The sequence below is a fragment of the Catharus ustulatus genome, chromosome Z (genome assembly GCF_009819885.2).
Source record: "Catharus ustulatus isolate bCatUst1 chromosome Z, bCatUst1.pri.v2, whole genome shotgun sequence".
NCBI lineage: Eukaryota > Metazoa > Chordata > Aves > Passeriformes > Turdidae > Catharus > Catharus ustulatus.
In genome coordinates, this window is record NC_046262.2 from 65484108 (window position 1) to 65535701 (window position 51594).

General features: G+C 47.6%; 2 protein-coding genes across 2 annotated transcripts; both read right to left on the minus strand.

Moving 5' to 3' along the window:
* Positions 1–16177: 16177 nt before the first annotated feature.
* On the minus strand, positions 16178–25750 carry LOC117010299 (serine/threonine-protein kinase PAK 3-like). The gene is made up of 14 exons (XM_033084606.1): positions 25571–25750; positions 24871–24985; positions 23926–23963; positions 23397–23519; positions 22748–22870; positions 22340–22520; positions 21325–21388; positions 20328–20376; positions 19376–19488; positions 18729–18846; positions 17986–18085; positions 17378–17574; positions 16657–16794; positions 16178–16267 (listed from the first exon to the last, which is right to left on the minus strand). Exons 1-14 carry the CDS (start codon positions 25748–25750, stop codon positions 16178–16180), a joined length of 1629 nt encoding a protein of 542 aa, XP_032940497.1.
* A 1336-nt stretch (positions 25751–27086) lies between these two features.
* LOC117010300 (serine/threonine-protein kinase PAK 3-like) lies at positions 27087–40388 on the minus strand. Its single transcript, XM_033084607.1, has 9 exons — positions 40205–40388; positions 32221–32284; positions 31224–31272; positions 30282–30394; positions 29639–29756; positions 28895–28994; positions 28287–28483; positions 27566–27703; positions 27087–27176 (listed from the first exon to the last, which is right to left on the minus strand). The coding sequence occupies exons 1-9, from the start codon at positions 40386–40388 to the stop codon at positions 27087–27089; spliced, it is 1053 nt and encodes a 350-aa protein (XP_032940498.1).
* Positions 40389–51594: the final 11206 nt, after the last annotated feature.

A 51594-nucleotide genomic window follows, 5' to 3' on the forward strand; every position in this document is an offset into this window, starting at 1 on the left:
GGAAAAGGTCCATCTGCTTTTCTGCTGTGGCCTTTATTGGGTGGTGGTAACTTTCTTTAAACAGACATTTCAGTGTTTTAGTGTAAAACCTCTGTAGCAGTAAGATTAGATCATCACAACCATGGATTTATCATACTTCTTGGAATTACGTTCCAAAAAGCACCTAAGGAGGGGAACCTCAGAAGGTCCTGACTACAGTGACCTGTTTTATATTTCACTCAGATTTTTTTAGCTGGTTCCTTCAGCTCCAGGTGCAGCTCCAAGTGGTAACAATGATGGTACAATCCCCTACTGAAAATTTAATCCATATTTCAAAGAGATCTCCTCTTCTTAATAGGAGCACTAGTGCTCTAAGTAACTCTTTCCAAACCTGCAAGAGAGAACTCCTGATACCTGGTTTTTTCTCCTGCCCATTTTGCTGCTTCTGCTTACAAAATTGTCCTTGCTCAGGTACAAAATGTGATTCAGGATGGTTTTTCCTAATAGAAAAACTTTAATGAAGAACAGAATGATTTTGGGGCTTTGGGTTAGTTATTCCAGGCTCTTCTCTTGGACAGCAGTTGAAATATTAATTTCATTTTTCTTTTTGTTAAAAGTCTAAATAACCCAATTATTTCTTCAACTTGTGATTGGGTGCTAAATGAACTTTGAAGCACTTGTTCAAGGACCACAAACATTTTTGCTCAAAAGGCATTTTTGAAAATAATTTTCAGTGACAGGATATAAAAGGTAAAAGCTGATGTTAAAACACACAGTCACAATAATTTAGCCTCCTAGTGCAAAGCATGTTCCCTTATATGAAATGAGTTGTTGTATAAGAGTATTTTTAACTGGATACATAGACCTTAGAATCAGAAGGAGGATGGAAACTATCTGAAAACAACAGTGAAAAATTAATTTAAGTAACCTTCTTTCATATATAAAAGTCAGTGGAAATAAAAAAATTCCATTTATAGGCCATTACTTTACACTGTTAGATTGCCAAGGCTGGATTGTCTCTTACAGGAATGTCCTGAAACTCAAATTGTATCAGTGGTATGTAATTTACAGCTATTCACACTGTACTGAAACTACTTGCTGATTACTTTTTCAGATCCTTTGCTATCCACTTGGCCTTCTGAAAGGTAATAATGATACACCAAGTTTGTAGAACAAACTTTGTAAGACAGCATAGCAAAATGGTTTCCTGTACATAGAGAACATTGCAGAATAAAATATGAACCAATCTAAGATTTTCATGAGAATTACAGTAGACTTGGAAAGATTGACACATGCTTATTCACAGCTCTTTATGCCATCACCAATTAGTGCCATGGTGCATTTAATTCCCAGAGAAGGAAGAAATCCCAAATTGATCGCAAAGGTTAAATGGCAACAAGAAACCAACCCATAACATCCTTTCCAAAATCCAGGCACTTGCAGAAATGTTACACGAGGGGTAGTGGCCTTACTGTGCCCTGGTAACACAGGACATGTTAGTAAAGGCCCTTGTGCACTTCATCTTGCTGAGGAGCACCTTATTTCCCAGAAGGCACAGTAGGCTTCTGCTATGAAGCTATTCAGCATAACAAGATGAAGATCTGCCCTGGTTTATTAATCAAACATAAAGAACTGTTCATATAATCAAACATAATCTTTACTTTGACTCATGAGTTATCTTAATGTATATAAATATACCCATGAAAATAAGGGGTTTTTTGTTTGTTTGTTTTGTTTGGTAGAATATTTTTGTCTTGCAAGTTTTCTAATTCATCTGCCACCATGAGAAATACAGCTGTATAACTTCCAACAGTCAGTATTGCTATTTCTATATTATAGGAAGGTTGCATACTTCTTTAGTTTGAAATTATCTTTTCAGTAGTGACAACAATAAATAAGTAGAGGTTCGTGATCTGAACCCATTATTCTGAATTATCAAGTGACTAGGAAAAGAGGATGCTATAAATTAGAATAAAGTTAATGAAGAACAGGACGAATTTGGGATTTTAGACAATAAGAGTATCAAATACTGAGAATTTCCCAAATACTGTGAAATCTCCACAGAAATAAATAAAGGCAAAACATTTAGGGTTTGAAGCCTGAAATGTCTTTCCTTTTGTGAGGCTCCTCTTGGCAGAATTTGGAACAAAAATTTAGAATTCTGTTAAACACTTGGTGAGGTTACATTTGGGTTAAGAGACTGGGCTGAGCAGTGATCCTCTGGCTGAAAGGCTTTCCAGAATTACATACCAGTTTGGAATTAGATGCTAAACAAGGGTTTCTAGGTTTGTTTGATGTTTTTTTAATTCTTGATGGCAGACTAAGAGAGAAAGGACATGAAACATACAAAACTTCACATTTCAATGTAGGGTTGAAAGAGTGTCTGTGTTTTAAGAGCTTTCAAAAACTGCTTAATATTAACTTACAATAACAGAGAATTCAGTTTCCCTAATAAAATATTAGCATATTTATTACTCCTTGATCTAGCATATAAATGAATCTAGTAGTCTCAATCACTTGAAAAAACCCAACATACAACAAAGCAAAATGTCAGGATTGCTGGTTGATTAAGTATGAGTAAAGAAACCTTTATGGTGATAATCATGGTCATTATTAGCAATCAAAGTCCTAATCCTGGCACAATTATTTTAATATTGGAAATATCTTGATCATGTCACAGACACAATTTTGGAAAAGAAAGATTACTAGTTCTTCAACACATAGAGAATTTATTTTGTGAACAAAAGCCTCTGAGTTGTTACTCAGGCTGTCAGCACACTGTCCCTGTAGATCTTCATTTAATGGAAGAAACTGATGAAGACCTTCCCGAGGAAAACATAGTTTTGACACAGACCAGAGAGACTTGTCTGAGTGAAGGAAAAAATGTGATGGAAAAAAAAAAGAAGCAAAACTAAATGCTAGCAAAAAAAAAAAAAAAAAAAAAAAAAAAAAAGCATTAATTCCGATGGCAACCTGTAAAAAGAGATATTGTTGGGAAAAAAAAAAAAGTAGAAAATTCAATGTTTTTGATTCTCAGAACACATTCTTAACTCATACAGGCATTAAATTTTCCTGGATTTTTAAATCCATTTATCACAGAAAACAAGGTCTAAATTCCAGAACAAGTACAGGAATATGGTACTGTCCTTTAGGAGTATCTACTTCCTCACATAGAAAACTATTTTTGTTTAAATAATTTGCATGTTTATACAACATATACAACATCCAGAAAGGGGAAACATAGATGACACAGTATAGTGAGTTCTAATTTAAATAAATTTAAAGATCATATCTGTGACATTCTTGGCTTTCAGGCACATGACCTTGTATTTGAAATTTTTCTAGCCACATTCATGACTAACATTTAAAAATAAAACATAAAAATGGGAAGGCATCGTTAGAAATCTCAAAATCCTTTAACTGTCTGCATCCCTCAAGGTTAAAGCTGTACATTCAGCTATTTTTGTCAGCAAATAGTACTGGGGATTTTTTCTACAGAAATTTCATGTCAAAAAAAGGAATGAAACAACCTTTCTCATTGAGAAAAAAGCATGACAGCAAAAGAAAAATGGCAAAAAAGTCTCTTTACAATGTTTTGTGAAACTGCACAGGAGGAAAAACAGTCTTGAAGGTATTTCAAGCAGAGATTTCTGAAATCTATATAGTAGAGCATTGTGGTAGGGTAAATTGTGGTAAAAAAAGGTGGGGTGAAGGCATTTAAACTGCAAGGAGAGAGTTAAAGTAGATGTGGAAAAGCAAATATTTATGGTGAGAGTGGAGAGACACTGGAACAGGTTTCCTAGAGAAGTTGTGGATGCCCAATCCCTGAAAGTGTTCAGTACCAGGTTGAATGGTGCTCTGAGCAATGTGGTCTAGGGCAAGGTGTCCCTACCCATAGAAAAGGGGTTCCAACACAAACGATTAAATGATCCTATTATTCCATGATCATGTGTAAGCACACGCTGATGTAACCTATCACTCAACATCCTAGCAAAGGTTTAGATTTCATTATTTATGCATTCAAATACTCACTTTCAAGAACAAACAAATGAAGGATTTAAACAAAAGAACAAATTCCTGTCATTGGCAGGTACCACCTCTGATTATGGACTGTTGCGTATATACATAAGCAGATCACATTCAAAGTTCCCCTGCACTTCCAAATACCTCTATCAAACGAACTAATTTCGACACATGATAAATCTATGATTGTATGAATTAGTTTAAATCCAACCAGTAACCAAGCAGCACACACAGCCATTCTCGCTCAATGCCCCACCAGCAGGCTGGACTGTGCAGAGAATTGGAAGGGTAGAAGCTGCAAAGCTCACAGGTGGAGAACAATTCCCTTGCATAGGGAATGCAGAAGCCACGTGCACAAGCACAAAAACCCCAAAGAACTCCTTCAACATTTCCCGTGGGCAGGCAAGGTGTCCTGCATCTCCAGGACAGCAGGGTCCTCTCAAGCCCCACAGGGACTTGGAAAGACACATGCCATCACTCCAAATGTCCCCTCCTTCTTCCTTCTTGTGCCCCACGTCAAACACCGGGCAGGGTGTCAGATGCCCTGCAAGAGCTCTTTGGCCCCTTTGGGTCCCCTGCCCTGGCTGTGTCTCCTCCCTGCGCTGGCACGCAGCGTGATCCCTTAGGAAGCTGTTTCTGGGCAATCACCTCACATGTGCTGGGTGCCCAGCTGGCACAGCCTGTGGCTCAGGCATATCCCAAACTGCCTGAGTTGTCACTCCCTCACGCTGGCCTTAGTTCCCATGGCAGGACTCCTGTTCCCGCTGGACACTCACCTGCACCTGAGCCTGTGGAGAAGCCCTGGCTGCCTCCCCCTCTGCCCAGAGCAATACGGACACAGCCAACCCTTCCCAGGAGCTGCAACACAAGCACAGCCGCAGCGGCAGCCCCAGCAGTGACACCGCTGCTCTGCTCCCTTTTGCCCTACTCTGCTCCTCTCTTCACAGCGTAAAGCCTGTGTCTACACAGGAGCTTGTGACCTGGAGACAATGAAGGAAGAAGACCTCTGCCCACTTCCAAACTGTCCCAAACCCCATCCATGGGTCTTGCCAAGTTTTAGAAACAGCTGACCGTGCAGTAGCAACTTTAGAGCTTGTTCACAGGTTGAGAACAAAGGGAAGCTTGCAAACACAGTGAAGGTTTGATAGTATTTATTTGAACTAGCAATCTGAACAAACTACAAACTAGAAACTACAAGCTAGAAACTACAAAACTACAACAAGTAACGATAGCCTCTTCCTGGGCTAGTATTCCCTCTGGGCCATACACTGCCGCACTGCCACGATCAGAGGCGTCAGGCTGGAGGTCGGCTTGGCTGATCTTACAAACGGGTGCTGCCCAAAGAGAAAAAGAAGAAATTAACTTCTACTTCCCTCACAACCTGAAACAGCCTTTCTCTGCCTACCACAAAGGTACAGAGACAAGGGCATTCTCTGCACCTCTGTCTCCACGTCCAGGACCCTGCTAGCACAGGCCAACATGGCTCACAATCCCACAAACGCATGAAGCCAGATGTCATCAGCTTTGGGAGGTTTGGTCTAGGTGACCTTGAAAGGCCCCTCCCAAGTCATCACAGGCCAGCACTCTCCTTGCTTTTCATTTGAAAAGCCCCCAGGCTGGAGTTTCTTGGGAGCGGGGGCCCATCTGACGCCTCGCACTTAAGCGGAGGAGGAGCCCCTGGCAGCGGGCAGCTGGCCCAGCCTGCGGCCACTTTGCCTTTTACCTGCAGAAGTTCCTGGGCAGACCAGCGCCTGTCCTCATCCGTCTCCAGGCAGCAGTGCAGAAAGTCTCTCAACCAAGCGGACTGCTGCCTGGGCTTCTGCAGCTTCGGGCTGCCCCCGGTGCTTATCAGCTGTCGAACCTAGAGAAGAAGGCAACGTCACACTCTACCTGCCTCCTTCACACCCAAAACTGCTCAGCCACCCCCCACTGGGCAAGTTCCACTCTCCAGTGGCACTTTCCTCCCTGCCTGAGGGTGGCACATGCCTTTCCTAGCCCAACCAATGAACCCCAAGGCAAGAGGCACCCAGAGGCTGTCCGGCGTGCAAAGGCTCCTGCCTTGAGCCCGGATTTCATTGGCTGAGGGAAATAGGAGCAACTCCAGCAGTAAAAGCACACTTTGCTTCTCTGAGGACTGACACCAGTTCGACAGTCCATTTGCAAGAGGGACGTTGGTCAAACTCTGCTATGCCCAGGGATTCTTCCCAACAATGCAGCTCAGCGATGCTCACTGCTCCCTTAAGGCAAGGCTTCCATCAAGCAAATGGCATCACCGCTTCTTGGGTTCTTCCTAATGAAATGGCAAGGTGAACAAAGAAGCCAAGAAGCACAAGAGACTATGCAGCCTGCAACTCATGCTCTTCAGGTGTTACCAAGCTTCCCAGACAGAAGAATGGGGGCAGATTTGGTATGAGTGAGAGGAGGATGCGGGAGAGAAGTTGCAGCGCACCGTGTGGGAGCTTTTCATCAGGTAAGGAGGCGCTCCTTCCACCATCTCCATGCCCACGATGCCAAAGGACCAGATGTCCACTTTGGGACCGTAGGGCTTCCTGCTGAAAATTTCTGGCGCCATCCAGTAAGTAGTGCCGACAGCTGATCTCCGTTTGCTCTGCTCAGCCGTCAGCTGAGCAGCGAGTCCAAAATCAGCTGAGGAGAGAAGAGCACTCGGATCAAGCCCGCATGAATTAGGAAAGCAAACAGAAGAATTCCCCACTCTCCCATTGTGCAAGAAGGCAGCGTGCAATCCAGCTGCAAGAGGGGCCATGCTGGCATTCCTTAGGCCTGCTGCTGAGGGAAGACGCCATTGGCCACTTAGCAAAAGCCCCCAGGTTCACACAGCGGCTTTTATTCCCCTGAAGCCTGAGACTGTAATTGCCTTGCTGGGCAGGGGACACACACAAACCAAAGCCCCTCCCGACACCTTCTTCCCCACCACACCTCAGATGGCAGTAGGCCAGCCTGCACTGCCACAGGCACCACTCTTGGGCAACTGGCGGTCACTCAAAGGCACCCCCAGCCCGCAGCCCCGCACGGCTTAGCCTGGCCAAGAACACCCACCCAACTTGACAGATCCATCCAAGCCCAGGAGAATGTTGTGGCTTTTGATATCTCGGTGGATGATTTGCTTGCAGTGAAGGAAATCCAGGCCTTGCAGGCACTGAGGGAGGAAAAAGAAACATGAGCATGAGAGTCCCTCATCCGATTTCATCCCACAAGCAGGGAAGCGGCACATCTGCGAGACTGACTTGCTGGGAGATGGGGAGCCATGGCAGGAAAGGCTGCTGGCAAGGGCAAGAGCTTGCTGCTCCAAGACGAGGACAGCAGTGCCTTTCTCTGAGTGGGGCTGGATGCACTTTGGAGAGAGAAAGGGCAAATGTTCCCCTGGCCAATGCCCTGCAAATGCAGACTGAAGCAGCATTGCTGTAGTGCCTGTGCTCTCTCCAGCCAGACAGGAGTGGATGGTTTTACAAATCCCACTTCGGGCGCAAGGCTCTCCTTTGAGGTTGAACTCCGTGAGAGTCCTGCGAGTATCTCTTAGTCTTTGCCCCTCGGCTGACATTGTGCCACCAGCTTGTTTGGTCTAACGGGGACAGGATGCAGTGCCCGCAGGATGCAGGCAGGTGTTTAGAGAGGCAAACACAAAGAAACACACTAGGAGAAGGGCCTGGCTGTCGGAAGGCACTTCAGATGCTCTTGCTCCTGCCAGTCATAAGAGAAAGGCAGAAAGGAAGCTAGCAAGATGAAATCCATCCTCTCCTTACCACCCATCCCACCCAAGCCATGGAAAGCACAAGTGCTGTCCCTTACCTCCCGAGAGACAACTGCTATCTCTCCTTCTACCATCCTGGCTTCCCTGATGATGTCGTGTAAGGAACCTCCGTCCATGTATTCCATCACGAGCCAGAGTTCCTCGTGTACCAGGTAGCTGAAAGGAGGAAACAACAGCCTGGAGATGAATGGGTGCACCTGCACGACCTGATGAATTCTTGTTTCCATCTCTCGCTCCGAGGAAGACAGGAGGAAGGCAATAGTCATTCACTAGGCTCTACAGGGCTTGATCTCTGTGCAGTCTAATAGACTGCTTGGTATCCGCACCAGTGCAACATGCCGAGGCAACTTGAGTCTACAGGGATTTGCAGGCATTTAAGAAGCTTGGGAAAAAGAAGAACATCAAACCCCAAACCAAACAAGAAAACATGGAGGGAGCACAGGAACTTGGAGACTGCTGGCTCAGTAAAAGAGGGCCGAGTCCTGGTCCTTGAAAGCACACTTCCATCTAGGTATGCCGGGAAAGATCAAAGCAGCCCCAATGCAATCTCCTCACAAGATGCTGTAGGTCAGCCCAGAAAGAGGCATGAACAGCTCCACCCTCTGCCAACAAGCAAAGCAGTGGCTGAACCTCTGGCCTGTGGGAGGTGAGCGACCCTTCACGGCAGGAGGGCACAACCACTCACCTGTCTACATAGGTCACTAGGTTGGCGTTCTTATTGTCACGCATGACCTGGATTTCCTTCACGCATAGCTCATTGCTGCTCTCTTGCAGGAGATCGATTATCTTTATGGCCACCTAAAACAACATAGGAAACCATGAAGCAAAGAAGTCTGACACAGGACCGTACAGGGAACTCGGGGGGCTTGATCATTACTCCAGCAGCTACAGGCATTGTCCACTGCACAACAGCAAAGCAAACTCTTACAGACGGGACAGATAAAATGCCACCCTAGAAACATCCTGACCCTTATCCCCCCAAAGAAACACAACTCTACAGACGCTGTGGGAAAAATGCCAGGATGATGACTCCACCGTGAAGGACACCTCCACAAAAGACAAGTCCTGCACTTTGTGACTTCAGGAATTTTCCTTTTGCTCCACTAAAGCACTTGTCTTCACACCACTGACATTTGCATTTCCTACCCGACGGTAAAAAGAAGTAAGCCAAGCCTTGAACCTCTGGCGATACATGCTGGGCTCTGAGCAGGGCTTAGGCCCTTGAGAGACTCTTTGCAGACCACTCTCTCCAAGCACACTTGCCAAGGGCAGCACTGCAGGTGCCTACGGAACTAGCAGCACAATTGCCATAGACTTGCTAACAGCCTGAAACGAGAACTCGGGAAGCCTGAGCTGCAGCCCCAAAGAGCAGTGCCATTCTCTGACACCACCTTGGCACTAAGAGACACCTAGGGTGTCCTCCTGTGCAAGGCACCCCTTGGCCTCCTTGCATTCCTTGCAGCAGCTGAGAAGGACAAAATCTACCCCCTGCACTGCATGTGGCAGGCAGACACTGCTCTGCACTTCACTGGCCTCAGCAGCCAAGCCCTAGCGTAGAGCCAAAGCTCAGGCACAGCTCACAGCAAATGGGAGGGCACTCGAGAGCTGCAGAAGCTGCAGCACTGCTTGGCACTTACCTCTTCTCCTGTGGCAGTGTCCACTGCCGTACTCACAGTGCCGAAACCCCTAGAAATAAAGGAGCAGCGGAGAAAGGAGAAGTCCGTTAGTCCCTGCAGCTGCGAGATGCTGCGGTCCAACGGGAAATAAGTCCTGGGACAAACAGCAAATGCCCCACAACAGATTCTGCTCTGGCTCTTTTTCCCATTTCCCCTTCTGTAGCTGTGCACGGCTGGGATTTTGCCAGACACACGCACTCTACTTGCGCCTGCTCACACCTCTCTTTGGCGTCTACCTGCCAAACTCGGGCACCAGGCCTTCTGAGAAGCCTGAAGCCATGCAACAACCGTGGCAGAAAAGCCATTTCCAGTCAGCAGAGGCGGCTTTCAACAGGGAGCAGCTCGGTGGATTCTTTGCAACAAAGGCCTAAAGCCCAACAGGATCCACGAGGGCACGATGCCTTTTCCTCTCGAGTGCATTGGCACTGGGCATTCCCCTGAAGCTTTGACTTTTGCCACCTCAGCTACAAAAGAGAGCTGCTTCTTTCATTTCTGCTTTTGGCTTCTAGACTGGGTGCTGGTCATCCTGACCACTGAACCTGGTTTGCAGCAAAATACTGGGAAGACATCTTCCTGAGAGCTGTTCCGCGACAGTCCTCAGCCTGTAACTTGACCTGGGTGGCAACAAAGTTTTTCCTCCTTTCCTTCCCACATATTCTGTATATTTTTGTGACACACAGAAATGGTTCCTCCTCACAGAAGTGGCAAACAGGGGCAGCACGCTGAGGGGACATGAGATCTGCCAGCTGCTACAGAAAAGACATTGCCAGCATCCAGGCGTCTTTGCCGTGTCTTCCATGCACAGCTATGCATGCTGAGGAGTCCTGAGAGATGGCAGCGTCTCAAGGCAGGGTGTGAACAGCTTTGGAGCTTGCCTGAAATCACTCTGGGCAGATGTGACAGCAGCAAAGTACAGCAAAGCCCCTCCCTTTGGGGAAGGACCTGTGCCTGCACTCACCCTTTGCCAATTGTTTCCAGGTCTGTGTATTTAGCCTCTGGATCACCTTCGCTCACCAGCATCCCTGTCAAAATCCAAAGGATAGATGTACACTTCAAAAGAGACACTCCATTCTGCAGCAGATCAGAAAGGCAGCCCTGCTCTCGGGCACAGCGGGTCCTTCCAACTCACTCCGTTGACAAACAACAACACCATTACCGCTTCGCCTCCACCACCATCATCAGCAAAACAACAGCAGCAAGACAAGCAGCTCTGCAGCAAACGTGGCCTGCACAAAACTAAAAGCCTCAGCTAAAGTCTAAGCACATGGAGAAACAGTCAGAGGAGACAGGCATCAGCAAAGCGTAACCAAGAGAAGGGATTGCTGTCTAGAAAAACAAACCATTTCCGTTCTTGGCAATGAACACACTGTGGCATTCAACAAAAGCTTGCATTCTTGCAAACAGCAAAGGCACCTTGGCATCTGGAATCCCTTCTTACCAACAGCTGCCTCGCCAGAAGGGAAGAACAGTGCCAAGTGCTTCCAGCAGAGGCGCCGTCTACAACTTTAAAGCAGGGCTTTGCCTCAACAATGCCTTTCTGGCTTTCAAGAGCAGCAGCTGATGTTAGAAGCTACAGCCATGGGCCTTAGCAACGAGGTCCCTGAGCCTTTAGGACAGGCTGGGCTCTGAAGGTGACCTTGGCTGTGGCCCACACGAGCTGGGCCCCACAGGAGCTCCCTGAGGCCGGCGCACTCACAAGGCCACAGCCTGCTGCTCAGCCCGAAACAAGCTCTGCTTTGCCTCTTGCACTGAGGCAAATTCAGGCAAAGGCAGAGCAGGCCAGGCTGCCCTGTGAGGAGGGCAGGAGCAAGAGCCCGCTCTTCCTTCCCCACCTCAAAGCACAACAAGAGCTCCTGGCTGGAGGCCACAGCAGCCGAGCCTCAGCTGAGGAAGAGCAGGAGGTGGGACAGCTCACGCTGACACACGCACACACAAGGCACCGCTCCAGCCCACAGGCATCACAAAGGACATACTCAGCATGGCCAGCCACTCGTCCTCTGTCCTCTCTGGCAGATGCTCTGTGCTGCCAGAGGAACTACTTGTGCTCCAGGTAGCCGAGCTGCTGGTGCTTGGGTTTCCAGCTCGGGCGCTGCAGGCTTCTTCAGAGCCTGCAGCTGCAGCTCGTGCAGGTGCCTCGAGACAGGAGGCGGAGCTCTGGGAGAAGAAGTGAAGTTGGGTCAGAACTAGGTGTCTGCCACAGATGCCCCTGCAATCCCATTTCAAATGCAAGCCCCTAGGAAGGTGCTGCCGGACACATCCAGGGCTCTTCACCTTTCGCCTTTTGCTGCCCCTAGTCCAACTACAGCCGCCAAATCCAAAGGCTGCTTTTCCATACGCACTAAATGACACCAAAGACACTGCTAAGCAAAGCAGACACTTACTGATGCTGGCTGCTCAGGCCACGGGCTGACAGCAGGGGCAGCTTCATTGTCACCTTCGTCCTCTTCAGCGTCTGCCTCGCCTACACAGGCAGCCAGAGCAGGGGCTGGTGCTGCCCTTGCGCTCTGTGGACAAACAGCAGCATGAGGCACAGGAAAGAACCTGTCATTCAGACCCTCACCTCTATTCAGCTACAGGCCCTGCTGCATCTCAGCTCTTCCTTTAGCTACCCACAGCTGCTGTATGGAGAGAGCCGGCTCCCTCCAGGGGTCGGTCTCTCCTCCATATGCAGCAAGGTTGGGAACTGCACCTGTGCACTGCTCTCCTCATTGTGGACAGGGATCCAGCACAGCCACTGGCCACAGAGGGCCTCTCTTGTCCCCTGGGAGCATCCAAAGACACCCTAATGCTACCTCTTCACTCTTGCTACGACAAGTGCACAGCCCCTGTCAGAATACTGGCACAACGATGCCTCAATGGCCAAGATCCACAGCCCTTTTGCAAGCCTCACAGGCCAGGACAGGCGTTCTGCAAGTGGTGGAAAGATCCCAGCCCTCATCATCTTCAGCAACACATGGCCAGTGCTGTCTGATCAGAAACTTCCAGCTCGTCTTTGCTCCAGCCTCAGGGCTAGCCAGAGCTGCCACTTACTGATGCTGGATGCTGAGGCTCCACAGTGGCAGCAGCTGCTGCTTGCTGGCCATCATCTCCGTCTGCCTCTTCCTCCACTTTGGCCTCTTCCTCAGCAAGGCACGCAGCCAGAGGAGGCTCGCAGCTTGCTTTTGGGCTCTGCAGACAGACAGCAACGTGAGGGACAGGCAACCTTCTTTCTATTCAGCTCTAGACCTGGATGCACTAAGGAGAAATCATCTGCATTCTGAGTTGGTCAGCCTCAAGTACAATGGGCCAACCAGAGCAGGCCGCACTCTCTTGTAGAGGAGAAATTCCATCTTGGCTTCAAGCACTGAGCAAGCCCACTTTCCTCTGCTTAAAAGCTTGCACGTGGAACTGCAGGTAACAGCCAGGGATCCTCCGCATTGCTGCTCCTACTGCTGCAGCTGCTGCTGCTGCAAAGAGCCTGGACCGCACTTTCCTTCATCCAACCAGGCTGGCGCTGGACTGCAGCAGGCCCAGCTCACACCTTGCTCTGCAACTGTGCAACGCTACCAACGCCAAAGGCTCCTTTCCCACTCACCCAAGGACCGGATTGTCTCCAGGTACGGGTAATGTGACCTGCAACACACAAGGGCAAAAGATCCAGATGCTGTGAGAAAAGTGCCTGCACTGGGCAAGTCCTCCAAAAAGTCAACCAAAAGGACAGAGCATTCTGCTTTCACTCCATCCCTCCAGCAGCAAGCCTTGTGTCACACGGCAAGCAAGTCAAGAACACCAAGTACTGCCTTGTGGCTACCTTTTGTCCTCTTTGGCCACTCAAGCCACTGAAGCTTGACACCAAGAAAGTCCAATTGCTTCTCAAACAGTCCTTGTTTCTGCCCCACCCTCACCCAGCAGGAGCTACAGCTCCTCTCTTTGCTGCACTTGCATTTGCTGAAGAGATGGCAAGCATCAATTGCCATGAGCATGCTGAACACCTTTCCCCAGAAGAGCTTCAGCCACAGTCCTTTAGCCATGGTGGCAGGCCAATTGTGACATGGCACAGGAGCAGCTCCTGGGCTCAAGAGCATCCAAGAGCTCTCCTGAAATGTTGATTTCAGAGGCCTTTTCCAAGCTGATTCTGGGATTTCATCCCCGAGGGAAAGGCTCTTTTAGCACCGACAACATGTCCAATTCTACAGACGCGTGCTGGCATCAGGGCATACAGACAAGAAGATGCTTCTGCCCAGTCCTGGAGAGCAGCACCCACTTTTTACAAGGAATCCTGCCAAGCTCTCCCGGTCCTCCCGTCTTGCAAGTTGTCTTGCTTGAGTCAGCAAACAGAGGACATTTCAGACTCCACTGCCACAGGCCATGCCGTGGCGACAGCAGAACCCCTGCAGGCTACGTTGCAAATGCAGCCCATGCCCCGCTGCCTAGAGACACCCCCTTCTCAGCTGCAGCTCTTGACAGCACCTTTAGCCAACCGAAGGATTCTCACGGCATTTTGGCTTCCATACGCCACAGCCAACAAAAGCGTCTACTTACGTGCCAGGTGGGTGAAGAAGTAGCCAGAGTAAGCCACGGAAAAAGCCGTGCAAACTGCAGCACACACTCTCTCCATGGCTGGCACAGTGCTGCTCAAGTCAGCACCAGACACTACCTGTGGGGACAAACCAAAGTGCTCAGAACGCTCTCAGGGTGAAGCCTGCAGGCAGAGACCTCGTCGATCAGCAGTTTCCGCCCGCAGTCAGCATGCCAAAGAGCTGCTCTGCACACTGAGGCCTCCCGGGCCTGGGCACAGCAACTTGGCCGTGACAGCGCCAGGTGCGGCCCCTGACGTCACAATAGCAGGCAGCTCTGGGCTGTCTTGTGAAGTCACACGTGGAAACAGACATTCTCTAAGGGTCCCGCCAAAAATGGCCTGCAAAGTTATCCTCTGCTAGAAAGCAACACATAAAGCCCTCCCAGTGCATAAACTATTGCTCAAGGCAGCTGAGAGTAACTCCAAAACCACACCAAGCCCCTCTAGCCCACCCTGAGAAGCCAAACGCTGAGAAGGGAGCATGATGAGAGGAAAGCAATAAATACAACAGGACCTTTGGCTTCTTGTTCTGCTGGGCTAAATCACAAGGCTTGCTCCTAGCTAGGGCTCTAAAATACAGCATCAAAGGAAATCACCCCTTTCATGAGAGCTGGGGGACAAAAGCTCAGGAAGCACTTGCCTAGATCTTCTTCCTCACCTGGTTGCTGTAGAACGAGGTGGGACACAGGCCTAAAAAAGAGTAGAATTGATGCAAACATGGAAAAATGGAAAGCACCACATCCACTGCATACACATCATCCTGCTGCTGCACTGCTGTGGCATTTCCAAGGAGCCTGGCCCAAGTGAGGTGCACCTCTGGGAGCTTCCCATGGCACATGCGTGCATCAGAGGGAGCCACCTGCTGTGGATGTAAAGAGGGAAAGAAAAGAATGTTGCAACACGCTGTGGCACAACTCCCAGCGTGCTGGTAGGAAGAAAGCAGTGGGCCCAAGTGGTCCGGTGCTGGCAAAATGGAAGTGCTGAGGAAGAGATCAAATAGATCAGGTGCTAGACAGGCTGCAGGAAGGCAGGCTTAGGCCAACAGAAAACCGGTACCATTGCAAAATTTGAAACTTCATTCTCTCTGCTCTTGCATTCAACCACTTTTTCCTTATTTCACATGTTGGGCTTTAACCCCAGGGAGAGAGCAAGCAGCACCCACAGCCATTCTCGCTCAATGCCCCACCAGCAGGCTGGACTGTGCAGAGAATTGGAAGGGTAGAAGCTGCAAAACTCACAGGTGGAGAACAATTCCCTTGCATAGGGAATGCAGAAGCCACGTGCACAAGCACAAAAACCCCAAAGAACTCCTTCAACATTTCCCGTGGGCAGGAAAGTGTCCTGCATCTCCAGGACAGCAGGGTCCTCTCAAGCCCCACAGGGACTTGGCAAGACACATGCCGTCACTCCAAATGTCCCCTCCTTCCTCCTTCTTGTGCCCCACGTGAAACACCAGGCAGGGTGTCAGATGCCCTGCAAGAGCTCTTTGGCCCCTTTGGGTCCCCTGCCCTGGCTGTGTCTCCTCCCTGCCCTGGCACGCAGCGTGATCCCCCAGGCAGCTGTTTCTGGGCAACCACCTCACATGTGCTGGCTGCCCAGCTGGCACAGCCTGTGGCTCAGGCATATCCCAAACTGCCTGAGTTGTCACTCCCTCACGCTGGCCTTAGTTCCCATGGCAGGACTCCTGTTCCTGCTGGACACTCACCTGCACCTGAGCCTGTGGAGAAGCCTGGCTGCCTCCCCCTCTGCCCAGAGCAATACGGACACAGCCAACCCTTCCCAGGAGCTGCAACACAAGCACAGCCGCAGCGGCAGCCCCAGCAGTGACACCGCTGCTCTGCTCCCTTTTGCCCTACTCTGTTCCTCTCTTCACAGCGTAAAGCCTGTGTCTACACAGGAGCTTGTGACCTGGAGACAATGAAGGAAGAAGACCTCTGCCCACTTCCAAACTGTCCCAAACCCCATCCATGGGTCTTGCCAAGTTTTAGAAACAGCTGATCGTGCAGTAGCAACTTTAGAGCTTGTTCACAGGCTGAGAACAAAGGGAAGCTTGCAAACACAGTGAAGGTTTGATAGTATTTATTTGAACTAGCAATCTGAACAAACTACAAACTAGAAACTACAAGCTAGAAACTACGAAACTACAACAAGTAACGATAGCCTCTTCCTGGGCTAGTATTCCCTCTGGGCCATACACTGCCGCACTGCCACGATCAGAGGCGTCAGGCTGGAGGTCGGCTTGGCTGATCTTACAAACGGGTGCTGCCCAAAGAGAAAAAGAAGAAATTAACTTCTACTTCCCTCACAGCCTGAAACAGCCTTTCTCTGCCTACCACAAAGGTACAGAGACAAGGGCATTCTCTGCACCTCTGTCTCCACGTCCAGGACCATGCTAGCACAGGCCAACATGGTTCACAATCCCACAAACTCATGAAGCCAGATGCCATCAGCTTCGGGAGATTTGGTCTAGGTGACCTTGAAAGGCCCCTCCCAAGCCATCACAGGCCAGCACTCTCCTTGCTTATCATTTGAAAAGCCCCCAGGCTGGAGATTCTTGGGAGTGGTAGCCCATCTGACGCCTCGCACTTAAGCGGAGGAGGAGCCCCTGGCAGCGGGCAGCTGGCCCAGCCTGCGGCCACTTTGCCTTTTACCTGCAGAAGTTCCTGGGCAGACCAGCGCCTGTCCTCATCTGTCTCCAGGCAGCAGTGCAGAAAGTCTCGCAGCCAAGCGGACTGCTGCCTGGGCTTCTGCAGTTTCGGGCTGCCCCCGGTGCTTATCAGCTGTCGAACCTAGAGAAGAAGGCAACACCACACTCTACCTCCTTCACACCCAAAACTGCTCAGCCACCCCCCACTGGGCAAGCTCCACTCTCCAGTGGCACTTTCCTCCCTGCCTGAGGGTGGCACATGCCTTTCCTAGCCCGACCAATGAACCCAAAGGCAGAGGCAGACAGAGGCTGTCCGGAGTGCAAAGCCTCCTGCCTTGAGCCCTGATTTCATTGGCTGAGGGAAACAGGAGCAACTCCAGCAGCAAAAGCACACTTTGCTTCTCTGAGGACTGACACCAGCTCAACAGTCCATTTGCAAGAGGGACTTTGGTGTAACTCTGCTATGCCCAGGGATTCTTCCCAACAATGCAGCTCAGCACTGCTCACTGTTCCCTTAAGGCAAGGCTTCCATCAAGCAAATGGCATCACCGCTTCTTGGGTTCTTCCTAATGAAATGGCAAGTTGAACAAAGAAGCCAAGAAGCACAAGAGACTATGCAGCCTGCAACTCATGCTCTTCAGGTGTTACCAAGCTTCCCAGACAGAAGAATGGGGGCAGATTTGGTATGAGTGAGAGGAGGATGCGGGAGAGAAGTTGCAGCGCACCGTGTGGGAGCTTTTCATCAGGTAAGGAGGCGCTCCTTCCACCATCTCCATGCCCACGATGCCAAAGGACCAGATGTCCACTTTGGGACCGTAGGGCTTCCTGCTGAAAATTTCTGGCGCCATCCAGTAAGTAGTGCCGACAGCTGATCTCCGTTTGCTCTGCTCAGCCGTCAGCTGAGCAGCGAGTCCAAAATCAGCTGAGGAGAGAAGAGCACTCGGATCAAGCCCGCATGAATTAGGAAAGCAAACAGAAGAATTCCCCACTCTCCCACTGTGCAAGAAGGCAGCGTGCAATCCAGCTGCAAGAGGGGCCATGCTGGCATTCCTTAGGCCTGCTGCTGAGGGAAGATGCCATTGGCCACTTAGCAAAAGACCCCAGGTTCACACAGCGGCTTTTATTCCCCTGAAGCCTGAGACTGTAATTGCCTTGCTGGGCAGGGGACACACACAAACCAAAGCCCCTCCCGACACCTTCTTCCCCACCACACCTGAGCTGGCAGCAGGCCAGCCTGCACTGCCACAGGCACCACTCTTGGGCAACTGGCGGTCACTCAAAGGCACCCCCAGCCCGCAGCCCCGCACGGCTTAGCCTGGCCAAGAACACCCACCCAACTTGACAGATCCATCCAAGCCCAGGAGAATGTTGTGGCTTTTGATATCTCGGTGGATGATTTGCTTGCAGTGAAGGAAATCCAGGCCTTGCAGGCACTGAGGGAGGAGAAAGAAACATGAGCATGGGAGTCCCTCATCCGATTTCATCCCACAAGCAGGGAAGCAGCACATCTGCGAGACTGACTTGCTGGGAGATGGGGAGCCATGGCAGGAAAGGCTGCTGGCAAGGGCAAGAGCTTGCTGCTCCAAGACGAGGACAGCAGTTCCTTTCTCTGAGTGGGGCTGGATGCACTTTGGAGAGAGAAAGGGCAAATGTTCCCCTGGCCAATGCCCTGCAAATGCAGACTGAAGGAGCATTGCTGTAGTGCCTGAGCTCTCTCCAGCCAGACAAGAGTGGATGTTTTTACAAATCCCTCTTTGGGCGCAAGGCTCTCCTTTGAGGTTGAACTCCGTGAGAGTCCTGCGAGTATCTCTTATTCTTTGCCCCTCGGCTGACATTGTGCCACCAGCTTGTTTGGTCTAACGGGGACACGATGCAGTGCCCGCAGGATGCAGGCAGGTGTTTAGAGAGGCAAACACAAAGAAACACACTAGGAGAAGGGCCTGGCTGTCGGAAGGCACTTCAGATGCTCTTGCTCCTGCCAGACAAAGGCAGAAAGGAAGCTGGGAAGATGAAATCCATCCTCTCCTTACCACCCATCCCACCCAAGCCATGGAAAGCACAAGTGCTGTCCCTTACCTCCCGAGAGACAACTGCTATCTCTCCTTCTACCATCCTGGCTTCCCTGATGATGTCGTGTAAGGAACCTCCGTCCATGTATTCCATCACGAGCCAGAGTTCCTCGTGTACCAGGTAGCTGAAAGGAGGAAACAACAGCCTGGAGATGAATGGGTGCACCTGCACGACCTGATGGATTCTTGTTTCCATCTCTCGCTCCGAGGAAGACAGGAGGAAGGCAATAGTCATTCACTAGGCTCTACAGGGCTTGATCTCTGTGCAGTCTAAAAGACTGCTTGGTATCCGCACCAGTGCAACATGCCGAGACAAATTGAGTCTACAGGGATTTGCAGGCATTTAAGAAGCTTGGGAAAAAGAAGAACATCAAACCCCAAACCAAACAAGAAAACATGGAGGGAGCACAGGAACTTGGAGACTGCTGGCTCAGTAAAAGAGGGCCGAGTCCTGGTCCTTGAAAGCACACTTCCATCTAGGTATGCCGGGAAAGATCAAAGCAGCCCCAATGCAATCTCCTCACAAGATGCTGTAGGTCAGCCCAGAAAGAGGCATGAACAGCTCCACCCTCTGCCAACAAGCAAAGCAGTGGCTGAACCTCTGGCCTGTGGGAGGTGAGCGACCCTTCACGGCAGGAGGGCACAACCACTCACCTGTCTACATAGGTCACTAGGTTGGCGTTCTTATTGTCACGCATGACCTGGATTTCCTTCACGCATAGCTCATTGCTGCTCTCTTGCAGGAGATCGATTATCTTTATGGCCACCTAAAACAACACAGGAAACCACGAAGCAAAGAAGTCTGACACAGGACCGTACAGGGAACTTGGCGGGCTTGATCATTACTCCAGCAGCTACAGGCATTGTCCACTGCACAACAGCAAAGCAAACTCTTACAGACGGGACAGATAAAATGCCACCCTAGAAACATCCTGACCCTTATCCCCCCAAAGAAACACAACTCTACAGACGCTATGGGAAAAATGCCAGGATGATGACTCCACCGTGAAGGACACCTCCACAAAAGACAAGTCCTGCACTTTGTGACTTCAGGAATTTTCCTTTTGCTCCACTAAAGCACTTGCCTTCACACCACTGACATTTGCATTTCCTACCCGACGGTAAAAAGAAGTAAGCCAAGCCTTGATCCTCTGGCGATACACGCTGGGCTCTGAGCAGGGTTTAGGCCCTTGAGAGACTCTTTGGAGACCACCCTCTCCAAGAACACTTGCCAAGGGCAGCACTGCAGGTGCCTAAGGAACTAGCAGCACAATTGCCATAGACTTGCTAACAGCCTGAAACAAGAACTTGGGAAGCCTGAGCTGCAGCCCCAAAGAGCAGTGCCATTCTCTGACACCACCTTGGCACTAAGAGACACCTAGGGTGTCCTCCTGTGCAAGGCACCCCTTGGCCTCCTTGCATTCCTTGCAGCAGCTGAGAAGGACAAAATCTGCCCCCTGCACTGCATGTGGCAGGCAGACACTGCTCTGCACTTCACTGGCCTCAGCAGCCAAGCCCTAGCGTAGAGCCAAAGCTCAGGCACAGCTCACAGCAGATGGGAGGGCACTCGAGAGCTGCAGAAGCTGCAGCACTGTTTGGCACTTACCTCTTCTCCTGTGGCAGTGTCCACTGCCGTACTCACAGTGCCGAAACCCCTAGAAATAAAGGAGCAGCGGAGAAAGGAGAAGTCCGTTAGTCCCTGCAGCTGCGAGATGCTGCGGTCCAATGGGGAATAAGTCCTGGGACAAACAGCAAATGCCCCACAACAGATTCTGCTCTGGCTCTTTTTCCCATTTCCCCTTCTGTAGCTGTGCACGGCTGGGATTTTGCCAGACACACACACGCCCCTTGCGCCTGCTCACACCTCTCTTTGGCGTCTACCTGCCAAACTCGGGCACCAGGCCTTCTGAGAAGCCTGAAGCCATGCAACAACCGTGGCAGGAAAGCCATTTCCAGTCAGCAGAGGCGGCTTTCAACAGGGAGCAGCTCGGTGGATTCTTTGCAACAAAGGCCTAAAGCCCAACAGGATCCACGAGGGCACGATGCCTTTTCCTCTCGAGTGCATTGGCACTGGGCATTCCCCTGAAGCTTTGACTTTTGCCACCTCAGCTACAAAAGAGAGCTGCTTCTTTCATTTCTGCTTTTGGCTTCTAGACTGGGTGCTGGTCATCCTGACCACTGAACCTGGTTTGCAGCAAAATACTGGGAAGACATCTTCCTGAGAGCTGTTCCGCGACAGTCCTCAGCTGCTAACTTGACCTGGGTGGCAACAAAGTTTTTCCTCCTTTCCTTCCCACATATTCTGTATACTTTTGTGACACACAGAAATGGTTCCTCCTCACAGAAGTGGCAAACAGGGGCAGCACGCTGAGGGGACAGGAGATCTGCCAGCTGCTGCAGAAAAGACATTGCCAGCATCCAGGCGTCTTTGCCGTGTCTTCCGAGCACAGCTATGCATGCTGAGGAGTCCTGAGAGATGGCAGCGTCTCAAGGCAGGGTGTGAACAGCTTTGGAGCTTGCCTGAAATCACTCTGGGCAGATGTGACAGCAGCAAAGTACAGCAAAGCCCCTCCCTTTGGGGAAGGACCTGTGCCTGCACTCACCCTTTGCCAATTGTTTCCAGGTCTGTGTATTTAGCCTCTGGATCGCCTTCGCTCACCAGCATCCCTGTCAAAATCCAAAGCAAAGATGTACACTTCAAAAGAGACACCCCATTCTGCAGCAGATCAGAAAGGCAGCCCCGCTCTCGGGCACAGCGGGTCCTTCCAACTCACTCTGTTGACAAACAACAACACCATTACCGCTTCGCCTCCACCACCATCATCAGCAAAACAACAGCAGCAAGACAAGCAGCTCTGCAGCAAACGTGGCCTGCACAAAACTAAAAGCCTCAGCTAAAGTCTAAGCACATGGAGAAACAGTCAGAGGAGACAGGCATCAGCAAAGCGTAACCAAGAGAAGGGATTGCTGTCTAGAAAAACAAACCATTTCCGTTCTTGGCAATGAACACACTGTGGCATTCAACAAAAGCTTGCATTCTTGCAAACAGCAAAGGCACCTTGGCATCTGGAATCCCTTCTTACCAACAGCTGCCTCGCCAGAAGGGAAGAACAGTGCCAAGTGCTTCCAGCAGAGGCGCCGTCTACAACTTTAAAGCAGGACTTTGCCTCAACAATGCCTTTCTGGCTTTCAAGAGCAGCAGCTGATGTTAGAAGCTACAGCCATGGGCCTTAGCAACGAGGTCCCTGAGCCTTTAGGACAGGCTGGGCTCTGAAGGTGACCTTGGCTGTGGCCCACATGAACTGGGCCCCACAGGAGCTCCCTGAGGCCGGCGCACTCACAAGGCCACAGCCTGCTGCTCAGCCCGAAACAAGCTCTGTTTTGCCTCTTGCACTGAGGCAAATTCAGGCAAAGGCAGAGCAGGCCAGGCTGCCCTGTGAGGAGGGCAGGAGCAAGAGTCCGCTCTTCCTTCCCCACCTCAAAGCACAACAAGAGCTACTGGCTGGAGGCCACAGCAGCCGAGCCTCAGCTGAGGAAAAGCAGGAGGTGGGACAGCTCACGCTGACACACGCACACACAAGGCACCGCTCCAGCCCACAGGCATCACAAAGGACATACTCAGCATGGCCAGCCACTCGTCCTCGGTCCTCTCTGGCAGATGCTCTGTGCTGCCAGAGGAACTACTTGTGCTCCAGGTAGCCGAGCTGCTGGTGCTTGGGTTTCCAGCTCGGGCGCTGCAGGCTTCTTCAGAGCCTGCAGCTGCAGCTCGTGCAGGTGCCTCGAGACAGGAGGCGGAGCTCTGGGAGAAGAAGTGAAGTTGGGTCAGAACTAGGTGTCTGCCACAGATGCCCCTGGAATCCCATTTCAAATGCAAGCCCCTAGGAAGGTGCTGCCGGACACATCCAGGGCTCTTCACCTCTCGCCTTTTGCTGCCCCTAGTCCACCTGCAGCCGCCAAATCCAAAGGCTGCTTTTCCATACGCACTAAATGACACCAAAGACACTGCTAAGCAAAGCAGACACTTACTGATGCTGGCTGCTCAGGCCACGGGCTGACAGCAGGGGCAGCTTCATTGGCACCTTCATCCTCTTCAGCCTCTGCCTCGCCTACACAGGCAGCCAGAGCAGGTGCTGGTGCTGCCCTTGCGCTCTGTGGGCAAACAGCAGCATGAGGCACAGGAAAGAACCTGTCATTCAGACCCTCACCTCTATTCAGCTACAGTCCCTGCTGCATCTCAGCTCTTCCTTTAGCTACCGACAACTGCTGTATGGAGAGAGCCAGCTCCCTCCAGGGGTCGGTCTCTCCTCCATATGCAGCAAGGTTGGGAACTGCACCTGTGCACTGCTCTCCTCATTGTGGACAGGGATCCAGCACAGCCACTGGCCACAGAGGGCCTCTCTTGTCCCCTGGGAGCATCCAAAGACACCCTAATGCTACCTCTTCACTCTTGCTACGACAAATGCACAGCCCCTGTCAGAATACTGGCACAACGATGCCTCACAGGCCAAGCTCCACAGCCCTTTTGCAAGCCTCACAGGCCAGGACAGGCGTTCTGCAAGTGGTGGAAAGATCCCAGCCCTCATCATCTTCAGCAACACATGGCCAGTGCTGTCTGATCAGAAACTTCCAGCTCGCCTTTGCTCCATCCTCAAGGCTAGCCAGAGCTGCCACTTACTGATGCTGGATGCTGAGGCTCCGCAGTGGCAGCAGCTGCAGCTTGCTGGCCATCTTCCTCCCCTTCAGCCTCTTCCTCAGCAAGGCACGCAGCCAGAGGAGGCTCGCAGCTTGCTTTTGGGCTCTGCAGATAGACAGCAACGTGAGGGACAGGCAACCTTCTTTCTATTCAGCTCTAGACCTGGATGCACTAAGGAGAAATCATCTCCATTCTGAGTTGGTCAGCCTCAAGTACAATGGACCAACCAGAGCAGGCCACACTCTCTTGTAGAGGAGAAATTCCATCTTGGTTTCAAGCACTGAGCAAGCCCACTTTCCTCTGCTTAAGAGCTCGCACGTGGAACTGCAGGTAACAGCCAGGGATCCTCCGCATTGCTGCTCCTACTGCTGCAGCTGCTGCTGCTGCAAAGAGCCTGGACTGCACTTTCCTTCATCCAACCAGGCTGGCGCTGGACTGCAGCAGGCCCAGCTCACACCTTGCTCTGCAACTGTGCAATGCTAGCAACGCCAAAGGCTCCTTTCCCACTCACCCAAGGACCGGATTGTCTCCAGGTACGGGCAATGTGACCTGCAACACACAAGGGAAAAAGATCCAGATGCTGTGAGAAAAGTGCCTGCACTGGGCAAGCCCTGTAAAAAGTCAAGCCAAGACAGAGCATTCTGCTTTCACTCCATCCCTCCAGCAGCAAGCCTTGTGTCACACGGCAAGCAAGTCAAGAACACCAAGTACTGCCTTGTGGCTACCTTTTGTCCTCTTTGGCCACTCAAGCCACTGAAGCTTGACACCAAGAAAGTCCAATTGCTTCTCAAACAGTCCTTGTTTCTGCCCCAGCCTCACCCAGCAGGAGCTACAGCTCCTCTCTTTGCTGCACTTGCATTTGCTGAAGAGATGGCAAGCATCAATTGCCATGAGCATGCTGAACACCTTTCACCAGAAGAGCTTCAGCCACAGCCCCTTAGCCATGGTGGCAGGCCGATTGTGACACAGCACAGGAGCAGCTCCTGGGCTCAAGAGCATCCAAGAGCTCTCCTGAAATGTTGATTTCAGAGGCCTTTTCCAAGCTGATTCTGGGATTTCATCCCCGAGGGAAAGGCTCTTTCAGCACCCGCAAAATGTCCAATTCTACAGACGCATGCTGGCATCAGGGCATACAGACAAGAAGATGCTTCTGCCCAGTCCTGGAGAGCAGCACCCACTTTTTACAAGGAATCCTGCCAAGCTCTCCCGGTCCTCCCGTCTTGCAAGTTGTCTTGCTTGAGTCAGCAAACAGAGGAGATTTCAGACTCTGCTGCCACAGGCCATGCCGTGGCGACAGCAGAACCCCTGCAGGCTACGTTGCAAATGCAGCCCATGCCCCGCTGCCTAGAGACACCCCCTTCTCAGCTGCAGCTCTTGACAGCACCTTTAGCCAACCGAAGGATTCTCACGGCATTTTGGCTTCCATACGCCACAGCCAACAAAAGCGTCTACTTACGTGCCAGGTGGGTGAAGAAGTAGCCAGAGTAAGCCACGGAAAAAGCCGTGCAAACTGCAGCACACACTCTCTCCATGGCTGGCACAGTGCTGCTCAAGTCAGCACCAGACACCACCTGTGGGGACAAACCAAAGTGCTCAGAGCGCTCTCAGGGTGAAGCCTGCAGGCAGAGACCTCGTCGATCAGCAGTTTCCGCCCGCAGTCAGCATGCCAAAGAGCTGCTCTGCACACTGAGGCCTCCCGGGCCTGGGCACAGCAACTTGGCCGTGACAGCGCCAGGTGCGGCCCCTGACGTCACAATAGCGGCAGCTCTGGGCTGCCTTGTGAAGTCACACATAGAAAGAGACCTTCTCTAAGGGTCCCGCCAAAAATGGCCTGCAAAGTTCTCTGTTGTGGTGCTCGAAAGCAACACAGAAAAGCCCTCCCAGTGTATAAACTATTGCTCAAGGCAGCTGAGAGTAACTCCAAAACCACACCAAACCCCTCTAGCCCACCCTGAGAAGCCGAACACTGAGAAGGGAGCATGATGAGAGGAAAGCAATAAATACAACAGGACCTTTGTCTTCTTGTTCTGCTGGGCTAAATCACAAGGCTTGCTCCTAGCTAGGGCTCTAAAATACAGCATCAAAGGAAATCACCCCTTTCATGAGAGCTGGGGGACAAAAGCTCAGGAAGCACTTGCCTAGATCTTCTTCCTCACCTGGTTGCTGTAGAACGAGGTGGGACACAGGCCAAAAAAAGAGTAGAATTGATGCAAATATGGAAAAATGGAAAGCACCACATCCACTGCATACACATCATCCTGCTGCTGCACTGCTGTGGCATTTCCAAGGAGCCTGGCCCAAGTGAGGTGCACCTCTGGGAGCTTCCCATGGCACATGCGTGCATCAGAGGGAGCCACCTGCTGTGGATGTAAAGAGGGAAAGAAAAGAACGTTGCAACACGCTGTGGCACAACTCCCAGCGTGCTGGTAGGAAGAAAGCAGTGGGCCCAAGTGGTCCGGTGCTGGCAAAATGGAAGTGCTGAGGAAGAGATCAAATAGATCAGGTGATAGACAGGCTGCAGGAAGGCAGGCTTAGGCCAACAGAAAACCAGTACCATTGCAAAATTTGAAACTTCATTCTCTCTGCTCTTGCATTCAACCACTTTTTCCTTATTTCACATGTTGGGCTTTAACCCCAGGGAGAGAGCAAGCAGCACACACAGCCATTCTCGCTCAATGCCCCACCAGCAGGCTGGACTGTGCAGAGGATTGGAAGGGTAGAAGCTGCAAAACTCACAGGTGGAGAACAATTCCCTTGCATAGGGAATGCAGAAGCCACGTGCACAAGCACAAAAACCCCAAAGAACTCCTTCAACATTTCCCGTGGGCAGGAAGGTGTCCTGCATCTCCAGGACAGCAGGGTCCTCTCAAGCCCCACAGGGACTTGGCAAGACACATGCCATCACTCCAAATGTCCCCTCCTTCCTCCTTCTTGTGCCCCACGTGAAACACCAGGCAGGGTGTCAGATGCCCTGCAAGAGCTCTTTGGCCCCTTTGGGTCCCCTGCCCTGGCTGTGTCTCCTCCCAACCCTGGCACACAGCGTGACCCCCCAGGCAGCTGTTTCTGGGCAACCACCTCACATGTGCGGGGTGCCCAGCTGGCACAGCCTGTGGCTCAGGCATATCCCAAACTGCCTGAGTTGTCACTCCCTCACGCTGGCCTTAGTTCCCATGGCAGGACTCCTGTTCCCGCTGGACACTCACCTGCACCTGAGCCTGTGGAGAAGCCTGGCTGCCTCCCCCTCTGCCCAGAGCAATACGGACACAGCCAACCCTTCCCAGGAGCTGCAACACAAGCACAGCCGCAGCGGCAGCCCCAGCAGTGACACCGCTGCTCTGCTCCCTTTTGCCCTACTCTGCTCCTCTCTTCACAGCGTAAAGCCTGTGTCTACACAGGAGCTTGTGACCTGGAGACAATGAAGGAAGAAGACCTCTCCCCACTTCCAAACTCTGCCACAAACCCCATCCATGGCTCTCGCCAAGTTTTAGAAACAGCTGACCGTGCAGTAGCAACTTTAGAGCTTGTTCACAGGCTGAGAACAAAGGGAAGCTTGCAAACACAGTGAAGGTTTGATAGTATTTATTTGAACTAGCAATCTGAACAAACTACAAACTAGAAACTACAAACTAGAAACTACAAAACTACAACAAGTAACGATAGCCTCTTCCTGGGCTAGTATTCCCTCTGGGCCATACACTGCCGCACTGCCACGATCAGAGGCGTCAGGCTGGAGGTCGGCTTGGCTGATCTTACAAACGGGTGCTGCCCAAAGAGAAAAAGAAGAAATTAACTTCTACTTCCCTCACAGGTTGAAACAGCCTTTCTCTGCCTACCACAAAGGTACAGAGACAAGGGCGTTCTCTGCACCTCTGTCTCCACGTCCAGGACCATGCTAGCACAGGCCAACATGGTTCACAATCCCACAAACGCATGAAGCCAGATGCCATCAGCTTCGGGAGATTTGGTCTAGGTGACCTTGAAAGGCCCCTCCCAAGCCATCACAGGCCAGCACTCTCCTTGCTTTTCATTTGAAAAGCCCCCAGGCTGGAGATTCTTGGGAGCGGGGGCCCATCTGATGCCTCGCACTTAAGCGGAGGAGGAGCCCCTGGCAGCGGGCAGCTGGCCCAGCCTGCTGCCACTTTGTCTTTTACCTGCAGAAGTTCCTGGGCAGACCAGCGCCTGTCCTCATCCGTCTCCAGGCAGCAGTGCAGAAAGTCTCGCAGCCAAGCGGACTGCTGCCTGGGCTTCTGCAGCTTCGGGCTGCCCCCGGTGCTTATCAGCTGTCGAACCTAGAGAAGAAGGCAACACCACACTCTACCTCCTTCACACCCAAAACTGCTCAGCCACCCCCCACTGGGCAAGCTCCACTCTCCAGTGGCACTTTCCTCCCTGCCTGAGGGTGGCACATGCCTTTCCTAGCCCGATCAATGAACCCAAAGGCAGAGGCAGACAGAGGCTGTCCGGAGTGCAAAGGCTCCTGCCTTGAGCCCTGATTTCATTGGCTGAGGGAAATAGGAGCAACTCCAGCAGCAAAAGCACACTTTGCTTCTCTGAGGACTGACACCAGCTCAACAGTCCATTTGCAAGAGGGACTTTGGTGTAACTCTGCTATGCCCAGGGATTCTTCCCAACAATGCAGCTCAGCACTGCTCACTGTTCCCTTAAGGCAAGGCTTCCATCAAGCAAATGGCATCACCGCTTCTTGGGTTCTTCCTAATGAAATGGCAAGTTGAACAAAGAAGCCAAGAAGCACAAGAGACTATGCAGCCTGCAACTCATGCTCTTCAGGTGTTACCAAGCTTCCCAGACAGAAGAATGGGGGCAGATTTGGTATGAGTGAGAGGAGGATGCGGGAGAGAAGTTGCAGCGCACCGTGTGGGAGCTTTTCATCAGGTAAGGAGGCGCTCCTTCCACCATCTCCATGCCCACGATGCCAAAGGACCAGATGTCCACTTTGGGACCGTAGGGCTTCCTGCTGAAAATTTCTGGCGCCATCCAGTAAGTAGTGCCGACAGCTGATCTCCGTTTGCTCTGCTCAGCCGTCAGCTGAGCAGCGAGTCCAAAATCAGCTGAGGAGAGAAGAGCACTCGGATCAAGCCCACATGAATTAGGAAAGCAAACAGAAGAATTCCCCACTCTCCCATTGTGCAAGAAGGCAGCGTGCAATCCAGCTGCAAGAGGGGCCATGCTGGCATTCCTTAGGCCTGCCGCTGAGGGAAGACGCCATTGGCCACTTAGCAAAAGCCCCCAGGTTCACACAGCGGCTTTTATTCCCCTGAAGCCTGAGACTGTAATTGCCTTGCTGGGCAGGGGACACACACAAACCAAAGCCCCTCCCGACACCGTCTTCCGTGCAACACCTGAGCTGGCAGCAGGCCAGCCTGCACTGCCACAGGCACCACTCTTGGGCAACTGGCAGTCACTCAAAGGCACCCCCAGCCCGCAGCCCCGCACGGCTTAGCCTGGCCAAGAACACCAACCCAACTTGACAGATCCATCCAAGCCCAGGAGAATGTTGTGGCTTTTGATATCTCGGTGGATGATTTGCTTGCAGTGAAGGAAATCCAGGCCTTGCAGGCACTGAGGGAGGAAAAAGAAACATGAGCATGAGAGTCCCTCATCCGATTTCATCCCACAAGCAGGGAAGCGGCACATCTGCGAGACTGACTTGCTGGGAGATGGGGAGCCATGGCAGGAAAGGCTGCTGGCAAGAGCTTGCTGCTCCAAGACGAGGACAGCAGTGCCTTTCTCTGAGTGGGGCTGGATGCACTTTGGAGAGAGAAAGGGCAAATGTTCCCCTGGCCAATGCCCTGCAAATGCAGACTGAAGGAGCATTGCTGTAGTGCCTGTGCTCTCTCCAGCCAGACAGGAGTGGATGGTTTCGCAAATCCCACTTCGGGCGCAAGGCTCTCCTTTGAGGTTGAACTCCGTGAGAGTCCTGCGAGTATCTCTTAGTCTTTGCCCCTCGGCTGACATTGTGCCACCAGCTTGTTTGGTCTAACGGGGACAGGATGCAGTGCCCGCAGGATGCAGGCAGGCATTTAGACATGCAAACACAAAGAAACACACTAGGAGAAGGGCCTGGCTGTCGGAAGGCACTTCAGATGCTCTTGCTCCTGCCAGTCGTAAGAGAAAGGCAGAAAGGAAGTTGGGAAGATGAAATCCATCCTCTCCTTACCACCCATCCCACCCAAGCCATGGAAAGCACAAGTGCCGTCCCTTACCTCCCGAGAGACAACTGCTATCTCTCCTTCTACCATCCTGGCTTCCCTGATGATGTCGTGTAAGGAACCTCCGTCCATGTATTCCATCACGAGCCAGAGTTCCTCATGTACCAGGTAGCTGAAAGGAGGAAACAACAGCCTGGAGATGAATGGGTGCACCTGCATGACCTGATGGATTCTTGTTTCCATCTCTCCGAGGAAGACAGGAGGAAGGCAATAGTCATTCACTAGGCTCTACAGGGCTTGATCTCTGTGCAGTCTAAAAGACTGCTTGGTATCCGCACCAGTGCAACATGCCGAGACAAATTGAGTCTACAGGGATTTGCAGGCGTTTAAGAAGCTTGGGAAAAAGAAGAACATCAAACCCCAAACCAAACAAGAAAACATGGAGGGAGCACAGGAACTTGGAGACTGCTGGCTCAGTAAAAGAGGGCCGAGTCCTGGTCCTTGAAAGCACACTTCCATCTAGGTATGCCGGGAAAGATCAAAGCAGCCCCAATGCAATCTCCTCACAAGATGCTGTAGGTCAGCCCAGAAAGGGGCATGAACAGCTCCACCCTCTGCCAACAAGCAAAGCAGTGGCTGAACCTCTGGCCTGTGGGAGGTGAGCGACCCTTCACGGCAGGAGGGCACAACCACTCACCTGTCTACATAGGTCACTAGGTTGGCGTTCTTATTGTCACGCATGACCTGGATTTCCTTCACGCATAGCTCATTGCTGCTCTCTTGCAGGAGATCGATTATCTTTATGGCCACCTAAAACAACACAGGAAACCATGAAGCAAAGAAGTCTGACACAGGACCGTACAGGGAACTCAGGGGGCTTGATCATTACTCCAGCAGCTACAGGCATTGTCCACTGCACAACAGCAAAGCAAACTCTTACAGACGGGACAGATAAAATGCCACCCTAGAAACATCCTGACCCAAAGAAACACAACTCTACAGACGCTGTGGGAAAAATGCCAGGATGATGACTCCACCGTGAAGGACACCTCCACAAAAGACAAGTCCTGCACTTTGTGACTTCAGGAATTTTCCTTTTGCTCCACTAAAGCACTTGCCTTCACACCACTGACATTTGCATTTCCTACCCGACGGTAAAAAGAAGTAAGCCAAGCCTTGATCCTCTGGCGATACACGCTGGGCTCTGAGCAGGGCTTAGGCCCTTGAGAGACTCTTTGCAGACCACTCTCTCCAAGCACACTTGCCAAGGGCAGCACTGCAGGTGCCTAAGGAACTAGCAGCACAATTGCCATAGACTTGCTAACAGCCTGAAACAAGAACTCGGGAAGCCTGAGCTGCAGCCCCAAAGAGCAGTGCCATTCTCTGACACCACCTTGGCACTAAGAGACACCTAGGGTGTCCTCCTGTGCAAGGCACCCCTTGGCCTCCTTGCATTCCTTGCAGCAGCTGAGAAGGACAAAATCTGCCCCCTGCACTGCATGTGGCAGGCAGACACTGCTCTGCACTTCACTGGCCTCAGCAGCCAAGCCCTAGCGTAGAGCCAAAGCGGAGGCACAGCTCACAGCAGATGGGATGGCACTCGAGAGCTGCAGAAGCTGCAGCACTGCTTGGCACTTACCTCTTCTCCTGTGGCAGTGTCCACTGCCGTACTCACAGTGCCGAAACCCCTAGAAATAAAGGAGCAGCGGAGAAAGGAGAAGTCCGTTAGTCCCTGCAGCTGCGAGATGCTGCGGTCCAACGGGGAATAAGTCCTGGGACAAACAGCAAATGCCCCACAACAGATTCTGCTCTGGCTCTTTTTCCCATTTCCCCTTCTGTAGCTGTGCACGGCTGGGATTTTGCCAGACACACACACGCCCCTTGCGCCTGCTCACACCTCTCTTTGGCGTCTACCTGCCAAACTCGGGCACCAGGCCTTCTGAGAAGCCTGAAGCCATGCAACAACCGTGGCAGGAAAGCCATTTCCAGTCAGCAGAGGCGGCTTTCAACAGGGAGCAGCTCGGTGGATTCTTTGCAACAAAGGCCTAAAGCCCAACAGGATCCACGAGGGCACGATGCCTTTTCCTCTCGAGTGCATTGGCACTGGGCATTCCCCTGAAGCTTTGACTTTTGCCACCTCAGCTACAAAAGAGAGCTGCTTCTTTCATTTCTGCTTTTGGCTTCTAGACTGGGTGCTGGTCATCCTGACCACTGAACCTTGTTTGCAGCAAAATACTGGGAAGACATCTTCCTGAGAGCTGTTCCGCGACAGTCCTCAGCTGCTAACTTGACCTGGGTGGCAACAAAGTTTTTCCTCCTTTCCTTCCCACATATTCTGTATACTTTTGTGACACACAGAAATGGTTCCTCCTCACAGAAGTGGCAAACAGGGGCAGCACGCTGAGGGGACAGGAGATCTGCCAGCTGCTGCAGAAAAGACATTGCCAGCATCCAGGCGTCTTTGCCGTGTCTTCCGAGCACAGCTATGCATGCTGAGGAGTCCTGAGAGATGGCAGCGTCTCAAGGCAGGGTGTGAACAGCTTTGGAGCTTGCCTGAAATCACTCTGGGCAGATGTGACAGCAGCAAAGTACAGCAAAGCCGCTCCCTTTGGGGAAGGACCTGTGCCTGCACTCACCCTTTGCCAATTGTTTCCAGGTCTGTGTATTTAGCCTCTGGATCGCCTTCGCTCACCAGCATCCCTGTCAAAATCCAAAGCAAAGATGTACACTTCAAAAGAGACACCCCATTCTGCAGCAGATCAGAAAGGCAGCCCCGCTCTCGGGCACAGCGGGTCCTTCCAACTCACTCCGTTGACAAACAACAACACCATTACCGCTTCGCCTCCACCACCATCATCAGCAAAACAACAGCAGCAAGACAAGCAGCTCTGCAACAAACGTGGCCTGCACAAAACTAAAAGCCTCAGCTAAAGTCTAAGCACATGGAGAAACAGTCAGAGGAGACAGGCATCAGCAAAGCGTAACCAAGAGAAGGGATTGCTGTGTAGAAAAACAAAACGTACCTGTTTTTTGTCATGAGCTCTCAGTGGCATTCATTCTCCACCACTGGGTCAGACAGTGCAGAGAATTTGAAGGGTAAAAGCTAGGAAGCTCACAGGTGGTGGATTATTCCCTTTCTTTGGGAATGCAGAAGCCACACATACATGCAAAAAACTCCAAAAACTCCTTCACCTTTTGTCATGTAAAGGCAGGTATTTTGTGTCTGTAGGACAGCAAGTACCCCTCAGCCTCACCTTGACTTGGCAATACAAATGACATCACTCGATATGTCCCCTTCTTCCTACTTCTTCTGCCTGACTTGAAGTATTGAGCACAATGTCCAATCATCTATCCTGAACTCTGTCCTGTTTCAGTCAGTCTCCATCCTCCCACCTTCTTCCTGGTCTTTGCAGTAGGATAAAGCAATAATGATGTTGCATCTCTATAAGCCCTGGTGAGCAATAAGAAAAGCATCTTTATGTTATCTACCCTGCATGCATCAGAGATCCTACACACAACACAGTTCTTGACACTGAAAAAAACTAACCCTACCCTATCGAAACCAACGCATAATGCTGTCATTACCCCATGGACTTTTAGTCAAAAATATCTCATCAACCAACAGAATATCCTGAGGGCACAAAAGAATGCAGCATCAAAAAATGAAAACAATTATTAAAATGTCACAGACCTGAAAAATCAACTAGAAACCTTGGATCCACTCAGCTTGAAATATTGAAGTTCATGAAGGAAGAGATAAGTTCAAAGTCACAGAGAACTCTAAAAATAGATGTACCAATATTATTCTGATTTTCATTTTATTTAGAAATAATTCTGATGAAACACTTCCCCTATTTTTTATGATATTTTGAGAAGGCATATGATTCATAGTTAAGGAGTCATTTTTATTTTGGTAGTACTCTGAGTTTTATTGTATAAAGAAAAATTATTCCTAAGGAAAAGCCAATATTTTTTACTTTATTGTCAATAGAAGAGAAATGCATAATTAACCTTTACATCTCCATAGTGTCTGTCAGGCTGCAAGGACTATCCCAATTTTCAGGTGATGCCTCCAATTTTCTCTGGAACTACGGGAACCGAAAAGAAGACATCCTGGCATATGAGCAACCAGCATCTATGTTGTGGAACTCTGTGGCAAACAAATATATTTGCATTTAGCACATTGTTTTTTGTTCGGTTGATTTAGGGGTTTTGTTGCTGTTGTTGTTGCTATGTGGTTTTTGTTTGGCTGTTTCATTGTTGTTTATTGTTGCTTTGGTTTGATTTTAGTTTTGTATTATTGATGGGGTTTCAATACCCTGTCAAAAATCCCTGTGAAAAAGAAAAAACAGGGAACAGAAAGACTCATGATGACTTTTTTGACCACGACACTACAACTGAGTGTTTCATTAAACGTAATTTGCCAATTTAAACACTGCATACTTACACTGTACTTGGAAGTTCATAGCCAATTTCAGTTCATCTGAAGCACAATTAAATTACACATAGTGTGGTGATGACAGGTCCTTCTAGTCCAGTGCCCAGTTAAGAGGACCAACTTCTATGACCTGATTATGCCTTCCTAAATAGAAATTTGTTTCTACAGCTTTGCAGCTAACAGTACTTGAGGCAGTAACAGGCCACATGGGTTGAGAAGAACTGAGAATATAAAATATGTTTATGGTTAATGTGAACATCTCCACATATGACCTGAATACTTAAATAATGCATTTTCTCAGCACTTTGAATGCTAAGATATCTTGACTTTACAAGGAAGTCAGAATTGAAGCACAGTTTTTTGCCAGTTCAGAAAGTTTCCAGTTTTATGATTCTGTGAAACCAAATGTCAAAACCACATTGCAAAATTATGTGATTCTTACATAGCACAGATATGCAATAATAGTAAGAAGGAAGTGGATGTGACAAATGAGAATCTTCTCATTAGTTATTGGATTCATAAGATTCTGAACAGGAGAAATTGAAGGTTTAGAACTGTGCTAAATATATAATCTCAAGCACTAGCTCAACTCCAAACATAAAATTTGACATGCCCTATTTGTTAAAGTCCCTTGGGTGTTCTTTGAAGATGTGTCCACTAAACACTACCATTCTAGCAAACCTCTCCACTAAGTTCCTGCTGCTGCTGAATTTAAAATGAACATGCTCTCGGTTTAAGTGTCCCAGCATACCCCTCCACAAACAGATCTAAGGTCAGCAGAAAAGATTGTCAGGGATTCAAGTTCTCAGCAGGAGTTTTTAAAGGCAAGCAATGTTTGTAGTAATAAGGAGGACACCTAGGGACTTAGTTCTCTCTAATTATGTTAAGATGTCCTCAGCTTTAATTGGAATACTGCTGCCAGAAACATTCTAGACCACACACCTGGGAAAATGGCATTCAGCACATGATACTCAAGGTGGAACGGAGAAACAATAGCTCCAGAGAAATCAGACAGATGAAGGGAATGACCCTGTCTCAGAGACTGATGCAGTGCTATGACCTGGAAGGCTCAAGCTGTGCAGGTGCAGACTAGCACATGTTCCACAAGGGCTGTGCTTCAGCATATTCTCCCCATTGCCCAGAAGGCTTTGCCTTGAAGAATAGCAGCAGATTGCAACCAGGTGTCCAAAGAAAAGACTTCGCTAACAGACTTTTCAGTCAGCTCTGTGAATTTTAGATTTTAATTCAACGTTTTACCTTTGGAGAAAGGAATACACAGCAAATTTGGGCCAGCTTTTTCTTTAATATCTCTGGACAGGTCTAGTTAAAGTTGAGAAAGGTCAGGTTCATGTACCATCTAGAATGTGAATCTTGAGCAAATCTTGAGCAAAGTTTCCCAAAGGATTCAGAGGATATGCTGCATTGGCCAACAAAGCAGAATCCTGATTGTTTAGAAAACCACTATAGATGTCCCCCATCTCTTTTGACATACTCAAAAAAACCCAGCATTGGCTTTTTTGAGAGTTTCCCTAGAGTTCTAAAAACAAGACTTAAAAACATTGTGACAAAATCAGAATTGGATCACTTGTGCCTTATTCATAGGTGTTTTTTTGGTAATGGTTGCTTCCACAGTATAATACCATGCTTTCCATGCAACAATATACCAGTATCAGCTTTTCATATCTTGGTATTTGGTATTTGAGGTTTTTCAATAGGAAAAAAACAGTCAGATTTACACCATGGGCAAAAAAGCCATGTAAAAATTTGGGGTTTTGGAAAACTAAGGGTGAATGACAAGTATCCCCAAAACACTAAATATTCCTATGAAATTATCAGGATTCAGTGGTGAGAGAGAGACGAGTTTGTAAGGAGAAATGTTTTTTTCATAGTTCCTTGGATAAATACAAACTGACATAATGACCAACTGATCTTCTGAATCTGGATAAGGCAAAAAATAAACCATATATGTGTCCATGCTTTTCTTCCATGGCTGTTAAAAGATGGAAACAGAGGCACTGTTTACAGTTAGACAACAATAAGTGTGTCATTTTTGATAGATGTTGATGTAAAAATACTATATAGTAGCTTTTGTCATTCCCATGGACACAACAAAAAGCTTGGCTTTTATCTCATCTACCACCCATCAAAAAATAGTTCCAGCTTTTTGTAGCTCAGGGATCACACTTCCTACCACATTCTAGTAGTGTCTTCTTAGCAAGATGACAATCAGTTTTGCTCTCAGACAGGCTGTGGAGCTCTTCTTCACTGAGATAAGATTTTCTAGGTGATGCAGCTGAAGGCTGTGTCATGGAGTTCCCTAACAGAAAAATGTGACAAAGTGAACAGGGAATTTGTCCAGTGGCAGAAACAGCCATTCAGGTTTTAGCCTTCAACACAGGCAGAATTTTGCCATAGTGTTCACCACTTTTAACAGACAGAAGGCAAGTATTTTTTTGGCCTGTTTTAGAAGTGCAACATATAAACATCCTTATAAACATATAAACATCCAGTAAGAATTCCTGGTATGCTCCTAATGTTTTCCTCTGCATCAAGAGGAAATTCCAGTCAGAGCCCTATAGTATCTTGAGGCTGGATATAAAATTATGGCAGATACCTGACACAGGAGTACTCATGCATGGTACAGTGCACATTTTAAGTGCAGGACACATCTACTGAATATTTACCAGTGGTTCACTGTGCTCATAAAACACTGCACCCATCAGAAGAAGGACAAGCACCCTTGTCTAACATCAGAGTTTGTTCATAACAAAAACTCAACACCAACACCACCAAGTATCTGTAAAACTTCCAAGGAGTAAAGATGAAAGTGTCCTGATATGAAAATCTGGTAAGAAGTTATACGTGTTTAAAAAGTGATGATCTGAAGTTAAATCTGTTTTTTCATTCAGCCATAATTTATAGATGTTCTCTGCGTTTTTGAAATAGTCTCAGAAGTAAGGCTAGTGAATACTAGCAGCAGATGTCAGGGAATTATTCTCTCCACAACATACAGAGAAGTAGAACACATATATTATTTTCTGATTGCAGTGCAGGACTTGTGTGCTGTTCTGTTTGCACTTAGCATGGAGAAGGTAACTCAGAAGGAGTCTGCCATAGTGACCCATTGTGAAACTCTAATGGGAATGGATCCCTCCTGATGGTTGGTTCTGGAGCTAGCTGATACAGACCGACCAAAAAAATCCCCCAAAACTGTGCTGCGTATACTCAAAACAGAATTAGAGCTTACTTTAGTAAAAAAGTTACAGCTGTCAAGTTGTTTTTGTTTACAGACTGAAGGAATGCTTAAGCTCTCAGTACCAGTGAATTTATTCCTGAACTGCTCTATTCCAAGAAACACTAACAGCGCATCTTCTCTACACTTAGAACCAATAGCATGGGTGTAAAGAAATACTGATGGTTTTGCTGCTTGCGAGCAGATTTGCTAAAGTAGCTTTGAGACTGAGGAGGTCTAGATACCAAAGCACAATCATATTTTGAGAGAAATGTGGATCCCTGCTTTCCTTTATCAAGGGCATCTGAAGGGTGACTGAGAGCTTTGAGTCAGGCATCTACATTCACACCTCAGCATCTAAATGCATATTGTCATTGTTTTGAGTCATCTTCAGAACTTTTGCTTTCCACAAACATAAACTAATGGTTCAAGTGCTTCAACCTCTATAAAATATGCTGGGACTCATTTGTAGTTTTGTACAGAAACACTCATCTTGCATTCTCAACACCAGCTTATGGACCCCATGCAAGCTCACCTTTCTAAAATTAACTTGGAGCATTTGGTGATTCACTGCAAGTACAAGTTAAAGGATTTTGGGTAATATGAAAGCAGTAGGCTGAAGTCTTCCTGCACTTGTTATATGGACTGGGTGAAAGAACTCTTGATGTATGATGGACACATAAGTTGATAAGACAGTGATTTTGAATTATAAGTAGTAGAAAGATTTATGTAATAGCAGAGTAATACAAAAACTTCCACCTTCTCTTTTGCTTTTCAGCTATTTCAGAACCATCCTAAGAGAAGTCCTAAATATTCAGAGACATCTCTTAAAGAAGAAAATAACAATATACACTTCAGGGCAATTAAGATTTACAGTGTAGTGATACATTTCTAACATAAGGATATAATGAAAATTATTAACTGTGTATTAAGGGTAGTTGGGAATAATGCAATCTTGTAATTACTATTCACAATGTTTTTCATCATGTTCCAAGTAGAAAACAATGAACTGTTTAGATATCATCCTTTCAAACATACTACAAAAGAGAAACAAATTAAATGTTCTCAGAATTACGGTCAAAACTGTAATAGTATTCCTATAGGCAAACAGGGACAAGTGTTTTCGAGAAAAACATGACACAAGAGTGAGTGTATTGGTCTTATTTATGCATCAAGTGCTCAGTATGAACCGCAATGGCTATTTGGAAACATAAAGCAGTATTTCTAAAGGGATTTGGAAGTCTTAAAGTGATTAGAAAAAATCATCTCTACTGCTCAAATAAATTTTCCCGATGAGGTATCATAGCAACAATATGCAACTTATGTTCCGCTAGGGAAAATACTGTGTTTCTGGTGAACAGCTTATATTTCACATTCCTTACATCTTATCATGTTTTATTTTCTGAAAGAAAATTTTAACACTCTGTTGCGTGGCAACCTGGTTCAAGCCCAGCACGGTGGCCCTAACCCCGGACCACTCGGTCCATATGTTCCAGGACACCAATGTGGTGGACAGCAAATGGTGTTTATTGAAGGGTCACAAGGATTTTTGTAGCTTGGGCAGTCAGTGTCATTTCCTTCTGCTCGTGTCCGGCTGGGTGCGGCCAGGTACGGAGCAAAGGTCTGACTGCGGGGGGTAGGTCCTGACTGACCGTACAGCCCAATATCTTCTGTACGCATATCCCTAACTCTCCACATTTCCCCCCTCCCTCATGATTAGTAAAAATTGTATAAAATTATAAAATGTAGACGTTATAAAATTTCATGGGTTAGTAAAATTAGTATAAAATTGTAAGTGTCTTAGTAACAGGAACACCTCAAAGTAATTGTCGGCATTCGACAAACATAATGTTAACCGTTTTTAAACGCTTCTTAACGAATAGCACCAACTTGTTTAATATGCAAGGTCCGAAGACTAGTGTTAGTAAGATTATAGTGAGTGGGCCTATTAGGGTAGAAACTAGGGTGGTGAGCCATGGGGACCGGTTGAACCATGACTTGAACCAGCCCTGTTGAGCTTCTTTTTTCTTTGGGTTTGCTGGCATTTTGGGCAGTGCTGAGCTGCTTGATGGTTTCTCCCTCTCTTCGGGTAGTGGGGTGCGCGGGTTGCGGGGGCGTCTGATGATCTCGTCCTGCAAATAGAATCTCACAACTTTTTTTAGTTTTACTCTGAAGGTCTGGTTTGATAGATTTGAGTGGACACTGTTTAATGTCCCCATCTTTTTTAACGGCCGCATACCTCCGCCCTGTGAGCACTAGTCTCCAACCTTGTTCCTATTCCCCTAGTTAATTTTTGATCACAACCCGCGGGCCTTTCTCTAGTGCTCGAGTGGCCCAGTGTCTGGACTGTTTGTTTCATCCCCGCTAGGGAATTGATTTAATGCTAGCAGCGCAGTGGCTAGTATGCGCACCTCGTCACTCGGGGGAATGGTATTGGTGAAGCCTTCTGTCTTTGCTAGTACTTCCAGTTTAGTTTTCAGAGTCTGGTTTGCTCTTTTAACGATGGCTTGTCCAGTGTTGTTGTACAGGATGCCATGTACCAAGGCAATGTTTCATTTCGAGACGAATGCTTGGACTGTCTTTGAGATTAAATTTGTGCCGTTGTCTATTTTGATTTGTTTTGGAACTCCAAACCATGCCATGGCTGTCAGCCAATGGTGGATGGTCGCTTTGGAATCTGTTTTGGGATGCTGTGTGGCCATGATCATACCGCTGTATGTATTTACGGTAACTGCGAGCCACGCTCAGGGTCTTAACAGCTGGCATTGCGTAAAGCCTGTCTACCATATTTCTGAGGCTTTGAGGCCCCTGGGGTTGACTCCGCTTGACCACAGTGGTGATTTCTGACAGTGAGGGCATGTGGCAACTATGTGCTTCATGTCAGCGGTAGAAATCCCACAGTTTTTCACAAGTGCTTTTGCTCTGATGTGAAGGGATTCATGCAACTGACGGGCTTCTTTCAGCGTCCATACGCCTTTTGCGGCGGTGTCAGCCTTGTCATTGCCGATCTGGTGGAATCCTTTGATCGGGTCGTGGTTGTTGATGTGGATGACTGATATGGTGCCTTTCCGTGAATACAGTGCTTCTTCTAGCATCATTGCCACCGTGGACACTGACACACCTGGTCCGGACATGGTTAGGCAGAGTTTGGCTGCAAATATAGAGTCAGTCACGATGTTAAAGTGTTCTTCTGGGAACAGTCCGCACGCTAGCACTACGGCAGCTGCTTCAAGTTGTTGGACTGAAAGTGTGGGGTTGGTTGTCTTGACACATTGTCATTGTTCTCCTGACTGCCATACTGCCGCTGCAGTTGAGGTCAGCGACCATGCGTCCGTGAATATGGTTGGCCCTGCCTGCAGTTGGCCAATTATCTTTGGTGGGAGGTCGATGTCGATGACCGTAAGCAGCCAAGTCCAAGGGGGTTTTGCCACGCAGTGAATCTCTCCTCCGAAGCCTGCAAGGGCCATGGTTAGGTATTCGAATATTGTTGTTGACTGCACAGAGAGCTGTTTGCGGAAGGGCAAGTATATCTTGGTAGGTTCGATGCCCAGATGTCTTAGGGCGAGTTTCCTGCCTTTCATGATGAGGCTGCTAAGGCACTCAACTCCCAGGGAAAAGGTACGTGAAAGTTTCCCCAAGACCACCCATTGTATTGGTTGGGCTTTGTCGGGGGGTCCTTGGGCTAATGCTCCCACTCCCCCCTTTTTTGTAAAGTGGACATACAGATGACCAGTGTACTTGAATCCCATCTGGTAAGCATACTCACCGACATCTGGTGTTCGATAAAGTTGAGCAAGCTTATCGCTCCCGGTGTCAGGGTTTTCTACTCCCATGGGTTCTTTCCTTTCAAGAGGTCGTTCAGAGGGTCCATGACCTCGGGAGGAATCAGGACAATGTTGCAGAGCCACTGTAAGGACCCTACCAGCTGCTGCACGTCTTGATGTCTCGGCAGATTTTCATCTGGGGAGGGGTTATGTAGGAGCTTGTGATTCTCACTCTTAGGAAGGTCATGCACGGTCCCTTTTTTATTTTTGCACTCACTATCTCGAAGCCATTTGTCTTTAAGGTTTCGGAGATGGTTGATACCAGTTGGTCTACTTGTCTTGTTGATGGCACACACTCAGGATGTCGTCCATGTATTGCATGATGGTCACAGTCAGATTGCTCTGCTGGACTGGTGCTAGCGCTCAGTCCACTGTGATTTGGCAGATGGTAGGGGAGTTGATCATTCCTTGGGGTAACATTTTCCAGTGAAAGCGTAGGTTGGGCCACCGGTTGTTCGGAAAGACTATGGAAAAGGCAAACCGCTCCCTGTCGTCTTTGTGCAGAGGAATAGAAAAGAAGCAATCTTTGATATCGAGTACTGCACAGGGTTGTCCTCTTGGTATCATCGAGTTCATGGGCAGCAAAGTTTGTACAGGGCCCATCGGCTGGATTCTCTTGTTCACTTCCTGCAGGAGACGAAAGCCTTCACCGGACCGTTTAGGTATTACGAAGATTGGGTTGTTCCATGGGCTCGTGGAGGGTTCTATATGATTCTTGTGTAACTCACGGCCAACTAGCTCAAGGAGAGCAGTCATTCGAGGCTTGGACAAGGGCCACTGCTTGATCCACACCGGATCGACTGATTTCCAAGTTAGTTTGATGGGCAATGGCGGGTATGCGACAGTGGCCCTTAGAATAAATTTGTCACCTTAACGTCCAGCAGGACTAGGGCATCTCTCCCCAGCAAGGGTGGGCAATCCAACATAACGTATGTAGTGAAGGTGATAGTTCTTCCTGGTCCTCTCTCGGTGCGGAGTGTTGTTGCTATCGTTTGGGTGCTTTTGCGGGCTCGGGACAGCCCTCCAACTCTGTCCACTGTGGGGGTTTCTTCTAGCTTCCATGGTAGAGGCCAGTGTATGTCTGGGATGATGGTGACATCTGATCCTGTGTCCACCCAAAAGGGAAGGCAGATGGCCAAGTCGTCGGAGCTGTTGTGGAGACGACACACTGCCCACACGATCAGTGGGTGCTTGCCCACCTTAATGGCGAAGGCCATCCATGGGTCTCGTTCCCATGCCTTCATGGCCAAAGCCACCCAGGGGCCTCGCCCTCAGGGAGCTGTTCTTGGTATTCCTGAGGTGCAGATAGGTTTGATTGAGCAATTGGTTGGGTGATGAAGTTGGTCATTTCTTGAGGGGCTAATGGGCGTGGAAGCCCCGTGCCTCATTGAGGGTTGTTGTAGCTGGGCCACTTTGTGTTCCAGGAGGGAGGGTGCTGGGTGCAGCCCAGCTGCCCCGTCCCCTTCCCGTTTCCCTGAGGCTTGGATCTGCATTCATTAGCTAAATACCCCTTCTTTCCACATGCCCAGCGTGGTCTCCTAAGTTTCCCTTGGCATGATGGAGCAGCTGCTGGTGGGCATCCTGACTGGGGGCAGTTTACTGCCACATGGCCTGCCTGGCCACACTTGAAGAATGCCATCACACTGGTTATTGCCGTACAAACTGCTGCTTGGATGGGAGCTAGGTGTTCTTCCTTTGCGACATGTCTGATCATGGCTGAAACATCGGACCCAGGTGGCAGAGATCTTAAGATGTCCTTGGTGGTTGAGTTGCATTGCTGGCATAGGCAGTCTGCTAGCACAGGACCCTTTGCCTCTGGAGGTAATGCAGAGGAATCTAATGCTGCATGAAGGCGGTCCACAAACTGAGTGAAGCTCTCACTCTCACTCTGCTTTATAGTGGACCATGGCAATGGTCTAGCAATTATTTTAGAAGCAGTGCGGATGGCTTCTTGGGCAGCATGCATTGTTACCATGACTTCATGGGCCCGCAAGCCCTCTGCCTGCGCCTGGGGGGTGGTCATGGTTGGATCTGTGCCCATTAGCCTCTATATGCTTGAACCATGCAGTGGATGGTCTGCCCCCGTTACTAAGGCTAGCTGCTTTACACAATTGTCCTCCCATTCCTGTTTAAAAACTATCATCCCCACCCCATCGAAAATCAGCCTGCAAGTCTGTTTGATATCAAAGGGAAGCATATCATTGCCTCCAAAAACGCTATCGATGAGTGTGGAAACCATGGCAGAATTAATCCCCCTGTCCGCGATCGCTTTAACAATTGCCTGCACGTCTTTTGGGTTTACCAGCAAGTAGGTTCTTTGGTTTCCGCCCGCGCCCCCCACACACGAGCAGGGAATACCAGTGTGGTTGACGGAGCCCACTCCACGCAAGTTATTTTTATTTTCCACCAGTCTGTAAGCGGTGTTCGATCTTTCTCTGATATCCCCTTAACCCACACAGGAGCGTTGCAGCTAGTAATCTTATATGCCACTGCTCCCTTTTTGTTAAAGCCCGAGTCAGTGTCAGAATCATCCTCCAACCACCTTTTGAGCCGCGAGTCACAGTCCGAGCCGGAAGTCGACTGGCTGGACATTTCCGGGCTGCTCAGCCTTTTTCTCGGGCTCTGACCCCGCCCCTTCTTCCGGTGGTCAGGCTGTTCCCTCCCGCTGGGCTCCCCCCGCCTCCTGCTGGGGGAGGTTCTTGCCCTATAAGGACCTGATTTAAAATGAACTCTTTGATTGGCCTTAAACTCCTTTGCGGGGGCCGCCCCTCCTCCTCTGTCATCGTTCCAACCCCCATCACGCACTCTGGTGCCATTTTCAAACGCATATGGCAGGGTTGCCTTTTTATCAACTGCTTCTGATATTATAGCAGCATTCTGCGCCTCCTCTGCTAGCGCCTGCCAAAACGCCTGCGCGCACTCCCCCCACTCCGATGGTGGTGAGTCCAGTCTCGGGGGTCGCGGAGGGGGCTCCGGAATCCGCGTGTCCGCCCGCTCGACCAGTTCAAACTCCTCCATGGTTTGGGTAGCTGCCCCAATCCCTAGCTGCGGCGTGGCTAATAAACAAGTTTGCTCGGCTTTCCAGGTCTCCTGCTCCTGCCAAGCCTTTTGCAGAGCCTGGATAACTCTGTCCCACGATTTAAGGGTTTTCCCTGAGCCTGAGGACATGGTTTCCTCAGCCAGAGCCTTCGTGCATTTATCCCATATCTCCGGATGGAGAATTTCTACCGGGTTTTCTATAGCCGCTATCTTTATGAGTCTCGGCATCACGAGAATAAAATCCTTAAGCTTACACTTGATACCCCACTGCGTGTGGATCTCACTTACGACCTTCACGATAGCGTCCATGCTCCTCACTGGTCTGGGAAGCATCCTTCCCCCCTGCAATAGACCAGCTGTGCAGCCGCCGGTTCCTTGTCCAGGCGATCCCTGAACCTGGGCGGTAATCGTTTCCCGGGTTTCGGCACCACTTGTTGCGTGGCGACCTGGTTCAAGCCCAGCACGGCGGCCCTAACCCCGGGCCACTCAGTCCATATGCTCCTGGACACCAATGTGGTGGACAGCAAATGGCATGTACTGAACGGTCACAAAGGTGTTTATAGCTTGGGCAGTCAGTGTCATTTCCTTCTGCTCATGTCTGGTTGGGTGCGGCCAGGTACGGAGCAAAGGTCTGACTGCGGACGGGGAGGTCCTGACTGACCGTACAGCCCAATATCTTCCATACGCATATCCCTAACTCTCCACACACTCACATCACCTAAAATCATAAATCTCAGGGCCAGTGAAAAGATTTGCCTGCCTTGATTTACACTGATGTATTGAAGAGGGTTGATGTTTGTCACCATCCAGTCTTGGTGAACTTGGTGAGAATATTTCCATTGGCTTGTCTGAATCCAGCCCTGAGATTTGCAGTATTTTACCATAAAATGTCCAGTGCTTGCTCTGACCCGAGGAGCATAGGCCCCCGTCTCTGTTCCCATACAGTTGGTGGGCCCATCAAACAGTAGCTTTTGAAAAACAGGAGCTAGAAAAGGAGCTGAACCCAGGTTGAACTCAGGCTTCATGCACTTCATTTTCCTAAGAAACATTTTCTCAAGTGCAAGAGGCTTTTTTTCTGATTAAGGAAACTGAGGAATTCCTGGAGGTACATGATTAACTAGCTGAACTTACCTGGGATTCTGTCCTGCTACTTTTCTGAGTTGTTATCTGTTGGTGACAAAGTGCTCCCTGTGGTGCCTGTGAGGGCAGCAAGGCGGCCGGAGCTGACACAATGGTTTAAATGATCTATCCCATCCACCTGCTCTGACACCTCTCCAGATTGTTGTTTGTAGCACTGACCAGTATGGGGCACCTGGCAAGAGGCTGATAATACTTCAGTTTGTCCCAGAATAATTATTTTTAGCATCAGTCTTAACAGTTATTACTGTTTGGAGGTCTTACTTTTATAAGCACTTGAGTTATAACTCCCAAATATCTGTACTGTGAAACACTTGTCTATACTTAGCAAAAGAGCAGTTTACCTTAAAGGAAAAAAAGGAGTGTTTTGCTTAATAATACATGCTTTATATTCACTAGTCAAAATGTCATTGTGAAGGTCTTCAAATTACAAATAAGAATTAATTGCTCAATGATGCTTTGTACCACAACTTCCATTGATTAACCATGATTTATGATCAGGATTTTTTCTCTTTTTAATATTCAAAGTACAAAAAAAAGTTCTTGAATATTAGAAGTTTTGACTTTTTATGCTATATGTACTGTTTCATTAGATAAGCTCAGGATCACTGCAAGTGCACTTTCGTTAGGAGTGAGTTTATTGAAGAGAAAATAAATTTTCATTCTTTTTAATCACTAATCTTCACAGTATAGAACCACAGCACCAAGAAGGATGAAAGTAAACCTGTGAAACCAGGAGGTTTGGACAAGATAATTCCAAGAAGTGTTTGAACAATTTCATCTCTCTTTTTTCCTAGTCCATGTGGTTTTGTTCATGGCTGCAACTCCACGATTATTATAACAAAGATACTTATCTCTTCATGCTGTAGAAACAAGAGAAAAAAAAATAGGCATCCTTCAGAGCACTTTTCAGAAGACTCATCCATCTTTTCTTCTTTTTTATTTGTTCGCAGAAAACATTTCCATGGAATATTTGGGCTTATGATCCTATTTACATGGTTCACTCAGAATTTAGTTCTGGTGTTCTGGACCAACTTTTTAGTTATGCACCAACCTTCTCAGCTATTTAGTAAAAGAATAACTACACAAGAAAAATGCATTTCCTAAATTTCATTCCCAGAAATACACTGTATATTTTTTTAATTCTGCACAATTCTAGTCCATTGAATTGCAGACTATGAATACTATTTAAATTCAAAATAGATGCTTACAATCAGATTAAAGAGTTTATTAATACTTCATGATGATTGTTCTAAAGACAATTTTCACTGATTGCTACATATAGAAGCCTATTCTTCTTGGTATGTTTCTAATTTGATCATTAAATTCCTTATACATATTACTAAATGAGACCTTAAACATTAGGGAATTAGTTATAATTTTAATGATTTTACTTCACTATCTTAGTACTAGATGTTATTAAACCCTTGTTGCAAGCCCAGAGGAACAAAGTTTATTAAATATTGTATTATTTAGCTTCCCTGTTTTCTATGGGAAGGGTTCTCCTTTATTTTTATAATACTTCACCTTATTGCTATAGAAACCTAGTTTGTATAACTAATTTTAATTTATGGACATAATTAATTAACAATTAATAGATTAATTAATTAATGGACATTTTTCCCCAAATAGAGAGCTATGAAACCCACACATCAATTTGGTTCAAAAACTTCTAAAAGCTGAAGTTGGTACCATCTTCCCAAAAGGACTGGTATGTGCTTCGTTGCCTAATGGACTTAGAACAGGAAATTAAAGAATTCAAAATCCTGTAGAAAGTGTCAGATAAATGGCAGAATTATGATTTACAGGTCAGGTAATTCAGAATGATACAAGGTGAATGTAAGTGTGTTTCGAAAGTTGGGAGTGGTCATTATTAAACACAGCAGGTATAGGAAGAAAGCGTAGCTTAAGAAATGAAGACAAAAAGAGATGAAATTACTTACCATGGGGGTCTGTGGTACAATCAATAATTATAGAAAATCACTGCAATTCTACTCAAAAAACCTTAAGCATAAACTAACATTTTTTTTCCCTCTTGTTTATCCATCCATTAGTTTGTATTTAAGGTCTAAAAATTCTTATCCTGTGTGTTTCTAAGTATATAATATTACTTTGGTTCAGTTGCTATAAATGTCCTGCTTAAGAAGACTTTAGAGGATTAGTAGGCTACCCGTAGGAAAAATGAATAGGATTTAAAAAATTTAATATTGAGAACTTGAATATGAACAGCTTTTTAGTATTCCTTCAAAGTGTTCCTTTGTAAAATCAGAAAGTATAAAACCACTATCCCACAAAAAATGATTGATTTGTACAAAGCCATGGATAATATATATGCAAACAGGGAAATAAAATATATAAATATTAAGAAGCTATTTATTAAAACCTGAGTGGATAGGAAATGTGCTGAAGAGAACATCCAAGAATCCCCTGTTATGTGAGAGAAGCCAGATCTAACAAGTAGTACAGTCATTTCTCATTATGTCTTCTTAATAAGCTGTGATTGTTAAATCAAATTTGCTCTTTAATCTACCAGGTATAATTCATTTAGTAAAACTATTTTAGAAACGTATTTAAGAAAAGTTCTACAGACTTGAAACATTAGATTGGCATTTCTGTGCATTCTAAGGAATTCAGTATTCAATTCATCTACAGTCAAAAGAAGGTTTCAATGTGTTCTTTAAATTTTTAATTCTTTGGCAATTTCCATGTATTGATAAAAGTACACTTTCATTGCAGAAACATATCTATATATATATATATATGACATCCATATTAAAATATTTTATTGTGAATTAAATAGGTAAAACTAAATGTCAGCCTATATATATGTTATCAAAATAATCCAAGGACTTTCCTTGAAGTATCTGAAGATACATGTAATTCACTATAGAGAAAATCTGTGGGAAGACATGGATGACAAACTTTTTCATAGGTGGTGACAGAACAGTATCAGTTTTGGATATCCTCAAGCCGAACCCTGAAATTGAGGGGTTTGTTCCAATTTAGCAACCCAGATATAATTCTAAAATACTCTTCTTGACTGTGGAGGACAATATGAAGTTTTACACTCTGTCACACACATCCTCCAACCAGTCTGCAGACAGCACATAGATAACAAAAAAGATTTAGAAATCCCAAGATCTGTTTCAAGTTTGAGCACTGAAAATTAAATCTCACAGCTGAAGTGAGCTAAATGAATCACTTGAAAGGTGGTCACTGAAAAGGAGAGGGTTTATTTATTTCTCTTCTGCCTTCTGACATGAAGGAATTAAATAAAACAATTAGGCCAGTTTATTTGCAGATAATACTTAACTAAGAAATATTAAAATAATCTACTAGCAAGATTCATGACAGAATATTGCTAAGTAATGACAAGCCTGTGTCAAGAATGCCCCCTGCAGCTCTGTCTGCTGATCAGAAAGCTCTGCATGTTGGAAAGGAGGGACATCAGCAATGTAACTCATCATAGAAAATAACAGTTTTCTATGTAAGTACCTGTAAAGATTAGAACTGATTTTTAGCATATTGGTTAGATACATTGAATGGGCTTGATCCTAGATGAAGATTATTGCTTCTCTGTGACACGTAAAAGGTGCATGAAAATACACAACCATTCACATTCATGGAGTACAAGTGAAAATACCTGAGAATGAAGGTATTATTCTACTCAGATTGTCAGATAGCTGAAATATTTTCATCCTTTCCTTGAAATATTTGTATCTGATTCAATATATTTGTCATGTTTTGATGTGTCAGCAAAAAAGTATCTTTAGGATTTTACAAAGGCTGAGGTAGTTTCAGATGCAGTATTGACAGATTTCTACTGAACATAAACATGCACAAAGAAATATATAATATTTCTAAATATTTGGAGCATTCTGACTGATCTAGGAGATTTTTTTATAACCATGTACGCAAAAACAGAAGTGCCTTCATATCAGAATCAGTTCAGTTGTCAAAGTATAAAGCAATACTGGTAGTATTATAAAATACCTACGACAAGCAGTAAAAAGGGTGTAAACGTTGAATATCAGACACCATACATAAGCAATTGCATACCTGGTTTGAACCTGGTCATGGGTGCAGCTGCATATTTATACGTTATAGCATTAATTTGCTTCATCACCCATGTGAACAAACAACTAAATAATTTGGATCATTTGTTTGTATATGTGCCCAGTTTCCCATATAAGCAGAATCGATACTTGTGCAAAACAAACACTTGTTTTCACGTTCTTCACTTGCAACTTCAAATTATGAGTTTTAATGGGATAATCAATATACATTAACTATTTTAGTCTTAATTTCAGATGATTGAAAGGGTTCTGAATTCTATATGGAAATACTATTGAAATACTAGTTTCTTAGTATGAGATAAATGAAACTTCCTACATAAGCAAACCTTCCAAAATTAACTTGTAGATTAAAATTACAATTAAATTACAATTAAAACTAACTTGCAGGTTAAAATTACACATGTGCACACAAAGAGTCTCTCTGAAAGACACAAAATGCATTTTTATTTGACTTGTCAAACAAAAAGTGGAAAAATTCTCAAGGAAAGAAAAAAAATTGTATCAGGTATTATTATGTGCTCTGACTTGTATCTCAAAGGGCAAATATTTATGATACAGTAAAAAAGAAGTAATAAAGTGAATATGAAAAGGCTAAAGAAACGCCATATCTCTTAAATTTAATAGAACTAATTTTTGTTTCAAGACAACGGCTAGAAGAAAAATAAAAAAGAAACATTTATGTGGTGTGTGCTGAACGGCCATGGATGTTTTGTAGAGTTTTTGTAGAGTTTGTCTTCAAGGGCTAATATATCTATTTCTGAGAATCTAATTCTGTCTTACTTTGTGTTTTTACTTTTCCACATTTTTTTATCCTGTCATTGGTAGCTTTTTTAACAGTCTGGCAATTAAGGGAAAACCAGATTATCAGAGTTTATGTTCTCATGGATGTCACATTTCTTTGAAGTCCTTGGGTAAAATCTTGGAACAAAAGTCTACTTTTTTTCCTCTAGAATAGTTTAGGAGTCAGGGCTACAGAAAACCAAAGCAATACAGCTGTAATTTCATATTTTGTAAGGGAAAGGAACAAAATAAAAGGAAGCAAAGAAAAAAAGATTTGAATTGAGACAATTAGTCCTGCACAAGTATCATTTGAATAATCAAATATTAACATATATGCTCTATCTAATATAGTAAAACAGTTTCAAAGGCAATGTGTTGGTCTCTTATGACTGTGTTACAAATTTGGTGGATAAAAGAGTGACTGACTTTGTCTGGACTTGTGCAAGGCATTCAATACTTTTCCACACAACATCTTTTGTCTAAGTTGGAGAGATATGGATTTGCCAGACAGAGTCCTTGGTGGATGAAGAATTGGCTGGACATCATGCTCAAAGGCTTGTGGTCAATTGCTCAGTGTTCAAGAGGAGACCAAGTGGTATCCTCAGAGCTCTGTACTAGGACTGGCACTGTTCAACAGCATTTTTGCCCCATGGACAGCAGGGTTGAGGGCAAGTTTGCCACTGAAACTGAGCTGTGTGGAGCAGTCAACACACTGGAGGGATGTCACACAGAGAGACCTTGACACTCTTGGCAGGTGAGTTTGTGCGAACCTCATGAAGTTTAGTGAAGTGCAAGGTCCTACTCCTGCGTTGGGGAAATCCCAAGCACAAAATCTGTCTGGGTGGGGAATAAATAGATAGCAATCCTGAGGAGAAGTACTCAGGACTGTTGTTGGACAAGGAGGTTGACATGACCTGGCAATGTGCACTTGCAGCACAGAAAGTCACCTGCATCCTGGGTTGCATCCAGAGAGGTGGCCAGCAGTGTGGGAGAGATTAAGCTGCCTTTCTGTTCATGCATGATCTCACCTGGAGGGCTGCTCCAGCTGTCCTGAGATCACAGCATAGGAAGGACATGGGCATGTTGAAGGTCCATAAAGTTGATCAGAGGGCTGGAGCACCTTTCCTACACAGACAGGCTGAGAGAGGTGGGGTTGTTGAGTCTGGAAAAGAGAAGACTCCAGGGGACCTTAGGGCTTATTCCAGTACTTGGAGGGGGTACAAGAGATCTATAGAGGAACTTTTTATAAGGGTATGTAGTGGTAGGACTGGGGGAATGGCTTTTAACTGAAAGAGGGTCAGTTTTGTGGTAGAAAGATGGTAGAAATATTTACTGTGAGGGTAGTGAGGCATTTGGGCAGGTCCAGAGAAGGAGTAGATGGCCCATTACTGGAAATGTTTAAGGCCAGATTAGATGAGGCTTCGAGTAACCTGGTCTTATGAAAGGTTTCCCTTCCCATGGTGGGAGGGCATTGGAAACAGATG

Excerpts from the sequence above, each read along its gene's own strand:
- LOC117010300 (XM_033084607.1), bottom strand. The coding sequence starts at position 40,388 with ATGTCCGGACCAGGTGTGTCAGTGTCCACGGTGGCAATGATGCTAGAA. Across the intron at positions 28,484-28,894 it reads GGATGGATCTGTCAAGTTGG|CTGATTTTGGACTCGCTGCT; the intron begins GTTGGTGTTCTT and ends TTCTCTCCTCAG. Across the intron at positions 27,177-27,565 it reads CTGCCCAGGAACTTCTGCAG|CACCCGTTTGTAAGATCAGC; the intron begins GTAAAAGACAAA and ends CTCTTTGGGCAG.
- LOC117010299 (XM_033084606.1), bottom strand. The coding sequence starts at position 25,750 with ATGTGCCATGGGAAGCTCCCAGAGGTGCACCTCACTTGGGCCAGGCTC. Across the intron at positions 23,964-24,870 it reads CTTCTTCACCCACCTGGCAC|GTCACATTGCCCGTACCTGG; the intron begins GTAAGTAGACGC and ends TGTGTGTTGCAG. Across the intron at positions 19,489-20,327 it reads ACACTGCCACAGGAGAAGAG|GTGGCCATAAAGATAATCGA; the intron begins GTAAGTGCCAAA and ends GTGTTGTTTTAG.